The sequence below is a fragment of the Gorilla gorilla genome, chromosome 21, assembly GCF_029281585.2.
Source record: "Gorilla gorilla gorilla isolate KB3781 chromosome 21, NHGRI_mGorGor1-v2.1_pri, whole genome shotgun sequence".
Taxonomy (NCBI): domain Eukaryota; kingdom Metazoa; phylum Chordata; class Mammalia; order Primates; family Hominidae; genus Gorilla; species Gorilla gorilla.
This window is the reverse complement of record NC_073245.2, coordinates 43,598,396-43,669,717: the sequence shown is the minus strand read 5'-3', so window position 1 is coordinate 43,669,717 and position 71,322 is coordinate 43,598,396. Positions and strand designations below refer to the sequence as shown.

The following is a 71,322-nucleotide window of genomic DNA, read 5'->3' as shown; positions in this document are numbered from 1 at the left end:
CTCCCAGTTCTTCCAGTGGTTTGAGACACTGGCATACACTTTTTGCCGGATGTGCTTTTCTCCAATATCAGTGCTCAAGACACAGTGAAGCAAATTAAAAAAAAAAAAAAATTCCCTGAATGGTGATTAAAGACATCACCACTAAAAAACTACGTTTATAAGCTAGGATTTGTTGTATGCAAATATTTTCTGCCTCTTCTTTTGTTCTGTTTAAAACAATAAAATGCATTTGTATAAATAATGCTTTAAAAAAAAGAAAAGAAAAGGAGTATTTCCCCATTCATTTTATGAGACCAGCATAACTTGACTGTAAAACCTGAAGAGTACAGAATTAGGAAAGCCAATCTCACTTAGAAACATAGATGTGGAAATCTTAGATGGAACACTGGCATAGCAAGTCCAGAAATATGTAAAAATGTCAATACTTTGTGACTAAGTTGGGTTTATCCTAGGAATGCAAGTTGGATTTAAAATTAGAAAATCAGTTAATATAATTTGCCAAATTAACACTTTCTGGTTAAAAATAAAAAACAATATTAATAGCATTTTAAATTTAAATTTAATTTAATTTAATTTATTTCGAGACAGAGTCCCGCTCTGTCGCCTAGGCTTGAGTACAGTGGTGTGATCTTGGCTCACTGTAACCTCCGCCTCCCAGGTTCAAGTGATTCTCCTGCCTCAGCCTCCTGAATAGCTGGGATTACAGGTGCCCACCACCACCTCACCTGGCTAATTTTTGTATTTTTAGTAGAGATGAGGTTTCACTATGTTGGCCAGGGTGGTCTCGAACTCCTGACCTCAGGTGATCCACCCGCCTCAGCCTCCCAAAGTGCTGGGATTACAGGTGTGAGCCACCGTGCCCGGCCAATAGCATTTTTAAACATCACAAATTAAAATAAAATACAATTTATAAAAGCACACCATTGACTTTTGGGTAAAAATAGTGGATTGAATACAAATATTTTTCGTTATTCGCTCCCAAACCCCACTTAAGCGACAGCAATTATAGCAACATTTTTTTTAAAGTCATAAACCAATAAATATGAGGAGAATGAAATAGAGGACACAACAATTTAGAAGATAGAAGGCAGCTGGATGAGCTGGAAATGAGTAAGCAGTCTAAAGAAAACTGAATTAAAGCTGGAAGTGGGGAAAACAAAGGACCGACCCAATTTAAACCACAAAATAAATAAGAGCTCAGAATCTAGTGGCACCATAAACATCTAGAAATAGGGAGAAATGTGGAAGAGTTAAAATAAGGAGGTTTGGTTGAAATAGTGTTTAAGAATCAAATCCTTAGATACTCTATTCCTTCTCCTTTTCATGCAGGCAGCCATCACTCTATACCTATCATACTATACTACCCCAATCCTGAAAAAAAAAGACTTAACGGCTTTCCATAGCAAGGGTGAAACAGAGGCTCTCTGAACCTGGGGATTCCAAGCATCACTGAAGATAAACTTAGTAAGCAGAAAATGGGAGGATTAGCTGAAGCATGTATATTGGTTGCTGAGAAACTATTTAGCCCCCAGGCTTCATTCTCCACTTAGCTCTCAGGATTCCCAGCAGGAGATTAGCAGAGAAGCAGAAAAGATCCTAAAAAAACTGACATTGGCATTTCTCCACTAAATGGCCCAGTCAAATCACCTTACTGTCAATGTCACAATTGGTAAGCCCCATTCATGTGCTTAATCAGCATTTTAGTCTCTCACTCTTAAAAATTAACAAATATCAGCCAGGTGCAGTGGCTCATGCCTGTAATTCCAGCATTTTGGGAGGCTGAGGCCAACAGATTACTTGAGGTAAGGAGTTTGAGACCAGTCTGGCCACCATGGCAAAACCCTGTCTCTACTAAATATACAAAAATTAGCTGGGCATAATGGCAGACACCTATAATTTCAGCTACTCAAGAGGCTGAGGCAGGAGAATCACTTGAACCCAGGAGAAGGAGGTTGCAGTGAGCACCACTGCACTCCAGCCTGGGTGACAGAGCGAGACTGTCTCAAAAAGCAAAGCAAAACAAAACAAACAAACAAACAAAGGAACCACAAATGTTGCCATTAAAGTATCTATTATGAAAATTAGATACCAAAACCAAACAGAACAAAATCATTCATTGAGTTTCTAATAAGCTTTGCAGTGGCACACTTTTATATATAAGTACATAATTAAGGATCATTAGTCATATGATCATTGATGAGAGGCAAACATCTAATGTAAAACAGATCAACCATCCAACCAACCAACAAACAAGTTATAGGAAATAGATTATGCAGACAGGAAAACATTATTAAAAGCCTCGAGAGAAATTAGAGATGCTACTACAACCATGAAACAAGAATAGGATACTACAAAAAGGAAAAGTTAGGGAATAAATAAGAACTCTTAGAAATAAAAAATATAATAGCAGAAAATGGAAAAGAAAGATTAATAGAAAAGCTGGAAGACAAATTTGATTAAAATTTTTGAGAAACTAGAGGAAAAAAGCCAAATGGATGGAAATCAGGAGAGAAAATATATAAAATTAGAGAATCAGTGCAGAGAGCCCAATATCTGGAAAATAAGAATTCTAGAAACAGGGAACAAAAAAGTACAAAGAGGAGGAAGATATTACTAAAAATTATTTGAACATAGACAAAAATACGAAGACAGTCCACAAAAAAAGGTAAAAAAGGGCGTTAAACATATGAAAAGATGTTCAGTTTCACTCATAATAAGAATTTAAAAAAAAATTGTCGTGGGTTGAATTGTGTCTTTCCCAAAATATATGTTCTAGTCCTAACACCAAGTGCCTGTGAATGTGACTTATCTGGAAATAGGATATTTGCAGATGTAATGAAGTTAAGATGAAGTCATGTTGGATAAGGGTGAGCTCTAATCCAGTGGCTGGTGTCCTTATAAGAAAAAAGAAATTTCAGCTGGGCGCAGTGGCTCATGCCTGTAATCCCTGCACTTTGGGAGGCTGAGGCTGGTGGATCATTTGAGGTCAGAAGTCTGAGACCAGCCTGGCCAACAGCGTGAAACCCTATCTCTACTAAAAATACAAAAATTAGCTGGGTGTGGTGGCAGGTGCCTGTAATCCCAGCTACTTGGGAGGCTGAGACAGGAGAATTGTTTGAACTCGGGAGGTGGAGGTTGCAGTGAGCTGACATCTCACCACTGCACTACAGCCTGGGCAACAGAGTGAGACCTTGTCTCAAAAAAAAAAAAAGAAAAAAAAAAAAGAGAAATTTGGACAGAGACACACAGGTAGAATGCTGTATGACCACAGAGGCAGAGATTGGAGTTACGCCACTACAAGCCAATGATCATTTAGCAATCACCATGGACTAGGAGAGAAGCATGGAACAGATTTTCCCTCTGTGCCCTAAAGAGGAAACAACACTGCCAACACTTTGATTTTGGACTTCTGACCTCCAGAACTGTGAGAGAAAATAATTTTTATTACTTTAAGCCACTCAGTTTGTTATGGCAAGTGTATTTTTATTATGGCAGTGCTAGGAAACTAACACTTCATGATAACCAATTTGTTATGACAAAGGCCTTAGTATATCTTTAGATGTTCATGATGCAATGAACAAGAGTGTTGTTGTTTCTGTTCAAATAGAAACAACTATACCCTTGTTCTTTCCCCATTTCTGAGGAAAGAAAAAAAATCCACCATAGGCTATTTAGGCAAGGAAATTCTTAATGCATTCTCTTGCCTCTTTTTGGACACTGAGTTTACCTCTGAGCAATGAAAAAGAAACAAAATGTATTGAGTGTCCCATCCCATCTAACCCCATCTCCAACTACAGCCAATTAAGTCACTGGAAAGAAGGCATTTCTGTTGCATCTTTAAAATCTTGAATAAATATTGAAAAAAGATACATTAAGAGTTAATGTTGAGTGATGCTACAAAGCAGGCCCCTATCATGCTCTGGACAACACAGAAACCCCTAAGGCTGAATATCCCTGCGGTCTGGACAGCATCAAGAGTCTATGAAACCAACTGGAAGGAGAGATTCTGGGCTACCGATGGGAATGGTACTGAGGGACCATCTACACTTTGTCCAGAAGCATATCCAGACTGGAGTACCTTTATCTGGGTCTCCACCACATCCTAGTTGAAGGTGCTGGTGTTGTCAAAGGTAGGATCTGCCAGTGGCCAAACATGAACTGGGGGAAGGCGTGACAACCCTTGTAGCACCTAAGATGACAATAAACCCAAAGGACTCACTGATAGGTAGGCTGGCCTTTGCCACAAACATGGGAGACAGCTCCTGAGACTCCTCTTATGGTATCCTGAGGCTTCCTGTTCAGGATACCACAGATGACCCCTACCATTTGTTCTGGACATTGCATTCTGGGCAAAAGTGAAAAGACAAGGATACCCATTTGTTGAGAAACTAGGTCCTTGATCCTATGAAACTCTGGGATTATCATTATAAAAAAGGAGCTTCTTGTCAATTTGATAGGTGAAAAATATAGCTTGATGTCACTTTAATTCGTTGTTGTTGTTTTTAATTCCTGATGAGATTTGGCCCTAAGAAGTTTTGGTCCACCATGAACAGGTTGTGATGTCTGACATGTGCCCAGAGGTACACAGACAGAACAAGGTCTTCCCTGCTCTTTCATCAGTAGCTAATGGATCTCATGTCCAAAACAGCCTGCTGTGATGAAACCCCTTCAAGGGCTCTAGGGAGAATATTAAGCTTTTATAATAATCAGAGTAAAGTTTTGTGCTTTGACTATACAAGAAGCAGGCCCAAAGAGGGACTGTGTTTTGCAGGGACCATATAGCATATCGGGTGTAGGTATCAGGGGAAGAGGCCTCTGACCCCAGTGTGTAAAGAGAATTGGAGTCTGATAAGGGCAGCCCTGAGAATCCTAAGGTGTAAGCCCAATGAGTGTTGCCTAGGCTGGGGCTGAAAACCTAGAGTTCTAGGCATTCCATTTTCCATGCCTTTTCACACCCAAAGAATCATAGTATATGAGGATTGAGTTAATCCCTACAGCCCATCTGCTCCAATCTGCTCATTGGTGAGATTAAAGCCCAGAGAAGGGAAGTGACTCTCCCAAGGTCACACAGCCACTAACTGGCACAGCCAGGACAACAAGCTGAATATTTCAGCTTGTCTTTTCTCACCCTCCATGCCAAAATGCTTCCTGAAACTGAGGATTTTAGGTACTCAGGCTTTCTTTCTTAGGAAATAATCCAATAGACACATTCTCCCTAAGATATGAATGATCGTCCTTTCTTCTTTACTCCTCTGCTCTCAAACTGGGAATTGCATTTGAAAAAAGGAGCTTGCTTCATTTACATTAGAACCATGATAATGGTGGATTTCTAAACCAGAGAATATAGGGCTTTGCAGGGCATAGTAAAGATTGTGGATTTTTTTTTTTTTTCTAGTTGTGGAGTCTGGGAGGATTTTTAAGCTGGATTATAACAACGGCTGACATACATTTTTAAAAGTATCCTTCTGGGTGTTGTATGATTTATTTTTGCTGGTCCCTAAAAGATGATGGTGGACAAAGGGAGGCATGTGAGCTCAGGGGTGTGGGGTCCACACTCTGGGTGCAGGGGTGTTGGGATGGTGACTGAGCATGAAAAAAAAAAGGCAGGTTGTCCCAGAGCAAACTGTACCCATGGGCAGATAGTGGCACGTGTGAGTGACACACTTCCCAGCTGATTAGAGGCAGCAGAGAGTCCTGAGCTCGCCTCCATTTCCTGCCGCTTCACCAGAGCTGAGACTACTCTGTGGGCTACTTGAAGTCATGAAGACTTTTTTGGTAACTTTGGCTGTGCTGCTGCTCTTCCTCCAAGTCATTCCAGATAACCTAGACCTCTCTAGGGGAGGGACTGGGAGTAGACAGTGAGTCTTGGTCAGGGCACACCAGGGCCTGGGAGGATGGGCTGACAGGGAGCAGTGTGAAATATTAATTGTCTGGAGGAAGAGGAAAGAGTCCCCAGATCCTGGTTTAGAACCTGCCTCACCATTTTCAAGTTCTGTGATGCCCCCAGCAAACTACTTGGTGCCTATGAGTTTCAGTTTATTCTTTTCTCAATTTAAAATAATAAATTAGGTTGAAGGATCAACATTGAGGACACTGACATTTTGATGTACAACAAATATAGCTTTTTAAATTTTCTGTAATTCATTTGAATGTTTCCAGGAACTTCCGTCCTGCTGGTAGGAAAAGTGGGAGTTAGAAAGGGCGCAGGGATGTACGCAACTTCAGAAGACAATTGTATTCATCTTTTTTGATTTAAAAGAGCCTCTCAGGTTAGCTCATTTTGCTTTAAAATGTTCAGTCTTTCAGCATTTCTACTCTCACCTCGCCCCCTTCTTCTTCTCAGGATGGCAGCTGGATTTAGGGGATAGTGGACATGTCATTGCTTAAATAACTCGTTCATTCAGTAAATATTGTTGAGTGGATTCCGTGTGCCAGGCACAGGTGCTGGAGATAGAGCAATGAATCAACCAACTAACCAACCAACCGACCAAACAAAATCTCCATCCTCTTGGAGCTTATGATTCTATTGGGGGAGGGAATGAGCAGGGTAAGCAGGGGATAGCAAGTTTCAGGGTACGTGAATTTGCAACTTAAAAAGGGGTGTCAAGGGAATGCCTCACTGAGAAGGTGACATTCAAATGAAGACTTGAAGGAAGTGAGGGGTGAGCCGTACAGATATGTTGGGAAGAACCTTCATTTATTAGCTGAACTCCTTATCAAAGAGGCATTTTCCCTCATCTATTTGGTTACCTTGGGGTTTAGAGAGTTCAGAGAGGAAGACAGGATAAATGCTTGAGTTTATCTTTGCTTAATCGGTTTGAGAGATAATGAATTAGTTTTCTATCAGCCTCTGAGGTTAAGCCATTAGTTTTTCTTAAATATTATTTATTTTGAACTGATGATTCTAAGCAATGAGTTCAATCTATTGCAATTATTTTCGCTATTGAAGTACACATTGTCCTATTCTTGGCCAATAGGAGTCTCTTTAATTTGGCTCGTATGTCTTTTAGACATATCCCTATTAATCTTTGATGCTTTCTTAGTATCTGGTACGACAGAATGTTTCAAGATCATCTTGTAATTTACTGCCCAAGAACTGGAATCCACCATATCTCTAAGAAGTCCTGTTTTTTAAAAAAAGTTTACTGGGAGATAGTATTTTAAGATTATAGCATGGGTACTAGGAATACTAATTTCTACTAGTTAGTTATTGTTTCTAGACTTTCTCAATGACCAGAGCTGGAAAAATTTCAATCTATCTATCCATCCATCAATCACCTGTTTATTTTATCTATTTAAATATAAAATACTTGTGAGTTCATATTGGCATTTTCAATTCAAATTCAGAACTCAAATTCAGAATCAACTTTTATATTACATCAGTATTTTCTTTTCTATACTGAGAATTCTGGTTCTCAAGGTCACAGGGGACGATAGAATATCCCATGACTTACTCATTTGATTGATCTCTCATTACATATACAATAGTCTTAGTAAAATAATATCAATGCTACCATAATGTCATGATTACTCAAACTAGTTAAGATGTCTGCATATGTTCTCACCATTATTCTCTCATTTTTATGTTGTACTCTATTTATATTGTCAGAACATATAGCCATTATGTACTTTATTACCTCTTTTAAAATCCTCATTTTGGTTCTACAAGTATCTTTATATTTAATATTTAGTTCTGTGTCAATGCTCCTCTCATTTGCTTGTCTACAGCTCTTTTTCTAGTAGATTCTTTAGAAAGGGCTCATGGGTTTCACTGGATATTTCCTGAGTTTCAATATGGTGATAGACAATATCACCACCCTAGTTACCTAGAGGGAATGCCTCCTTCTTCTACAGCCCCCTTCTTCTGTCTGGTCCTCTGTTAGTCTTCTCAGTCCAGGACTCATTTCCCCTCATAACTGATATCAACTCCTTTCTTTTTTCTTTTTGTAATAGGCAGGATTGAAAAATGTTGGAATTTTCGTGGCTCCTGCTGTGACGAATGCCTGAAGAACGAAAGGGTCTATGTTTTCTGCGTGAGTGGTAAACTGTGCTGTTTGAAGCCCAAGGACCAGCCACATTTACCACAGCATATAAAGAATTAGTGCTTTAAAGTCTGAGGCCACAAAAATGAAGATAAACTTGCCTTAAGTCTGATGTCAGTAGATTCCTGGGCTTTATTAAAACATCTTTGGCTGACTTCTGTGTTTGTCTCTTAGTATACCTAATCAAACTCAAGCAGAAAAGGTGTGGGTAAAGTTGTATATACATGAGAGGAAACTGGACCTACTATGTGCTAGCTATTTTGGATAATTTTCCTTTTTATTTATTTATTTTTGTTTTAGAGATGGAGTCTCGCTGTCTCACCCAGGCTGGAGTGCAGTAGCATGATCATGAATCACTGCAGCCTTGAACTCCTCGGCTCAAGCAGTCCTCCTGACTCAGCCTCCCGAGTAGCTGGGACTAATGCCTGGATAATTTTGTTTTTTTGTAGAGATGAGGTCTTGCTCTGTTGCCCATGCTGGTCTCAAACTTCTGGCCTCAAGCTTTCCTCCTGCCTCAGTCTCCCGAAGTGCTGGGATTATAGGCAGGAGCTGCCACACCCAAAGCTTTTCCTTTTTTATGAAAAAAGAAATCTCATCTATTCCTTAAATTTTTTTTACAGCTTTATTGAGGTATAACTGACAAATAAAAATTATGTATATTTAAGGTATGCAACATGATGAGTTGATATGCAAATACATTGTGAAATGATTACCACAGTCAAGTTAATTAATACATCCATCACCTCACATGGTTACCAATTTTTTTTTTTAACAATGTGTTGAAACACTTAAGATCTACTCTCTTGGCAACTCTCAAGTATACCGTATAGTATTGTTAACTGTAGTCACTGCTGTGGTTTGGACGTTTTTGTTCCCTCCAAAATTCATGTGGAAACACAATGCCCAATGCAACAGTATTAAGAGGTATGATCTTTAGGAGGTGATTGGGTCAGGAGGGCTCCACCCTCATGAAAGGGATTAGACGACCTTATAAAAGGGCTTGACAGAAGGAGTTTACCCCTTTTCACCCCATGTGTCCCTTCCCCCATGTGAGGACACAGCGTTCCTACCCTCTGGGAGATGCAGCAACAAGGAACCATCTTGGAACCAGAGAAACTAGGCCCTCACAAGCCGTGATCTTGGACTTCCCAGTCTCCAGAATTGTGAGAGATAAATTTCTCTTCTTTATAAGTCATTAAGCCTCAGGTATTTTGTTATGGCAGCACAAATGATCCCAGAAAATTACCATGCATAACAGTTGATCTCCAGCACTTACTCATCTTGTAATGGAAAGTTTGTATCCTTTGACCAACTTCTCCCCATTTCCCACATCTCTCAGCCCCTGGAAACCACCATTTTATTCTCTGCGTCTGCAAATTCAACGCTTTTAGATTCCACATCTAAGTGAGATCATGCGGTATTTGTCGTTTGGTAATTGGCTTATTTCCCTGAAGATAATATCCTCCAAGTTCATCTGTGTTGTCATAAATGGCAGGATTTTCTTCTTTTTTGTGGCTGAATAATACTTTCTTGTATAATATACTACATTTTCTTTATCCATCCATCCATAAACAGACATTTAGGTTAACTCCATATCTTGGCTAGTATGAATAATGCTGCAATGAGTGTGGGAGTGCAGGTATCTCTTCAACATACTGAATTCATTTCCTTTGGATATCTACCCATGCATTTGTCTGTTCTCACTGTGCTATAAAGAAATACCCGACACTCGGTAATTTATAAACAGAAGAGGTTTAATTGACTCACAGTTCTGCATGGCTGGGGAGGCCTCAGGAAACTTATAATCATGGCAGAGGATGAAGAGGAAGCAAGGCACATCTTCCATGGCAGCAGGTGAGAGAGAGGGCACCAGGGGGAACTGCCAAACACTTTCAAAAACCATCAGATCTTGTGCGAACTCACTATCACAAGAACGGCATGGGGGAAACTGCCCCTATAATCCAATCACCTCCCACCAAGTCCTTCCCTTGACAAGTTGAACAGTTAAGCAGGAAAATTAAATTTATCCACAGGTCTAATTCTTATCCATTGCTTTCTCTCTATATTTGTTATTTTAATTTTCATGTTTAGCTTAAATGTTTATCAAAACCATACATCTACATAGTTTTAAATATCAACTTTGAATACGAGACTATAATAGTATATAATAGTATAATATAAGACTAATATAAGACTATAATAAAATATAGGAGTCATCTGTCTCTCTTTCCTCATTTCTTGCTTTTCAAAAAACTACTTCCACATCTTTTGTTTTTTTCCTTTGGATTTCACTTCCATCTCTTCCGTCATTATTTACTAATATGCTTATATGGTTACTTCTTAATTTTTTAGTTTTAGGCACTTTCCATTGGATTTCTGCTATGGAAAATGAGGATTTAGCTGTCTGCCATATCCTTTGAATATGTTCAGAACCTTTAGGTATTTTATTAATTTTGTCTTCCTGGAGACTTCTCTCCTTGGGCATTCAGACCTGCTTCACTCTGAACTGGTTGACATTACACCTGGTGACCTGATATTATCCTGGATCTCTGTTTGTATCATCCTGTGGAATCTTTTTGACTTTCTCCTGAGATCATTGTCTTGCTTTCTGGATCCTAGATCTTTCTTGATTTACTCTTATTTGGACAGAGCACCTCCTGATAGCTTCCTGAAAATGTCTGACTTCAATGTACTATACTTATACTTGGTTAGTGGTTTGGTTGGTCACTCCATATTGGAAATTATTTTACTCTAGACTTTCGAAGGCATTGCCTCATTGTTCTTTGCAATATCTAGTGTTACCCATGCTGGGCAAATTCTTACGAAGGAATTCAAGAGTGAGCGGTGGTAGAAGAAACCAGCTTTATGGAGGCGGTGGCAGTGTTACAGCTCCTTGTGGGCTCCTGCAGAACAGGGCTACCCCACAGGCAGTGTGCTGAGAGTACCAGCTCAGGGGCACTTCTGTAGTCATATTTATATCCATTTTTAATTCCACGAAAATTAAGGAAAGGGTTTTTTAGAAATTTTTAGAAAAGGGGTGGTAACTTCCGGGTGTTGCCGTGGCAATGGTAAACTGTCACGACATTGGTGGGCGAGTCTTATGAAAAGGTGATTTTGGTGCCTCTTCCCTGTTTCAGCCAGTTTTCTATCTAGAGTTGAGTCCTGCCTCCTACCTCTTTACTGTGGAGAAATCCGAAGCCATTCGGGTTCTTCTCTTTGTCTGTGACTTGTTATTTCTCTCTGAAAGCTCTTAAGGTCTTCTGTCTAGGATTTTGACGTTTCATGTTGATGTGCCTAATTTCTTTTTTCCCTTTTTTTGAAATGGAGTTTTGCTCTTGTCGCCCAGGCTGAAGTGCAATGGCACAATCTCGGCTCACTGCAACCTCCTTCTCCTGGGTTCAAGCAATTCTCCTGCCTCAGCCTCCTGAGTAGCTGGGATTACAGGCGCCCACCACCATGCCTGGCTAATTTTTGTATTTTTAGTAGAGACGGGGTTTCACCATGTTGGCCAGGCTGGTCTCAAACTCCTGACCTCAGGTGATCTGCCTGCCTCGGTCTCCCAAAGTGCTGGGATTACAGATGTGAGCCACTGTGCCCAACCATTGTCCCTAAATTTCGTGTGGGATTACTGAAATCAATTTTTCTGAGCACTCGGTGGGCCCTGTCAATCTGCAAATTCATGTCTTTCAATTTTAGGACAATCTTCCTTTACTTATTTCTTTGATAATTTCCTGGTCTTTGTTTTTCCTGTTCCCTGTTTCTGGTCTACTTATTTTTCATATGTTGGACTCCTTGATTGATTTGCTGGCTTTCTTATATTTTCTCTACTGCTTTTATTTTATCTCTGTCATTTTATTATAATTTCTGGAAATTTCATCTTTGTACTTTTAATTTCTAAGTTTTTATCATTACTGGTTTTTCTTCTTTGTTTCTTTTTGAGACAGGGTCTGGCTGTGTTGTCCAGGCTGGAGTGCAGGGGTGTGACCTCCACTCACTGCAACCTTCACCTACCAGGTTCAAGCAATTCTTCTGCCTCAGCCTCCCAAGTACCTGAGATTACAGGCACACATCACCACACCTGGCTAATTTTTGTATTGTTAGTACAGATGGGGTTTCACCATGTTGCCAGGCTGGTCTTGAACTCCTGACCTCAAGTGATCTGCCTGCTTCGGCCTCCCAAAGTGCTGGGATTATAGATGTGAGCCATTGCGCCCGGCCTTCTTTCTTTTCTAATGTGAAGGGAGGCCTATATAGACAAGCTACTGGGCCTTATCCGTCTTAAAACACCCCTTTTAAGGTTTTTGCTTGAGATCAGTCTCCCTGCTTTAAGAAAGGGAGAGGACTCAGATAAACAGAGTATACTGAGAGGCCTCACCAGTATAAGAGAATATACTGCTCTACTTTATGAGGAGAGGAAACTTGGGATAATGAGCCTAGGAAAAAAAAGACCAAATAGACCCATGATAGTTGTCTTCAAGCGCTTAACGTGGAATTGTTTTTGGACTTATTCTCTGGAACTGTTAAAGGTCAGAATTAGGAATAATAGGTAGATGTTACAGAAAGGTAAATTCTGGCTTAATTGATTTAATCTCCTAAAAATTAGAGGCGTCCAGTGATGGAATGCATTATCTTGACATGTATTGATTTTTCCATTGCTGGAAGAGCTTTAAGAGAGAAGGCAAGGGTTGTTTAGAGGGTGTTCTTGCTTTTGATACATGTCAGATGCAACAACTTCTAAGGTCTGAATTCTGAGACTCTACACTCAAAAACTTAAAGAAAAAATGGCTCTGTATTTCCAAAACTAAGGTTTTTCAAATATTATTTTTAAAGGAGCAGAAAACTTTTTAAAACCAAAAACTTACATGAAACTCAATGTATCAAACAGATCAAAGTAGAGCTGCTCAGTTTAAAGTGCGAAGAAGGCCAGGCTCAGTGGCTTATGCCTGTAATCTCAGCACTTTGGGAGGCCAAAGCGGGCGAATCACTTGAGGTCAGGAGTTTGAGACCAGCCTGGCTAACATGGTGGAACCCCATCTCTACTAAAAATACAAAAATTAACTGGGCGTGGTGGCGCACACCTGTAGTCCCAGCTACTTGGGAGACTGAGGCAGGAGAATTGCTTGAACCCCGGAGGTGGAGATTGCAGTGAGCCGAGATCGTGCCACTGAACTCCAGCCTGTGTGACAGAGTGAGACTCTGTCTAGAAACAAACAAACAAACAAACAAAAAAGTGGGAAGAAGGGCGCAGATCTCTGCCTTTTCAACCTCCCTCAGTTCCCTGATTTTGACCTGAGAACCAAGTCTAAGTATTTTACATTTGCATTCAAAGACTATAAAAATCTCATTTTTATGCAGTTTTCCCACATTATATGGTGCAGGAGCTGGCAGCTGCAGCCAGGCAGTATCTTCATTATTTCCAGATGGCTTGCAAATGTTCCTGCCACCACTCCTCAGTTCACACTGCTCCCTTGCCTGAAGTACTCTTTTACACCCTCTCCTTCTCCACCATTTCTCTGAAACCTATTCTCCTTCAAGCCTTGGAGAAGGAGAAGGTCCTCCACGAACCCCTCCCTGAATGCCCTGGCCCTTGGGTGGTTGTTCCCATGCTCTGTTCTACTGTAATATATATATTTTTATTTTGATTAGACATAGCCTACTTTGCAGTATTTGTATGTATGTGGACATTCTGCCTGACCACTGTGATGATATATTTGGTAGTCATTAAGAGTGTTCATCACCGGCATGGTAGCTCACGCCTGTAATCCCAGTACTTTGGGAGGCCGAGGCTAGCGGATCACCTGAGGTCAAGAGTTTGAGACCAGCCTGGCCAACATGGTGAAACCCTGTCTCTAATAAAAATAGAAAAATTAGCCAGGCATGGTGGCTGGTGCCTGTGATCCCACCTACTTGGGAGGCTGAGGCATGAGAATCGCTTGAACCTGGGAGGTGGAGGTTACAGTGAGCCGAGATCATAGCACTCCACTCCAGCCTGGGGGATAGAGCGAGACTCTGTCTCCAACAGAAAAAAAAAAAAAGGACTGTACATCAAATATTCTGGCTTTCTAAGTTTTTCAAAGATTTTATTTTATTGTGGTAAGAACACTTAACATGTTGAGATCTGTTTTAACAATTTTTTGTGTTCAACACATTATTATTGACTCTAGGTACAATGTAGTACAGCAGATTTCTAAAACTTTAAACATTTTTTTAAATTTTTTGAGACAGGGTCTGACTCTGTCACCCAGGCTGGAGTGCAGTGGCACAATCATGGCTCACAGCAGCCTCCACCTTTTAGGCTCAAGAGATCCTCTCCCATCTCAGCACCACCTCCCCACTGTCCCTGAGTAGCTGGGACTATAGGTGCATGCCACCATGCCCAGCTAATTTTTTATTTTTAATAGAGACAAGGTCTCGCTATGTTGCTTAGGCTGGTCTTGAACTCCTGGGCTCAAGGGATCCTCCTGCCTCAGCCTCCCAAAGTGCTGGGATTACAGGCGTGAGCTACTGCGCCTGGCCTCTATAATTTATTCATCTTGTTTAACAGAAACTTTCTGCTCATTGATTAGTAATTCCTAATTTCCCTCACTCCCCGGCTCCTGACAATCATCATGCCACTCTTTGTTGATATAAGTTTGACTGTTTTAGACACTTCATATAACTGGAATAATCCAGCATTTGTCTTTCCGTGACTGGTTTATTTCACTTAGCATAACACCCTCAAGGCTCATTCACGTCATCACATGTTGCAGAATTCCCTTATTTTTAAAGGCTGACTAGTATTCTGCTGTGTGTATACACCACATTTTCTTTATCCATTCATTTGTTGATGGACATTTAGCTTGTTTCCACATCTTGGCTATGGTCAATAATGCCAATGAACGTGGGTGTGCCGATATCTCTTCAAGATGCTGATTCAGTTTATTTGGATATATATCCAGAAATGGAATGGCTGGGTCATATAGTCTCTTTCTTTCCTTCCTTTCCTTCCTTTTTCCTTCCTTTCCTTCCTTTCCTCCCCTTCCCCTTCCTTCCTTTCTTCCTTCCTTTCTCTCTTTTCTTCTTTCTTTCTTTCTTCCTTTTGATGGAGTTTCACTCTTATTGCCCAGGCTGGAGGGCAATGGCATGATTTCAGCTCACTGCAACCTCCGCCTCCCAGGTTCAAGCAATTCTCCTGCCTCAGCCTCCTGAGTAGCTGGGATTACAGGCATGTGCCACCACGGCCAGTTAATTTTGTATTTTTAGTTGAGGCAGGGTTTCTCCATATTGGTCAGGCTGGTCTCGAACTCCTGACCTCAGGTAATCTGCCTGCCTCAGCCTCCCAAAGTGCTGGAATTACAGGCGTGAGCCACCTTACCCCGCCTATCTTTCATTTTTTGAAGAACCTCCATACCGTTTTCCATAGTGGCCACACCATTTTACATTCCCACCCAACGTGTGCAAGGGTTCCATTTTCTCCACAGCCTTGCCCACAATTGTCTTTTGTTGTTTGGATAATTCTGGCTTTCTGCATTCTAAGCCCATTGTAGGATTATACTTTTGGCCCTCTTGCGGTTGGATGGAGCCATGTCACTGTCGTAGCCAGTGAGTTATGAGGTGGCTACATTTTACTTCCAAGGCCAGGGCATATAATGGCCAGTTGAAGACTCTCTAGAGCTCTCTTTTCCTCTGCCATGGTGATCAGCACCAAATGAGTGGCTACTCAGTCAGCCTGGGTTCCACACTGAGATATGGGGCAGTGTCCCCAGCCAGCCTTCAGTGGATATGCAGCATGTATGGGAAATAGACAAACAGACCTTTGTTCTTAGAAGCCACCAAGATTCTTCTTTTTTTGGTTACTGTGGCATACCCTGGTTTATCCTAACAGAGCTGGCTGTTAGAGGACAGTATCCTTACTGCTCTGAATTCCTGGTGCTCAGGAGAGTGCTCTGTATGTAAAAGGTACTTAATCAAGATTTGATTTATTTAGAAAACATTTCTTGTGTGCGCTTTTGAGGGATATGAAGCTCATTTAAAAATACTTGTTTCCCATTTTCCTCAATAAGCGGTAAGCATGTTAGGGACAGAAACCCTCTTGAACATTTCTGGCCTCATCTCCCCGCACCTTTGTCCTTAGTCCACAGGAAACTTAAAATGGCCTGGGTAGCTTTGGATGTGGAGTAGTTAAAGGCCCTTGAGGAGGGATGAGAAGCTGATCTGACAAGAAGAGAGCAGTGGTTCATTCCTGGACAAGAAGACAAATGAACAATTGAGGGAAAGAGCAGCTTCTGGAAAGATTTGGTAACAGTAAAGATAAGAGGCCAGTGAAGAGATCTTGGGAGGGACAAGGAGAGCTGGGAAAAGGGATAAGCTTGGAAACATGTTCTGATAAAAAGCCAGGCATTTCCTCTGTTATCTTTCACCAGTGCCCGAACAGAGTTACATCGTATACACTCTGGACACAAAGGAGAGCTGTCCTTGAGCCTCGACTCTGGGTGAGCCCTCTGGGTCTTAGATTTGAGATGCAATTTTCAAACTTGAAGATCACGGTGAGCAGAGAGATCTCTGAGCTACTGCCAATCCTAATGTCCCTTGTATTGAGCGTTGACTGTGTTGACAATGAAAAGCCAGAAGAGCCTCAAGGAGGAAAGAGGTCAATAGCCAAATGTTTCAAGAAGTCAAGGAAGGTGAGGATTCATAGTAAATAACAGTAACTACCAGTTGTCAGAGGCTTTCCTCTATGCCAGGCACTATTCCGTGAGCTTTACAAGCATCACCTAATTTAATCTTCACAGCAAACCTCTGCTGTCAGTAGTATCATCTCCATATTAGAGATAATTAAACTGAAGTTCAGAGAGATTAACTAACTTGTCCAAAGTCACATGGCTAATATGTGGCAAAGTGAGGATTTGAACCCAGACTTGTGTGGCTCCAAATCTTGTATTCTTTCCATTTCCCCACATTACCCCTAGTGATAGATTGTCAAACGTCATTTCAAATAAATCAAAGAAAAAAGCCCAACATATCCATTACCATTACTAGTTACACATAGCACCAGGAACCAGAGAGTTGGAATATAATAGAACTCCAGAAAATTTCCAAGCCTTATTTGGGCCTGAAGTTTCATCTTCTTTGCCAGCTACCCTACAATGCTTCCTATCCCCAAAGATTACAAAGAAGTGATATATAGATATATTTCCTTTCCCTGCTGCAGTGCTGAGAGCAAGGAACTAACCAGAAGTGGGTGGAAGAAATCTGAGAAGGGAGTAGAAGGATGCTGGGCAAACTCTTCAATTAGGGTCACTTATGACTTATGGGCCAAAGCTAGAGTCAATGGCCAGGCAGGGAACAGGTTCTGAGTTTTCTGAATTTCAGATACCACCCTATCTTCTACTAAGCCAGAGATGGCAGTGGTACCCACTTGAGGCTCAAGAAGAGGGGAATGATGTTGAATTAAGGACCACAGCACTGCAGAAACCTACTTAAAGGGGTTGAGTACACTGAATTGGACTTAGGTCCAGGTAACTGTGTACACCTTTAATATGTGGACTCCAGGCTCCTGGACACTTCACAGCACCGTCCACTCATCAGTACCAACCTTTCTCTACTGAGTGCCTCCTACCTTTCTTCATCCTCAGATAATTTTCCTAATGTACCATTTGCAGATTCATGTGTAGTTCTGTAATCTTTGGAAAACACATATTCGCTCCTCAGATCTTTATCGCTTTCTTTTTTTTTTTGCTCTGCGTTCATACATTCTTTTTTACTTTTCTTTTTTCACTGAAAGGCATTCACCCCATCTATTGAGAGCATATGATATGACTTCATGTGTGGCAACAAAGAAAAGCTGAAATGTGCAGATATCAGTAAGGGAGGTTGTTCCACAGTTTTCTATCCTTTTAAAATGGTTTATCTCTATTAGATAATGAATAAGATTATGTTCAGCCAATCAGATTATTTCCTTGGAGAGCTTGAAATGGGAGTCTTGGCAACATGGTTGGATATCAGTAGAAGTTAAGATGTGGAATCTTAAGCAGAATCTAAGAACGGTGGACACTCCAGAACTGTAGATGTATATAGTTCAGCTGTGGGAAGTCCTTTTTAGCTCACGAAGCAATCAAGGCATTTGGTTTCACAGTCTTTTGTGACAGATAGGAAAAGGGTCTTTTATGAGAGTCTTCTCTACTGCTGAAAACTACTATTAATTCCGATAAATCATGCACATAATGGATTCAGGTCATCCCTTTATTAGGCAGCCTTATTCTGCTTATCAGTGTTCACAAGAGCAAACTTGCAGGGCTATGATGGAGTTCTTTAAAGAAGGGAAGTAGATCTCAAAACCATTCAGTGTAGATGAAACTCTGTGCCACTGGGGGTTCCTTGGATGCATAAAGAAAGTACCTTCTAGACTAAGACTTCTGCAAGGATGGTGCTCCCATGAGTTGCTCTCTTCTCTCTCTCTCTCTCTCTCATTTTTCAAGGCTCTCAGCCCAGTATCCTACCCTTCCAACCAGAAACAATCCCCTTTCTCAAGAGTGGAGGAAGTTGTGCCGTTTGCTTGAATGGCATCTCAGGTTTCCTCTCTGCAGTCCCTTCTGGAAGGAGAGGAAATGGGTTCCAGTCCACGGGGCTGATACCTTACTAATGATCTTTAGAAGTAAGCCCCTTGTCAATATAGCACTTTATTTTAGTCCTCTGTTGCAGAGGGTTATGTATTTATGGCAGATTTATTGTCATTGGCCTTATACAAAGCCCTTCTTTTATTTTATTTTACTGATTTATTAACTTTTATCCCCATAATCAACTCCTATCCATCTCTCACATAGGCAACTCCTATGATGTTTAACTCCTATGATGTATCTTGTCACCCAGGTAGTGAGCATAGTATATAATAGGTAGTTTTTCAGCCCTTGCCTCCCTCCCTCTCTCCTGACTCTAGTAGTCCCCAGTGTCTATGGTTCCCATCTTTATGTTCACATGTACCCAAGGTTTGTCTCCAACTTGTAAGTGAGGACATGTGGTATTTGGTTTTCTGTTTCTGCATCAGTTGGCTTAGGATAATGACCTCCAGCTGCATCCATGTTGCTGAAAAGGATGTGATTTCCTTCTTTTTGATGGCTGCATAGTATTCCATGGTATATGTGTACCACATTAAATGTGTATATATTTTAAGTGGTTTTATGTTATTTATCGGATTCTGTTGCTTATTATAAAAACTAGCACAGGTTTTTTTAAAAGTCAACTTTTTTGAGGTATAATTTATATAAAACATAATGTGTAAATTTTGATGAATTTTGACATCTGCATATAGAACATTTTCATCACTCTGAAAGTTCCCCCATGCCCCATCTCAGTCAATGCCCACTTCCTCCCATCAGCCCCAGGCAACCACTGATCTTTTTTTTGTCACTGTAGATTAGGTTTGTGTTTTCTAGAGTTTCATGTGAATAAGCTTGTTCAGTATGTTCTTTTTTGGTCTGGCTTTTTCCACTCAGGCTAATGCTTTTAAAAAATGTTTATTATTATTTTTATTATTATTCTTTTGAGACAGTGTTTTGCTCTTGTTGTCCAGGCTGGAGTGCAGTGGCACGATCTTGGCTCAGGTTCACTGCAACCTCTGCCTCCCAGGTTCAAGCGATTCTCCTGCCTCAGCCTACCAAGTAGCTGGGATTACAGGCACCCGCCACCATGCCTGGCTAATTTTGTTATTTTTAGTAGAGACAGGGTTTCACCATGTTGGCCAGGCTAGTCTCGAACTCCTGACCTCAGATGATCCACCCACCTTGGCCTCTCAAAATGCTGGGATTACAGGCGTGAACCGCCACACCCAGCTTGCTCTTAGGTTCATCTGTATGTTGCATAGCAGTGGTTAATTCTTTGTTGCTGAATAGTATTCTATTACATGGAGATATCAGAATTTATCTGTTTACTAATTAATGGACTTTTGGGTTGTTTTCACTTATGGTGAATAAAGTTACTATGACAATTCAGGTTTTGGCGTGGACATATGTCTTCATTTATCTTTGATAAATACCAAGGAGAGGAGTTGTTTGGTTGTATGATAAGTGTATGTTTAACTTTATAAGAAACTGTTAAACTGTTTTTCCAAAGTGGAGATACCAAGAAAATCAGCAATAATTTTGTTTATTTTATTTTTTTAACAAGTTTTTTTAAAATAGAGAAGGGACCTTGCTATGTCATCCAGGCTGGTCTCAAACTCCTGGCCTCAAGTGATCTGTTTGCCTTGGTACATTTTTTTTTTTTGAGATGTAGTTTCACTCCTGTTGTCCAGGCTGGAGTGCAATGGCACCATCTCGGCTTACTGCAGCCTCTGCCTCCCAGGTTCAAACAATTCTCCTGCCTCAACCTCCCGAGTAGCTGGGGTTACAGTCACTCACCACCACACATGGCTAATTTTTGTATTTTTAGTAGAGACAAGGTTTCACCATGTTGGCCAGGCTGGTCTCGAATTCCTGGCTTCAGGTGATTCACCTGTGTCAGTCTCCCAAAGTGCTGGAATTACAGGCGTGAGCCACCATGCCCAGCCAGTACATTTTTAAACAGTTGAAAACAATCAAATTTCATTTAGAGATGTGAAAATTATACAAAATTTAAACTTGAGTGTCTATAAATAGGTTTTATTGGAATACAGCCACACTCATTTGCTTATATATTGTCTATGGGTACTTTTGTCCTATAGCTGTAGAGTTGAGTAGTTGTGATAGTTGTGGCTGGCAAATCCTAAAGTATTTACCATCTGGGCTTTATAGAAAAAGTCTGGTGACCTCCGGAGCATTAATTTTTCTTCAGACAACAAGAAAATTTATCTTGTCTTTTTTTTGTTTTTGGAGACAGGGTCTCTGTTGAGCTGGCTGGAGTGCAGTGGTGCAATTTTAGCTCATTGTAGCTTCGACCTCCTGGGCTCAAATGATTTTCCTGCCTCAGCCTCCCTAGTAGGTAGGACTACAGCTTTGCCCCACCATGCCCGGCTATTTAAAACTTTTTTTTGTGTGTGTAGAGATGGAGTCTCGTTATGTTGCTGAGGCTGGTTTCAAACTCTTGGCTTCAAGCAATCCTCCTGCCTTAGCCTCCCGAATTGTGGGGATTACAGGCAGGAGCCTCTGCTCCTGGCTTGTTGTTTTCTTCCATGTTAGAAAGAAGATATTCCTCTTGTTAGTATGTCTTTATTTCTGTCCATTTTGAAATGATAGACCTAGGCCAGGTGCAGTGGCTCACGCCTGTAATCCAAGCACTTTGGGAGGCCGAGGTGGGTGGATCACCTGAGGTCATGAGTTTGAGACAAGCCATGGCCAACATGGTGAAACCTCGTCTCTACCAAAAATACAAAAATTAGCTGGGTGTGGTGGCACGTGCCTATAGTCCTAGCTACTTGGGGGGCTGAGGCAGGAGGACTGCTTGAACCCGGGGGGCAGAGGTTGCAATGAGCTGAGATGGTGCCACGGCACTCCAGCCTGGGCAACAGAGCAAGACTCTGTCTTAAAGAAAAAAGAAAAAGAAAAGAAAGATAGACCTTACCATTATTGTCCTAAAAAGCACTTGGCTCTTTCCTGATCTATCTGCTGGCCTTGTGTATAAGTTAGCCATTACTATGTAATGTTCCACTCCAAAACTCAGTGGCTTAAAACAGCAATCCTTTATATTTGGCTAGATTGCCCTGCTTGAGGCTGGAATGCCTGGGGCAGCTCTGTTTCTCACTGTAGATCTGTGAGTCACCTGGAGTAGCTGTGCCCCACGTATCTCTCATCCTCCTTGGACCACTGGGGCATGTTCTTCTCATAGTGATGGCAGAGGCACAGAAGGGCAAATGAAAATACTCGTCATCTCTTAAAACCTAGGCTTACAACTGGCACACTGTCACTTCTGCCCACATATCACTAGCCAAAGCAAATCACATGCCAAGGCCAAAGTGAAGGGAAAATGAAATAGAGTTCTCCTAGGATGAGACCTTGGCAAATGTGTGAATTCAAGTAGGGATGAAGAAGTAGGGCCAAGATTACAATCTACCATTTCTTTCTTTCTTTTTTGAGACAGAGTCTCGCTCTGTCGCCCAGGCTGGAGTGCAGTGGCACAATCTTGGCTCACTGCAACCTCCGCCTCCCGGATTCAAGCTAGTCTCCTGCTTCAGTCTCCTGAATAGCTGGGACTACAGTGGCCAGCCACCACGCCCGGCTAATTTTTTGTATTTTTTTTGTAGAGACGGGGTTTCACTGAGTTAGCCAGGATGGTCTCGATCTCCTGAACTTGTGATCCACCCGCCTCGGCCTCCCAAAGTGCTGGGGCAATCTACCATTTCTTATAAGAAAGACCAAGCTGGGCATGATGGCTCATGCCTTTAATCCTAGCACTTTGGGAGGCCAAAGCAGGAGAATTGCTTGAGACCAGGAATTCGAGGTTCCAGTGAACTATGATTGTGCCACTGCACTCCAGCCTGGGCGACAGAACAAGACTGTCTCAAAAAAATAAGTAATAATAAAAAAAAGACCACAACAATAATAAATGGCTTTTCTTTTGCTACCTATGAGGGTGCTACTTGTTCCTATTAAATATGTACTGTTAAAAGTAAGGGCTATGGCTTTCCTGCTCATTCCACTCCATGAATACTGACATTCTGGTTTCCAGTGGTGATGGCCATGGAGCTATTAAGGTATTTCCCCCTGCTCTGCCCTTCATTTGGTATTATAATGAATCATCAACATATGGGACATCCTAAGATGTCCTTGTTGCTGGGAAGAACCCAAGGCGCACAGAAGTATCACTCCTTTTCTGTCTTATCTCTTTTTTTCTCTCTTTTTTTCTCATTAATGAAAAACAAATTAGAGATGAAAATATGTTTCCCCTTCTTGGTTCTCCAGCTGTATTATAAAATTCTTCAGAGGCAAGGCCGTATCTTCTCTTTGTTAACGTCCCTTCCCCCTCTCCCAGCCTCCTCAGTCAGTGTGGTTGATACCTTCCTTGCCTGCCTGTCTGATCTCAAATGACTGTTCCCGTTCTGGTTCACTGATCTTGGCTCTGCCATGCTCCTCAAGGCAATAAATACCAGTCTGGACTGCCCAGAATGGAGTCCTCTGTCTGTTTTACCAGTTGAGAAGCCTCCTATCCCTCCCTGATCATTTGTCATTCATGAAGCTCCTTCTTCTGCTTTTGACTGTTACTCTGCTCCTGGCCCAGGTCACCCCAGGTAAACAGGATCTCCAGAAGGGGATGGGAGTCAGGGAACCTGATGCATGTTCAGAGAACTCTGGGGGCTCTGACAGGTTGGGCTGGGAGAATGGCCTGGTAGAGCTCATTGAGGCCTTTAGGTAGTCTCTCTAGTTATGGGGAAGTTTGAGTTCTCTGGTACCAAATGGTCTTCCCAGTGCCCAGTACTTGACCATTCCAACCTTATCTCTGGTTAGCTCTGGAAAAGCTGAACATGATGACCTGAGGATGGGATAGGGTGTAAAGAGAGAGATTTGGGTATGGAGTATAGAGAAAATGGGGACTTTTTCAAAAACATTCATTGAAAGGATTTGAATTTTGATGCATTGTTGCCTCTTGGAAAATGGTTCTCAAATTTCTGATTGTTTGAGGATTCTGATTCCACTTTTTAATGCAACCTCAAATCATCTGGGTTACCTTAGGTTGTAGGTTCCCTGGAATAGCTGTTCCTAATTCCCTTGACTGGTTGGGGCCAGAGAAAAGTCCCAGGATGTTGTGAAGAAGGCAGTATGATATTCTTGGGAGTTTTAAAGGTGCCCTAGAAGACTTACAGATGTTAAATGAGTTTATTTAATATTCCTGTCACCTTTCATTGATATGGTCAGAGGGGGTACCAAAGAACAATGAGAAAAGGTGGCTAATTGCTACTGGGCACCTGGGTACATTATAATATGGGGGAGATAAAACCCTTGGGAGAGGGGTCCTCTTCTCCCTCCCAAGGAGCTGGCCAAGGAGGGGAAGCTATCCAGTAGGTCCTATGCCACTGAGTTGGGGGGACTCTGGGGGTTCTAACAGGGGGCACAAGTGAAGGAAGAAAGCGTAGTGGTCTATAATCTCCCTTAAACTTAGGGGATCCTGTGTAAGAGCTTCTTCCCCACAGACCTCCTCATTTCCCTCCTACTCCTCTACTGGGCTTTAGCCTCTTCCTTTCCCACCTTTCTGCTTTCTTTCAAAACTGACCCTATTCTCTTCTTCCCTTTTGTTTTCAGTCATGAAATGTTGGGGCAAGTCAGGCAGGTGCAGAACAACATGTAAAGAAAGTGAAGTATACTATATATTATGCAAAACTGAGGCTAAGTGCTGTGTGGATCCCAAGTATGTACCTGTAAAACCAAAATTAACAGACACAAATACAAGCCTGGAATCAACTTCTGCAGTCTGACACCTCTCTTCCACCTCTCTTCCAACCTTGAGTCTCAACATCATGGGATCCTGCAGTTCTATTAAATCATTCTTGGCAATACCCTGTTTCTGTCTGATAGTTCCACCTAGTTACATTTAGAAACAAGTAAATAAAGAAGAAAGGTTGTGTGTGTGTGTGTGTGTGTGTGTGTGTGTGTCTGGTGTGCATGTTAGGAAGAACAGGATGGACCAGTAGGTGGTAATAATCTAAACCTTGCAAATAGCTCCTAGCCTGCTGATCCATAGCTGGTCCAAGAGGGCATGAATTAAAGAATATTCATTATATCTACTTGATTCCTGTTTTCTTCTAGACCAGCACTGCCAATAGAACATTCTGCCATGATGGAAATATTTCCTATCTATGTTGTTCAATATGGTAGCTACTAGCCACATGTGGCTACTGAGCACTTGAAATGTGCCCAGTGTGAATGTGGACCCGAAGTTTTAATTTGATTCAATCGAGCTTTAAATTTATATAGCTAAATGTGGCTAGTGGTGATTGTATTGTATAGCAATGGCTTTAGAGTCTAGGCTGAGGCATGCTGTGGGTCTCAATCTATGAGTATTTTAGGGGAGTCCAGGAGGCAAGTATGATGAACACAAGAACCCATTCTTGGCCCATGGCTTCTCTCTACTCCCACACCAAAGGTTATAACTTTCCCTTGATCACACCTGCAGTTCTGCCCCTCAGGGGCTCTAGGGCAATGCCTCTTGTGAGTCTTCCTCATGGTGGACAGAGCTGGCATCAGGCCATCTGTGGATCCTTGCTCCATCTCTTTCCATTCCCTCTAGTTGTGGCCATGGGACATTAAACTGCTGGCTAATCATTTTGCAGGACTGATCCTGAACTGAGATGACAGGAATTTTACCACATTCAGCCCCATGATCCCAAGTATCCCCAACTCTTGCTACTTATCTGACTAATGTAAAAGAACTTGATTCTTTATCCTGAGTTGAAAAGTTCTATTTGGAGTCACCTGCCTCCTATTCAGCCCTTTCATATTGGAGTCCTGACCTGGCTTCAGCCCTATGTCCCCAGTTCACCTTCCTGATGACAAACTTCAGCCTCAGAGTCAGTGTCTAAGTATCATCAAGCTGTCTAGGGAAGAGCGTTCGAAGCAGGATCAGAAGATCTGGAGTCAAATCTTTGCTTAATTGCATGTCAGCTGCATGACCCTAGGCAAGCCATTTAACCCTCTCTGCTCTATTTTCTTGTCTCTAAAATGGGGAACTTTCCTACTCAAGTCATAGGGATGTCATGAGAATTAAATGAGATAACAGACAGGAAAGTGCCCAGCACAGAATCTAGCCCACATTCAGTTCTTGATAAATGTAAGTAGAATCTAGGTAGATCTCATTTTGTAATTTTCTACTTCTAGACTCTGCGTAGCAATTCTTTGCCTGGAAAAAGTTAAATCCTCCTTCACTACGTTGCCACCAACTCCTACTTCTCAGAGTTAACAACTCTTAAAGTTGAAGTAAAGCCCTATACCCTACCATTTTTTCACTAATTTTCTTACCCTCCCGACTCAATTTCCGTCCAGTCTAGCCCTGTAATGTTTCTCTTGCAGACTTAGCTCCCTTGCTCTACTCTGCATTGTATCAATGCCAAACTCCCAACCATGGTAGAATACAACCACCTACTTGCCTTCTCTATAGGTAAACTTTATTTTTCAAGACAAGATCTTACTCTGTTACCCAGGCTGGAGTGCAGTGGTGTGATCATAGCTCATTACAGCCTTAAACTCCTGGATTCAAGGGATTATCCTGCCTCAGCTTCCCAGGTAGCTGGGACTGCAGGTGTGTGCTACCACTCTTGGCAGTTAAAAAAATTTTTTTTAATAGAGATGGGGGTCTTGCTATGTTTCCCAGGCTGGTCTCGAACTCCTGGCCTTAAGTGATCATCCTCCTGCCTTGGTCTCCCTAAGGGTTGGGATTACAGGCGTAAGCCACTGTGCCTGACCTATATAGGTCAGCAGCTGATTGTTCTTAGAAAAAATAATCCAACTAGTCTCACTGATTTCACTGGAAATTCACGGCCTCCAACCTCAAAGACCACTAAACACTGCCCAGCTAATCTCCTGTTTTTCCCTAAGAAGCTTGATTTCTCATTCTTTGAAATGACTAGTCCATGATTTTTCCTTTCTCCTCAATCTTCTACCATTCCCTGTCCCCATCAAAATATCACTTCTTGCCTCATATTTCAAGAAAATAGAAGCCATCAGAAGCAACTCCTTCATCTTCTCTCTACTAAGTCTACACACTCCGGTATTGGGTCCTACAGCTCCTGTCTTCCTTTCGTTTTCAGTGGAAGAATGATGTCTACACCTGAGAAACTGGCCCCTTGTTCACATTTGTCTCCTCTCCCCTACTCAATAACTTCATATTCATTTATTCTCCTTATTCTCCCCTTCTCTGCCAGATCATTTCTATCATACAAAGATGCTCGAGTACCTCCCAGATTAAAAAAAAAAAGATCCCTGAGTCCCACATTCCTCTCTGGACGATGCCTCATTTATTTGCAGTGCTTAAACAAATACTTCTCAAAATGTTGCCTGCCTTCACTTTACCCCTTTTTTCTCATTCACCTTTCAACTCAGTTCAATTTGGCTTTGACTGTGCCTCTGAACCTTTTCTAGTAAAGATTACCAACTATCTCCAGTGTTGCCAAACCCAGCAGAGGCACCCCTGTTTTCCTCTTATTGACCCCTGAAGAGGTGTTTGACATAGAGGCCACGACATCCTCATTGAAATGCTTTCTTCTCTTGCCTTCTAAGATGGCAGACTCCCCTGGTTTTCCTCTGATCACCTGGGCCATTCATTTTCAGTCTTCTCTTCTGGCTCCTCCTTCCCTTTCCAAAGGCCAGGGACTTGCTTCTAGGCTCCTTTTGTCTTTTCTCTCTGCTCTTTTTCACTAGGTACTTTGACTACCCTCTATATGCTGATCACTCTCAAATTCATATCTCCTACCCTAAACTTTCTCTAGTGTCTAAACTGGTATATCTTCCCCCTTAAATGACATCTCCATCTGGTCACCTAACATATCAGAATGGAACTCCTAATGGGGTCCTCACCTCACTAGGCACTGTTAGTACCCTGTTATTTCCCTTCTTAGGAAATGGTAACAACATGTGCCCAGATGCACCAAACCTACAAGTCATGTGTGATTCCTCACTTCACCTCCCTGCATTCAATTTCTCAGCAAGTCCTGTGGCTCTACCTTCAAAACACATATCAAAATTATCCATTTCTCTCCATCTAGTTCAGGCCACTGCCATCTTCACCTGATCTTTTACAATAGTCTCCTGTTTTCTGTAATTAATTTTCCACATAGCAGCCAAATGGTAAATTATTTTCATTTTTTTCAGATCTAGTCCTAAATCAAGAAAGGTAAAGGATATCCTGTCACTACTCTGTTTTGCACCAAACAATAGCTTTCCATTTCATTAAGAATAACATCCAGACTCCTTGTCATGGACTGGGAGGCCCTGCCCTACCAGGCCTTGTTCACCTCTCTGGCCTCCTCCTTATACTCAGGTCACCCAGGTTTCCTTTCTGTTCCTTGATGTTAACAAGCTCTTTTCTTGTCTCAGGGCCTTGCTACATGCTGTTCCCTCTTCCCAAGAAGGCTCTGCTTCTGATGTTTATATGACTGTTTTTGTCCCATCCTCCAGGCCTTAATTTAAATGTCATTCTTGACTATTATATCTAATGAAGTCCTTTATATCACTAGGCAAATGTATGTCCTAGCACTTCTCAAAAATCAGTAATTATTTTGTTCATTTAGTTGTTTCTTTTCTCTCTTCCAGGAGAATTTGGGTTTTATGATTGCAGGGACCCTTTTGGTTTTGCTCACCATTCCATGGTGCCTGGCACACTATCAGAACACAATAAGTATTTGCTACCTATATGAATAGTTAAACTCCAAGGATGGTCAGTTTCCCACTCAAACAGGTTTTCCTTTCCAAGTTCTTGTGTTTTACCATTGCCTGAAACTCAAGCCTTCTTTTTCCACCCATGTTTTACTCTCCATGATTTAGGAAAACTCCTCTTTCCTTGATGTGGATGTTCTGAGGAGTGGCGCAGCATGAGTTTAAGGGACCTTACAGAAGGGGGAAGTCTAAGATATTCAAGCGCTTCTTTTTGAGGTTCTGATGAACATTAGATTCAAGAAGAAAGGACTCAATCTGAGTATTCAGGGGTTTGAGTACATTATAGAACACATCTAGCAATGGGAAGTGGGTGGGAAGGGAGGGGTAGAAAATACTGTTTGTGCCCAAACTGGAGTTATCTAAATTCTGGTTACATTTACATGAAGCCTTTGTTCTATATTTTGAGTCCACAAAGATCTGTCTGTGTACAGGCAGTCATTCAAGAATCTGAAGGCAGGCCGGGTGCTGTGGCTCACACCTGTAATCCCTGCACTTTGGGAGGCTGAGGCAGGTGGATCACTTAAGGTCAGGAGTTTGAGACCAGCCTGGCCAACATGGTGAAATCCCGTCTCTAGTAAAAATACAAAAAAATAGCCGGGTGTGGTGGTGGCCACTTGTAGTCCTAGCTACTCAGGAGGCTGAGGCAGGAGAATCATGTGAATCCAGGAGGCGGAGGTTGCAGTGAGCTGAGGTCACGCCACTGCACTCTAGCCTGGAAAACAGAGCGAGACTCCATCTCAAAAAAAAAAAAAAAAAAAAAAAAAAGAAAGAAAGAAAGAAAAAAAAATAATCTGATGGCAGCTCTATGCTGTCTTGAGACTGACTTTGTGTGTTCATTTCTTGACTTCTCACATCAAGTCAGCCATCGAGGCCCCTTGATTCTTCCTCTGTGATGTTTTGATGCAAACCTTACTCTCCTTACTCTTTTTGGGACTGCTATCTCAGCTCAGTCCCTCATTAGCAGTCTCCCTCCTCTTTCCCATATTTGAGGCCTTCCACCCTGAGTTTTGCTGCTGTCCCTCTAATCTCTCTGCCAGGTCAGATTGTCCCACGTTCTGACACCCAATCTCACAAGAGTTCCTTACTGAATATAGCAACATTCCCTCAACATATTTGAAGATGAAACACCTTACATTTATTATTGGATGTAATGTAAGTGTTCATTAGAGAGCAATTTAAGCAAACAGGATAATTTCTTGGAAGGATAACATGTAGCTCATAAAAATGACCAGAAGTCTGGACAATCAGGCTTGGAAAGACTGAGACAGAGTGGGCAGCAGAAATAGCCTGCCAAGATCTTACCACGAGCATTGCTGCCAGAGCACTGTGCATCAGTATCACACCTGGACTCTTGCCATTGCTGCTGCCACTGTGTATTTCCTCCACCTTCCTTGTGGTTTGGCTTTAGCCCTTTAAGATTCAAGTCCCTTGTTGGAGCACCCAGTTGGCTGAGCCTGGGTCATGCACCCGTCTGCTAACTCCCAAGGTGGCAAAAGAGAATCTTTGCCTTTAAGATATTCTGTAGTTGAAGGTCAGCCTTCCTTTCCACCAAGACCACAAAAATAGAGACTAGCTTCCCTAATGGAAAGGAGCTCAGATACTGAGTGTCCAAAGATGCAGTAAATGACAACTGTCAGAGAATGTTACCCCAAATATTACACCAGAATATTTTCCACCCCACCTTCGCTTTTCTGATAGCCAGGGCCAGGACTAGGGTGAGGAGAAGGAGGTGTCTAGGGTGTGACACATAAAGAGGCACTCACTCTCAGGCTCATGCAAATGCCTCCTTAAATGTCACCCTTTAAGTACCTGTTGCACTTCTCACTTCACCCTGGATCCAGCCCTGCCAATTGCATCCTGCACGTCACCTTTGCAGCACCCACTGCACCTGTACTTAACCTTTGCTTAGTGTTCATCTTCATGATAGACTGTAATCTCCATGAAGACACAGACCATGACTGATTTGTTTTCTGTACCTGGAACAGAATCTGGCATAAATTGCATATTCAACCAATATTAGTTGAGCAATTGATGGGCTAAATGAGGTATATAACTAGCTTAAAATAGACAGCAGAAATGGCCTCACAAGAAAATTCCTTCTTTCAGGTTTATTCACATTAGAAGAGTGTTTGATATTCAATGAGCACAGAATGATACTAAAATATATATTAAAAATATAAGATGAGACACTTAACAGAAATATGTGGTGGTCACGTCCATCACTGTGATAGTCACCAGTCAATGTTTTCATTATCAATGAGTAGATTGAGAGTTGTGTGAGGCGTGGTAGCTCATGTCTGTAATCCCAGCATTTTGGGAGGACGAGGTGGGCAGATCACTTGAGGTCAGGAGTCTGAGACCAGACTGGCCAACATGGTGAAATACTGTCTCTATTTAAAAAATACAAAAATTAGGCCGGGCACGGTGGCTCACACCTGTAATCCCAGCACTTTGGGAGACTGAGGCGGGTGGATCACGAGGTCAGGAGTTCGAGACCAGCCTGACCAACATGGTGAAACCCTGTCTCTACTAAAAATACAAAAATTAGCTGAGTATGGTGGCACGCACCTGTAATCCCAGCTACTCAGGAGGCTGAGGCAGGAGAATCGCTTGAACCTGGGAGGCGGAGGTTGCAGTGAGCCAAGATCGTGCCACTGCACTCCAGCCTGGGCGACAGAGCGAGACTTCATCTTAAAACAAAAACAAAAACAAAAAACAAAAATTAATCAGGAGTGGTGATGTGTGCTTGTAGTCCCAGCTACTTGAGAGGCTAAGGCAGGAGAATTGCTTGAACCCAGGAGGCGGAGGTTGCAGTGAGCCAAGATCATGCCACTGCACTCCAGCCTGGGTGACAGAACGAGACTTCATCTCAAAAAAAAAAAAAAAAAAAAAAGAAAGTTGTGCTTTCATAAATTAGGCAACATTTTCCTTCACTGTCTGGTATTCTCATTTAAAAGCAAGAACTTGGCTGGGCGTGGTGGCTCATGCCTGTAATCCTAGCACTTTGGGAGGCTGAGGCGGGCAGATCACTTGAGGTCAAGAGTTCGAGACCAGCCTGGCAAACATGGTGAAACCCCGTCTCTACTAAAAATACAAAAAAATTAGCCAGGCGTGGTGGCAGGAGCCTGTAATCCCTGCTACTTGGGACGCTGAAGCAGGAGAATCGCTTGAACACAGGAGGCGGAGGTGTCAGTGAGCAGAGATTACACCACTGCACTCCAGCCTGGGCAACAGAGTGAGACTGCATCTCAAAAAACAACAACAAAAAAGCAAGGATACATGGTAAGTTGCTCAGTCTTGTGTATTAATCAGATCAACTATATACACATATTTAATTTTTTTTAAATAAACTTTTTGGCAGGGAGATGTATCAAGAATTTAGTGTAGCAATTACCTTAAAATTTTTCCTCATTTTGTTTGAACAGATATCAGCAAAAAGAATGAAAAGATATTTTTCTGTCCTGTTTTTGGAAAGGAAGTCAGGATTTTGTGTTCTAAATCCTGGCCTTCCTTTTCTACTGGGGAATTGAAACCGTGTGTGTGTGTGTGTGTGTGTGTGTGCACGCGCGCGCGTGCGCATAGGTCAGGGGTTGCCCTGAAGACAACCCTTACAATTTTTTATTTGGGAGGAGTAGGCACAAAGAGGGCAATTAAATTGTATGGTTTCCAAACACCGCATGTTCTCACTCGTAAGTGGGAGTTGAACAATGGGAACACATGGATACAGGGAGGGGAACACCACACACCTGGGCTTGTTGGGGAGTGGGGGGCAAGGGGAGGGACAGTATTAGGACAAATACCTAATGCATGGGGGCTTAAAACCTAGATGACAGGTTAATGGGTGCAGGAAACCACCATGGCACATGTATAACTATGTAACAAACCTGCACGTTCTGCACATGTATCCCAGAACTTAAAGTAAAATAAAATTTAAAAAAATATAAAACTTTTGGAAGAAAAAAATTGTATCGTTTCAGAAGTGAGATGAGGAATTTTAGCTTCGAGGGCAAGAGAGAGGAGTGTCATGGCATCTAAGGGTGTTGAATTTCCTCAGAACTGGGAGAGGAGATCGGGGTTTGGCTCCAAGGGAGTTTGATGAAGCACCCCAAGGTAGCAGGTGCTGGACGGGGTTGCCTGCGTGGAAGGCAGTCACTGTGGAGACAGCCACTGTGGCCATAGCCCTGGGAGGGGCAGCAAAGGTCTTGATGGCTGAGCTCGTGGTTGGTGGAGGTAGACATGATGAAGAGCAATTTTCCAGCTGCCCAGAACTACCCAATGGGCCAGGCATGGTGGCTCATGCCTGTAATTCCAGCACTTTGGGAGGCTGAGGAGGGTGGATCACATGAGGTCAGGAGTTCGAGACCAGCCTGGCCAACATGGTGAAACCCCATTTCTACTAAAAATACAAAATATTAGCTGGGTGTGGTGGTGTGTGCCTGTAATCTCAGCTACTCGGGAGGCTGAGGCAGGAGAATTGCTTGAACCTGGGAGGCGAAGGTTGCAGTGAGCCGAGATCATGCCATTGCATTCCAGCTTGGGCAACGAGAGTGAAACTCTGTCTCAAAAAAAAAAAAAAAACAAGAAAAAACAAAACAACAACAACACCACCACACACACACACACACACACACACACACACACACCTCAATGAACAGCCAGTGGAGTCCATCAGCAATATCCCAACCATGAAGAGCAAGGAAATAAAGGTCATCATCGTGGAATAAGGACCAGATCCTTCCCCATTTCCCAGAACCATGGGGTCCTAGTGGGATCAAGTGGAGGATGGCATGAAATCCCAATAATAACTGACATTGGACATCTCACTAATTTGGCAAGTAGTGTCTTGGAGCTGCACTTAAAACAAATAAGTAATTACAGCATTTCCTGAGGCTTGAGTGTGGGGGGCATTCATAGCTGGTATGTGACTGTTAATATTTTAATAAATTGTAGGATAAATATTCTCACTAGCATTTATTTTTTCCATGGAACACTGCTTGAAATGGGACACAGTTGGGGATATGCTGGTGTAGAGGATTTCTCTGGAATCCAGCCACTCTAAAATAGCTGCATCACACTTTTATGCAAACTTGGTCCTCATATTATCTTTCTGTGAACCACCTACCCTTGCCTGGACACTTTTCCTACCTCACTGGGAAAGGAAGGAGATGGTGTAAATGCATGGAAGTGAAAGATGTCCATAAAAGGCTGTGACTTTATGACTCTTATTTCTTTCATCTTTTTGTCACTTTTTGTCATATTATTAAACTAATAGGTTAGTGAGAGGAGCAAATGAGATAAGGTAAAAATACCTGGCCTGTGTGAACTCCTTCCTGGGAACTTGATAACTAGTATGAATGGTTCCCTACTCTCCCTGCTGTGGAATTTAGGCTGCAGGGAGTGGGTGGCTTTTCAAGGACTTACAAATGCAACTGCACAGATTCGAGGGAGTGGGTGGTGTCCAGTCTTCAGAACTGGCCAGGCCAGGCTGTACCCATGTGGGAGGCATTACAAAGGCTGAAGCTACAGTCTGTTCTAGTCTTGGTGGGCCCCAGGAGATATCAGGCAGCAATTATGGGACAAGTTGGCTCTCTGACTGACTCCCCTCATCCCTTATCTCCTGGCCTCTTTTCCCCTAGTGGCCTCTGCTTCTTGGCCACGATGCTCCCCATACTTCCCTTAGCCTTGGCCCAGATCTCCTAGCTGAATAGAAGAATCATCAAGCAACTGTCATGTTCCAGAGTCACAGGATGTAGAGACCTGAGAGGAACAAAGGGACTGAGCTCACTGGAGCTCAGGCTATGGCATTTGGAGATCTGAGAACAGATGCACATGTACACAGGTACTAAACAACACTGAAACACATGTTCTACATGTCTACATGCAAACTAATGTAAGAATCAATGCATGTACACATACACATTCAAGTACTCACGCAAAATACATATAAACCATATAAACACACATAAAATATACATAAAATATATAAAATTTGAGCATATAAACACTTGCACAAATCTACACATGTATACCTAAGTACACACAAACAAAATACAACACAAATATAAACCCAGATATTGAAATATAAACGTTCTATAGCAATTAAATCATCTTTTTCAATTTCTCCTTATGTTGGTCAAGGCCATTTTTCTGAGTCATCACAGTACTCCCTGGGCAGTCCTTTGCAAACAGGGATTCCTAAGAGGGCTTATGAAATATTGAAAAGAGCTATAGTGAGGAAATGCCTGGAACCTCCAGGTTGGGAACTTCTGGTCTAGTACAATAATAACACCACATATTTATATTGAAGTCAAGTATCAGGTATTGTTCGAAGTGCCTTATGTGTAATCACTCATTTAATCCTAACATCAACCCTATGAAATATTATTACCCCCATTTTATAGAAGAGGAAACTGAGATTCAAAGAGGTTAACTAACTTTTTTTTTGTTTTGAGACACAGTCTCACACTTTTGTTTAGGCTGGAGTGCAGTGGTGTGATCTTGGCTCACTACAACTCTGCCTCCAGAATTCAAGCAATTCTCCTGCCTCAGCTTCCTGAATAGCCAGGATTACAGGCATGTCCCACCACACCTGGATAAGTTTTGTACTTTTTAGTAGAGATTGGGTTTCACCATGTTGGCCAGGTTGGTCTCAAACTCCTGGCCTCAAATGATCTGCCTACCTCAGCCTTTCAAATTGCTGGGATTACAGGCGTGAGCCACCGCACCCAGCCTTAAGTAACTTTTAAAAGGTAACACAGCCAGGAGACTAACTCCAGAATATAGGCTTATAACTCCTCTGCTATGATGTCTCATTTCAATACTGAGTCCTGTAGATGTTGCATGACATGCTAAGGACACATGGTAAGTTGCTCAGTTTTGGACCAAATTGCATGCCTGGTGTGTTCATCACACTGCTGAATAGCACCCCCAAATTCCCTTATCCTGGTCAGCTCCATTACACACCAAGCAAGTCCTCATGAACACCTTTAGTAACGTTAAACACCAAGAAGTTTACAGCACTCCCAGTGGAATTCGAAATAAAACAACACTCAACTCTGAAATAAAATTTTACTTCTGTGAAATGATACAAAGCATTCCTGCCTACTGAAATTAAAGGGGGTTCTTTAGATTTTCTGACTTTGTTTTGGCCCATGTCTTGCCAGTGCCCTGAGCCTGGGCAGGTGCTCAGTCCTCCTATTGAGCCATCCAGCCCTGATCGCAGGTCACCCCTCACAGCTTTCTGCCCAGTGTATTTCCTCCATGCCTGACAGGGGCTTCTTGAGATCTTGCCTATTTTCTCCAAGCCCTAATCCCTGACACAACAGAGAAACTTGGCTTCGTTTTCACTGAGGCTGTAGAGGTCAAATGCCCTCAAGGCTCTAAATTCCCTCCTCCCTTACCTGGAAACAAAGAAATTGTAACTAAAATGTATCGAGCACTTACTACCTGCCAGGCACTGTTTTGAACTCTGGATAGGCACTTATCACTTAAAGGTCACAACAAACCATGAGCCCGTATTATTATCTCCAAAATTGGTTAAACGACTTGCCCATGGTCACTGAATCCATAAGAGTGTTTAGCAAAGGGAATCTTTTGGCTGTTTGGAAGTTCAGAGAATTCCTAGAGCGAGGCTTAGAAAATGGGTAGGAACCAGGGAGGAAGGGTAGGAGGAGCCAGAGTGAAAAATCACCCCATGGACCTGGTCTAGTGAGGACACAGCTGCCACCAAACGCCATTGCTCAGGACCCTAAACTCTACCCCTATTTGCCCTGCTTCCCTATTGCCCCTGGAAACTGGACATCATAATGGGCTCCTTTGTTAAGATAAATTATCTACTGTTCCTTCTTCCTGGAATCTTGAGCACCTGATTCAAAAAATAGGATGGAGTCATCTGATTGGCTGAACCTACCCATGTGTCCATATTCTAGCTGCAGGGAAGGCAGAAAAACAACAATTGAATGTTTTGCAGCCTTGAACTCCAAGACTCAATCAATCCTCCCATCTTGGCCCCCTGAGTAGCAGGGACTACAGGTGTGTACCACCACACTTGGCTAATTAAAAAATTTTTTTGTAGTGATGAGGTCACATATGTTGCCCAGGCTGGTCTGGAACTCCTGGGCTCAATCTGGTACCCCCTTGGCCTCCCAAAGCCCTGGAGTTACAGGGACTTGGGTTTCCTCCCCACTAGATCACTTCTCATAGCCTTACTCAATGTATAAGTTATTTATCTATAATTATTTATTAAAGTAAGTTATATTTATTTGTCTACAGATATTTATTAAATATTATTTAATATTTAATGTCAGGTATGTTAGAGACTGCTAGAACTCCACTCCCCATGTATCTCTTTCCCTTCTTAATAAGACAACCCCTATATTTTAGCTAGAAATGGTTGCCTAGAATAAGGAAAATATTTCCAGCCTCCCTTGCAGCTGCGCATGATGGTCTAAATGAGCTCTGGGAGGTGGACAGGATTGGAAGCAAAGGGTGCAAATTATTATTCTTATTTTTTGGAGAGACGGTGTCTCACCCTGTTGCCTAGGCTGGAGTGCAGTGGTACGATCTCAGCTCACTGCAACTTCCACCTCCTGGGTTCAAGCCATTCTCCTGCCTCAGGCTCCTGAGTAGCTGGGATTACGGTGCTCACCACCACGTCTGGCTAATTTTTTTTTTTTTTGTATTTTTAGTAGAGACGAGGTTTCATCAGTTTGGCCAGGCTGGTCTTGAACTCCTACCTCAAATGATCCACCGACCTTGGCCTCCCAATGTGCTGGGATCACAGGTGTGAGCCACTGTGCCAAGCCGAGGGGTGAAACTTCTGAGTGGTGTCCTTAAAGGGAAGGGTGTTGCATTTCACTTCCATCACTCCTCCTTTCCTGATGGCTGGATGGGAACTTGACGGTGAGAACTGGAGCAGCTCATGGTCATCACATGATGCAGCCTCTTGAGGATGGCAGAGCATCAAGCCAAAAGGAACCTGGATCCCTGCTGAATGGTGAAGCTGTCACACTTAACTGCATACCCAGACTTTTACATAAACAAGAAATCCATGTCTGTCTTTTGGAATCGTTCTTATTTGGGGGGAATATCAGTTAAAACAGTTGAATAAGTATCTTAATACACCAAGTGATGTTATGGGTACTGGGGTTATAAGCCAGGTTTCTGACATTCTAAGTGGAGAGACAAAAATCAAACATGTAAAATAAAATTTAAAAGAATAGATACATATATGAAGATCATAAACCAAGTTATTACAGTCCAGAGGGACTGTGGGTTGGAGTTACCATTATGTAAGGTGGCCAGGGAAAGTCTCTCCAAGGAGGTGACATTTGGGATGATATGGAATGATGAGCAGGAGATTTTCATGGGAAGATTTGGAGAAAGAGCTTTACAGGGAGAACAGATGACAACTGCTAAGGCCCTGAACTGGAAACAAGATGGGCAAGTTCAAAGTTCTGAAAGGCATTACACATGTGTATCCTTCTATTAGAAAGCTGAGACACATGTGTATCCTTCTGTCAGAAAGCTGAGAATAAGTAATTCTCGTTTAATTTATTTTTTAAAATTTTTTAATTTTTATTTTCGAGATGGAGTTTTGCTCTGTCACCTAGGCTGGAGTGCAATAGCGTGATCTCAGCTCACTGCAACCTCTGCCTCCCAGGTTCAAGCAATTCTCCTGCCTCAGCCTCCCTAGTAGCTGGGACTACAGGCGCCTGGCTAATTTTTGTATTTTTAGTAGAGACGGGGTTTCACCATGTTGGCCAGGCTGGTCTCGAACTCCTGACCTTGTGATCTCCCCGTCTTCGCCTCCCAAAGTGCTGGGATTACAGGTGTGAGCCACCACACCTGGCCTGTTTAATTTAGTTTTTAAGATTTAAATATCTTTTAAACATTTATAGGCAAAAAATATATTTTAAAACAGAACATAATCATGGAGAACAATATTGTCACCAAACATGACAAGACAGTTAATATAATAACAGCACTGAAGAGCTCTTGCAAATCAGCAAGTACCCAACAACACCCCAATAGAAATGTCCAGATATCTGACTAAATAATTCAAAAGGAAGAAACAAAGAGACAAATACATGTGTTGCATAAATGTTCTTACTATTTATCAGAGAAGTGCAAAGTAATTTTTAAGTTAAATATTTCTTGATATGTATTTATTATGCATTAATTAATTCCTTTGTGGGTCTCACAGGCCAAATGGCTTTAATTGACCTGTCCCTTTACTGGCATTGGTACTGGCCAGTTTCCCCACACTCTCATCTTGTGCTTTGCTGAGACATCTGCTACACACTGTCCTTTCGCCTGGATGACCTCATATAAATTCCCTCCTGTTCTAATTCACTGCCCACAGCCCTGCTGATAAAAGCAAAGCTCATCTCTGCCCTGCTGCAGGGAACCCTATTTCCTTCCCCTGCAGCTCAGCCACCTCCTCCTCTCAGGTCTGCCAGCCATGAAACTTCTTTACCTGTTTCTTGCCATCCTTCTGGCCATAGAAGAACCAGTGATATCAGGTAACGTGAGCCTCTCTTGGGGGTCTGGGTTCCTGGTCATGGGCTTCCCATCTTTCCCTTCCCTCTCACTGTGGGCATCATCTGAAGCCTTTTCTTCTCTCCTGCAGCTTCGGGAGGTTTGCCCAGGATCATCTCAAGTTAATATCTCTCTCTGATTCTTTTTTGCCAGAGTGGTGGGATGATAGATGTTTGGAGCATCTGGCGCTTGAGGGCCAGGGTGGTATCCTGGTGGGAGCTTGGGAGAGGTTTGAGGGGCAAAGCGTGGGTGCGGGTTGGGGACTTGTTGAGGACTTCGGGAGACTAGAGTGGAGGTTGGGGTGAGTTGTGATGTGGAGGAAAAACCTTGGGATTGGAGTGATAGAAGGAATATTAGGATGAGCTGGAGGTGAGGAGCTGGGCTTCCCTGATGGTTTAGGGCAGAGTTGGAGACAGGATGGGATTTGGGGTTGAGTGGAGCTGGTGTTGGGGATTAGGCTGGGGCTTGGGCTGAGGCTGGGAGTCGGTGCTGGATGCGGCAGGGTGATTGGGTTCATCTTGGTGATGGCATACTGCTGGGAATTGAGGTTAGTGACTTGATTAGATTAGGGTTAGATTAGATTAGATTAGGGTTTGGCTTGGAGTTGGGGCTTGGGGGCATTGAGTTGAGTAAGGCTGGGAGTTCTAATTAAGGTAGGCCTGAATGAGTTTGAGTTTGAATTGGGTTAATATAGGGTCAAGGAAGATTGCAGATTGGGATGCGGCTGGAGCTGAGGCTTGTTGGGCTTATGTTAAATAGGGTCAGGCTATTGATAAGAAACAGGGTCTGTGTAATGTGAGTGAATCCTCTTTGTTCCCTAATATTACAGGTGATCATGTCCTTTTCCCTTCATCCCTAGCTCTGCTAGGTGGGACATTAATTAGCTTCAGTTGTTTCCAAAGTAAGGAGTAGGAAGTTGGGGGATAGGAAGACAGAAGGGTAAGAAGTCCAAAAAAGGCTCTCCCAAAAACTTCGGAGTTCTCAGTTGGAACCATTGTCTCAGTTCTCTTCCCTCTCAAGGTCTCTTCTCTCTTTTCCTGGGACTGGGTCTGGCATTACTCACTCAGCTGGCTTTCTTCTCTTCTTCCCTGTCCTCCTGTTCCTCCTCTGCCTTGTCTTTTCTCTCCGCTTGAGGGATACTAACATCTGCTTAATTGTTGTTCATATGCCCCAAAGTAGAGTGTTGGATGGATGGACACTGCCGGTTGTTGTGCAAAGATGGTGAAGACAGCATCATACGCTGCCGAAATCGTAAACGGTGCTGTGTTCCTAGTCGTTATTTAACAATCCAACCAGTAACAATTCATGGAATCCTTGGCTGGACCACTCCTCAGATGTCCACAACAGCTCCAAAAACGAAGACAAATATAACTAATAGATAGAAATGACTTTGTTTCAGGTTGCTTAGGGTCCACATTTCATTAAAACTCACAAATTTGTTTCTGGTGTCTGTCAATCATAAGGAATGATACTTCAAATGGATTGAGGGTGGGGGGATGGCAGGGGGAGGTGAAGAGCTAGTCGAGAGAAGTCACTAGGGCTGGGTCATAGCGATGGTGTGATCATTACAGTCTTGAAGATGATTCCCCATCTACCAGCTGCAGGAGAGGCTATTGAGTCAGGAGTGGACTGGGGAGAACATGGTGGGAGCTGAGAGATTTAAAGGCATAGCAGATGCCTAAAGAGTGGGAGAATCCTTAGGCTGGGAGAGTTGGTCCATCTTGAGAGTGAATGGGCTGAGTGTGGATGGGGCTGAATATAACCCAAATCCTTGGGGTTCTAGAGAAACCAGCTGATGCTTTCTAGTGCTCAAGAGGCCCAGCCCCAGGGGTTAGAAGGTGTCTAAGTACTAAAAAAAGATAAAGCACATGATTTGCTTATTTATATATGAATTTGTTCATTATTCATTTTTTCCATTCTTTCACCGATTCATTCATTCATATTCACTTCAGCTCTGCCACTTACTACTGGCAGACTCTGCATATAAACCTCTCAGAACTTCATCTTCCTCCTCTGTAAATTAGAGTAATAGTAGAATCTATTTCAGGATTGCAGTAAGGATGAAATGACATAATAATGCAAAGGTAAGCACTCAACAAATGTCATCACCTATTGTTCATTGATTTATTCAAGGATTTATGAAATATGAACTGTGTGCCTTCCAACTGTGTTAGACTCTGAGGGAGACAGAAGCCTGTCTCATTTGAATTGGTACTTCAGCTGGGGACAAGACTCACTCGTGGGGAACATTTAAGAATCCTGTTTGGGAATCTAGAGAATCTGGGTGTCTTCCCAGACTTTATTCTCAAGTCCTATTCTCTGGGCCCCATTTAACCAACACAGTTAGTTGTTCACCCTGAACTGCGTCCTCTGCAGTGAGGCCAGGGACCAAGAGTGCTTGGTAAAGCGTGGTTCATGGCATAGAGACAGACAGAAGGAGTTCATTATCATCCAGGAAGACTATTTGCTCTCAGCTCAATATTTCTGCCCTTAGACTCTGGAAAGAGGGGCCCCTCCTTTGGCTAAGTCCCTCCTCATGGGGTGAGGAGTTGCTGGGAGCAAGGGGAATATGCCCTCGAGGAGCCTCTGCCTGCCCTCCTCCCTTTCTGGGTCATGCTTTGAGTAGCTGGGTCCTGGGATTGCCTGCCCAGAGAAACCTTGTGCCTGCTTCAAGGAGCTGCAGGGGCCTTTCCTCAAGGTCCCTCCCTGGAGGGTGGGGCCCACTGGGTGCCGACCCCTAGGCAGGAGAAGCATCAAGGGATGCTCTTGTTTGCAGGGTCTGTGGGCAGAGCTAGGGATGGGTGAGAAGAGAGGTGAGCTGTGGGCTGGGCAGGCTTCCCTCGGAATGCCATGTTCCTGCATGGAGTTCTGAGGAATCAGAGAATTATAAATTCAAACCTGACCTTTCAGGTCATTATGAAGGGCTATCTTGTAAATGAGGATAGATATATTTTATGCATTCTTTTTATTAGCTTGATTAAAACATTTAAGTATGCAGACAAAGGACATGACACAGTAGCCTTCATTTGCCTTCTTGCCTCAGGACCTGCAAATGTTAGGGTTGTGCATGGTATTGGATCCTGCTCTGGCTGATAATCCATTTCTTTTAAAAAATTATTTTAAATTCACAAATAATAATTGCACATATTTATGGTGTACAGTGTGATAGTTCAATAAACGTATAGAAAGTGTAACCATCAACTCAGGGTAATTAGCATATCCATCACCTCAAACATTTATCATTTCTTTGTATTGGGAACATGCAAAGTCCTCTTTCTAGCTAACTGAAAATACACAATAGGCTGGGTGCGGTGGCTCACCCCCGTAATCCCAGCACTTTGGGAGGCCGAGGCAGGTGGATCACCACGAGGTCAGGAGTTTGAGACCAGCCTGATCAACATGGTGAAACCCTGTCTCTACTAAATATAAAAATGGAACCAGGCATGGTGGCTGTAATCCCAGCTACTTGGGAGGCTGAGGCAGGAGAATCACTTGAACCTGGGAGGCGGAGGTTGCAGTGAGCTGAGTTTGCACCATTGCACTCCAGCCTGAGCAATAGAGCAAGACGCTGTCTCAAAAAAAAAAAAAAAAAAAAAAGAAAAAGAAAAAGAAAAAGAAAATACGCAATAAATGATTGTTAACTATAGTCACCCTACAGAGCTATGGAACACTAGAACTTATTCCTCCTATCTAGCTGTGATTTTATATCCGTTTAACCAGCCTCTTCCTATTCTCCCTTCCCGCTTACCCTTCCCAGTCTCTGATAAACTCTATTTTACTCTCTACTTCAATGAAATCCACATTTTTAAGCTTCCACATATGAGTAAGAACAAGTAATATTTATCTTTCTGTATCTGGTTTATTTCACTTAACATCATGCTCATCTATGTTGCCACAAATGACAGAACTTCATGCTTTTTTTGTGGCCGAATAGTATTCCATAGTGTTTATGCAAACTTTCTTTATCCGTTCATCTGTTGATGCATACTTAGGTTCACAACCTATTTTTCAGCCCACTTCAGAGGCAGGAGCTGCATAATCTTTTCACAGTTTTGCTGCGTCTCTGGGAGCTGGGACACTCAGGCTGCCCATGAGAGCTACCTGTGCCCCGAGGCCCGGGGTGAGAACATCAAAAATGGTTCCTCACTGGTCTCCCTGCCCCCAGGTTTTCTCTGCATTAATCTCTATTATTAGAGGGATTCTTGGTAGGAAACTTCTCTATGTCATTCTCCTGCTTAGATTTCTTCCTTTGCTCATCACCACCCGGGGTCCAGACATTCAAAGCCCTCATGTGGTGACCCGGTTTCACCTCCCACGACTGTCCCTCACAGACCTTCTCTTCAGCCACTGCAACCCTCTCGCCATCCTCTCCTGCCCCCCACATTGCGTTTGTTCATGGCTCCCTCCAGCTGGTCCCCAACACTCAGCTCACCTCTGTGATGAACGCCTTCTCATCCTTCATAGCTCAGTTGATGCTCCCACCCATGAAAGTCTTCACATAAACTCTGTCTCACTATCTGTCTCTCTTTTTTTTTTTGAGACAGGGTCTTGCTTGGTTGCCTAGGATGGAGTGCAGTAGTGCGATCATGGCTCACTGTAGCCTAACCCTCCCAGGCTCAAGCAATCCTCCCACCTCAGCCTCCTGAGTAGCTGGGACTACACGTGTGCGCTACCATGCCTGGCTAATTTTTCTATTTGTTTTTTTAGAGGCAGGGTCTTACTATGTTGCCCAGTCTGCTCTCAAACTCCTGGGCTCAATTGATCCACCTGCCTCAGCATCCCAAAGTGCTGGGATTACAGTCATGAGCCACCACACCCAGCCCTGTGTGATTATTTCTTAATAATTATAATAGCTATAATAATAGTTCTCATTGACCCTTGCTATGTGTCATTCCATTCTTACAACAATCCTCTTATTATCCCTATCTTACTTATTAGGAAACTGAGGTCCAGAGAGGTGACATAATTAGCCCAAGTCACGCAGTATTAAGATAGAGCAGGGAATCAAACTGTGTTTTTTTGTTTTTCTTTTGTCTTCTGTTATTTGTCTTGTTTCTTTGATACAAAGTAGGTACTAAACTGTCACTGAGTAATGGCAGACATTGGATTATCACTTGATTTGGGCATTCTACGAGAAAGGAACAATTCTCAGGGAATCCTAAAATGAGGCCTGAGTAGAGATCTGGAGTAGAAAAAGGATTTTTCAGTTGAGAAAACAGTGAGGCTTGAGGTGATATCATTCCTTGCCTCTTTTAGACTTTCTTCACTCTCCATCTAGCAGAATAATAGTCTTGTCTAGCAATTTGTTAATTTGTATTCCTGGGGTCTAAGGCAGAAATGTTTGTTAATTGTATTGTGGATTCACATTCATTCTGATTAAGGTGAGAGCAGTAGCTTATTTTTTTCAGTTTTCTTTTCTTTTCTTTTTGAAATTTACAATAACATTGTCTAAATTCAGTTGGGATTGTGTCTTCTGGTGTCTATATTTTACAAAAATAGAAGGCAGAGAGAATTGACTCAGGTTAGGTTGAAAACAAAAAGAAAAGAATGATAATGATCATTACTGTTCTTACCACTCACATGAAGTGACATGGAAACAGTGGAAAAACTGTTTCTGAACATTAGAAAAAATGTTTAAAAATTTGTGTTAAAAGTCTACATTTCACGTATTTAGGGAGGATAATGTCAGAATGGAGGGATCTCAGCTGATCCTAATTAGCACACTTGCAGACTAGAGGACACTTTTTCCAAATTCCAATTTTCAAATTGCAGATATCTGCTTAAACTTAATGTTTTATACTGTGGTTGTGACTCACCTCTCATCCGCTATGATTTGATTTCCCATACCATATCTATTATTCCTTCACTTTGATTCTCAGATCTTCATATAAGAACTCTTTTCTTTCTTCTTATAGTTTACTTTTTTGTTTTCGGTGAATTTTTTTATCTTAAAAGTTGTTTTATTTTTATTTTTTGTGATACATAGTAGGTGTATATATTTACAGGGCAGATGAAATAGTTTGATACAGGAATTTAGTGTATACTGATCACATCAGGGTAAATGGGGTATCCATTACCTCAAGCACTTATCTCTTCTTTGTATTACATAAAATCCAATTATACTCTTTTAGTTATTTTAAAGTGTACGATAAATTATTGTGAACTGCAGTCATCCTGTTATGCTATCAAATACCAGATCTTATTCATTCTATGGAATTATATTTTTAAACCCTTGTAATTTACTCTTAAGAAGCTCCTGTTGGTGATCAAGTCTCTCAGTGGGTTTACTTTTGAAAATATCTAAATGTATCCTTATCTATTGTATTAGTCCATTTTCATACTGCTATGAAGAAATACCCAAGACTGGGTAATTTATGAAGAAAAAGAGGTTTAATGATTCACAGTTTCCCGTGGCTGGGAGGTCTCACAGTCATGGCAGAAGGCAGAGAAGCAAAGGCACATTTTACATGATGGCAGGCAAAAGAGTGTGTGCGGGAGAACTGCCCTTTATAAAACCATCAGATCTTGTTGGACTTTATTTATTTATTTATTATTTATTTATTTATTTATTTATTTATTTATTTATTTTTGAGACAGAATCTTGCTCTGTCGCCCAGGCTGCAGTGCAGTGGTGGGATCTCGGCTCACTTCAAGCTCCGCCTCCCGGGTTCACGCCACTCTCCTGTCTCAGCCTCCCTAGTAGCTGGGACTACAGGCGCCTGCCACCATGCCAGGCTAATCTTTGTATTTTTAGTCGAGACGGGGTTTCACCGTGTTAGCCAGGATGGTCTCGATCTCCTGACCTCTTGATCTGCCCGCCTCGGCCTCCCAAAGTGCTAGGATTACAGGTGTGAGCCACCACACCCGGCCTTTTTTTTTTTTTTTTAGACAGAGTCTTGTTCTGTTGCCCAGGCTGGAGTGCAGTGGCACGGTCTTGGCTCACTGTAGCCAGGCTCAAGCGATTCTCCTGCCTCAGCCTCCCAAGTAGCTGGGATTATAGATGTACACCACTATGCCTGGCTAATTTTTGTATTTTTTAGTAGAGACAAGGTTTCACCATGTTGGCCAGGCTTGTTCGAACTCCTTGGCCTCGAGTCCCGTCCACCTCGGCCTCCCAAAGTGCTAGGATTACAGGCATGAGCCACCGCGCCTGGCCAGATCTCGTGAGACTTATTCACTATCACAAGAACAGCACAGGAAAAACCTACTCCCATGATTCAATTATCTCCCACCGGGTCCCTCCCATGGTATGTGGGGATTATGGGAGCTACAATTTAAGACGAGATTTGAGTGGGGCCACAGCCAAACCATATCATCGGTTAAGAAAATTTTAGCTACGTACACAGTTCTAGCTTGAACTTTTCCCTCAGCACTCAACATTTCTTTCTCTGTTTACTGGCTCTTTAAAGGCTATGGAGAATTTGATGTCCCTTTTCTAGGTTATCACTTTTTCTCCAAACTGAGTTCTGATTGGCGTCACAAACTGTCACTCTTAAGAAGTTATGACACGTATTATGTTATTGTGTAATTATTTGAATTATTGTCCCCTTTCCATCAATCCCCCAAACACACACATATTAGGTGGAAATCCTTAGGGGCTGAGATGATGTTTTATTTACATCTGCATGCCTGATGTTAAGCCCAGTGCTGGGCACGAATGCGATTTAGTGAGTGTTTCTTGAATATGAATAATGAATTCACAAGTGAAAGCATGAGTGGATCTGGTGGGGGCACAAACGGCTGACTCCAGGTTCCAGGAATCTGGGTGGAGAACCTTCTGGACTGGAGGGAGCAGAGGACCACTGTGTTAGGTCTACGTGGTTCTGGCTGGCAGGGTTAGCAAGGATGCAGAGGAGTTTCTGGGTCTTGCTCAAATGATAATTTAAAACAACAATAATAATTAACGTCCATTTAGTTCTTACTATGTGTCAGTCCCTTATTGCCTTCTATGTATTCAGCCACTAATCCTCAAAATTCTAGGGGTTAGATATTTTTCCAGTCTATACTATACATATGAGAAAAAGGGTAGAACAGAGAGGTGCAGAAACTTGCCCCAGGATACACAGCAAGTAAAATGGGAACTGGGATTGGTCACCTAGGGATTCTTGTTTTTTAGATTTTGTTTTTTTAATCTCTCTATAGCCCCTTAGGTTATTTATTGATATTTTTACTTTTTATTTTGAAATAATTGTAGATTCACAGGAAGTTACAAGAGAGAGGTCCTGTGTACTCTTCACCCAGATTTCTCCAATGCTTAGATTTTATATAACTGTAATACAATATGAAAACCAGGAAACTGATATTGGTCCAATATATGTGTATACTTCTATGCCATTTCATCATGTGTAGATGTAACCACCATCATGACCAAGCTGCAGAACTGTTCCATCACCACGAAGATCTGTCACCTGTTGCTCCTTTAAAGTCATACCAGCCCTCCTCCCTGTCCCCACCCACTATCACTATGCTTAACCCTTGGCAACCACTAATCTGTTTTCCCATCTCTATAGCTTTGTCACTTGACATTGCTGTGTAAATAGAATCATATGTGAGAGTTTGTGATTGGCTATTTCTTTTTTGGCTCAGCATTATGCTCTTTTTTTTTTTGAGATAGGGTCTGGCTCTGTCGCCCAGGCTGGAGTGCAGTGGTGTGATCTTAGCTCACTGTAACCTCTGCCTCCTGGGCTCAAGTGATCCTCCCACCTCAGCCTCCCCAGTAGCTGGAACTACAAATGCATGCCACCACATGCGGCTAATTTTTTAGTTTTTGTAGAGATGGGTTTTGCCATGTCACCCAGGCTGGTCTCGAACTCCTGAGCTCAAGTGATCTTCCCGCCTTGGCCTCACAAAGTGCCGGGATTACAGGCGTGAGCACTGTGCCAAGCTAAGCAGCATTATGCTCTTGAGATCCATCCACACTATGTGTATCAATAATTCGTTCCTTTTAGTTCTGAGTATTTCTAGCCATTGCATTAATGCAAGAAAAGGAAATGAAAGGCATGCAGATTAGACAGGAAGGAATAAAATGGTGTCTATTTGAAGATGTCATAATGGTTTATGTAGAAAATCCTAAGAAATCTACAAACAAAACAAAACAAAAAGCAAAGGCAAAATACCTAAAACTAATAAGTAGGTTCAGTAAGGTCCCAGGATACAAGGTAAACATACACAAATCAATTGTATTTCTATATAATAGCAATGAACATGTGCACTCTGAAATTAAAAATATAATACCATTCAAAGTCACTCCAAGAAAATAAAACACTTAAGTGTACATCTAACGAACTATGTACAGAAATTGTATGCTGAAAACTATAGAATATTGATAAAAGAAATAAGAGCTAAATAAATGAAGAGACACACCATCTTCCTATCTTGTAAGACTCAAATAACAGATGTTAATTCTCCTCAAATTGACATAGGCATTTATGTCAAAATCCCAGCAAGATTTTTTGTAGATATAGACCAGATTATTCTGTCTATACCCTGCCTGAAGAGAAATCTGCAAAAGAATAAGAATAGCTAAAACAAATTTGAAAAAGGATAAAGTTGGAAGAATTATTTTACCAGATTTTAAGACTTATTATATAGTAATAGTAATTGAGATTGTGTGGTCTTGGTACATCAATCAGGTACATCAATGAGAAACAGGTACATCAATCAATGGAACAGAATAGGGAACTCAGAAATAGCCTCATAGAAGTACAGCCAACTGATTTTTGACAGAGATGCAAAAGCAATTCATTGGAAGAAAGGTCCTTTTCGACACGTGATGCTGGAGCAATTGAACATCTACAGGCGAAAAAAAAAAAAAAATCTAAACCTAGACCTAAACCTCACACCTTTCACAAATATTTACTTAAAATGGATCATAACAGCCAGGCATGGTGGCTCACACCTGTAATCCCAGTGAATCAGGATGCTGAGGCGGGAGGATCACTTGAGCCCAGGAATTCCAGACCAGCCTGGGCAACATAGCAAGATCCCATCTCTACAAAAATAAAATAAATTAGCTGAGTGTGGTGACTGTGCCTCTAGTTCCCAGCTACTCGAGAGGCTAAGGTGGGAAGATCGCTTGAGTCCAGGAGTTTGAGGTTATAGTGAGCTATGATTGTGCCACTGCACTCCAGCCCAGGCAAGATAGCAAGACCCCGTCTCTAAAGAAAATTATTTTTAAAGGATTATATATTTAAATATAAAATGTAAAACTATAAAATTTCTAGAAGAAAGCATGGGAAAAAACATTCAGACCGTGTGTTTGGTGAAGAGGTCTTAGATACAAAAGAACAACCTAGAAAAGAAGAGAATCAATAAATTGGACTTACTCAAAATTTTAAACTTTCACTCTGTGAAACACCCTGTGAAGAGGATGGTTGAAAAGACAAATTACAACAGGGCAAGATTATTTTCAAACCATATATCTGACAAAGAACTTGTATCTGGAACATAGAAACAACTCTTAAGACTCAACAGTATTTGCTGGGCATGGTGGCTCACGCCTGTAATCCCAGCACTTTGGGAGGCTGAGGCGGGCAGATCATGAGGTCAGGAGATCGAGGCCATCCTGGCTAACATGGTGAAACCCCGTCTCTACTAAAAATACAAGAAATTAGCTGGGCGTGGTGGCAGGTGACTGTAGTCCCAGCTGCTGGGGAGGCTGAGGCAGGAGAATGGTGTGAACCCGGGATGCAGAGCTTGCAGTGAGCTGAGATAGTGCCACTGCACTCCAGCCTGGGTGACAGAGACAGAGACTCCATCTCACCAAAAAAAAAAAAAAAAAAAAAAAATTAGTTGGGTGTGGTGGCATGCACCTGTAATCCCAGCTACTCAGGAGACTGAGACAGGAGAATTGCTTGAACCTGGGAGGCAGAGGTTGCAATGAGCAGAGATCACACCACTGCACTCCAGCCTGGCGACAAAGCGAGACTTCTTCCACACACACACAAAAAGACTCAACAGTAATAAACAACTCAATTAGAAATGGACAAAAGATACGAAAAGACATTTCACTGAAGAGGATATAGAGATAGCAAATAAGCATTTGAAAAGATGTTCAACATCATTAGCCATTAGGGAAATGCATATTAAGACTAGAATGAGATACTACTACGTACTTACTAGAACAGCTAAAATTAAAAATAGTGATTTTCCAAACTTTTTCTTAGTTTAGGCCCACTCAACCTCCATTATTTTGTCTTTTAATGCCTTCCAACAAATTAAAAAAATGTGTCCAGGCTGGGTGCAGTGGACTTTGGGAGGCTGAGGTGGGTGGATCACTTGAGGTCAGGAGTTTGAGACCAGCCTGGCCAACATGGTGAAACCCCATCTCTACTGAAAATACAAAAATTATCTGGGCGTGATGGCGTGCACTGTAATCCTAGCTACATGGGAGGCTGAGGCATGAGAATCACTTGAACCTGGGAGGCGGAGGTTGCAGTGAGCCAAGATTGCGCCACTGCACTCCAGCCTAAGCAACAGAGCAAGACTCGTCTAAAAAAAAAAAAAAAGTGTCCACTTTTCATCTGCCAGGTATTTGTTCCAAATTACCTATTTTATTATTGCTAGAAGCAACAGTATACAAAAATCTTTATTTAGTCCATTGTATTTTTAAATGTTCCTGTCATTTTATTGAAAATTTCACCTATTATCAGGTTGATCCTCTTCAATTTATAAACGATAGGGATTTTCAAAAACATTTCCTTTTGGGGAGAAGTTGTTAAATAAAGAAACACATGGTCTTAAAGAAAAAAATCCCCAACTCCTAATAGACCTGGAAACAACCAAAATGGCCCTCAGCAGACACATGGTTAAATAGACTGTACTACATTTATACTGTGGAATATTACTCAGAAGTAAAAGGAATGAACTATAGATACACACAACTTGGGTGGCTCTAAGTTCTGTTGACTGTCTTTTTTTTCATTAAAGTTAAGATTTTCCTGGTTCTCAGTACAATGAGTAATTTTTGCTGGAACGTGGATGTTTTTGATATTAGTTATGAGATGCTGGATCATATTTCAATGATCTTTGTTGGCTTGTCTCCTCTGATACAGCTCTGGTGAGGACAGTGGGGTGCTGCCTGGATACTGCCAGGTGGGTGGAAGTCCAGGTGTATTTCCTCTGGTACTGCCTTGGTTGGGATGGGGAGGGATGTTCTGTTCCCCGTGTGGCCTCCAAGTCACATCTCAGGGAATGGTGGCCCTGTTACTACTGTGTGGTGGTGAAAGTCTTGACTCTGCACTAGGCCCTCTCTGTCACCACCCCATCAGGGAAGTGGAGGGAGGGATGCCTTCTTACCACCAGATTGGGGAAGTCGAGGCTTCCCACATGATTCCTATTGACACTGCATGGTGGTGATGGGCCTTGTGACCATCCAGCAGTGATAATAGTCCCCGCTCCCCACTTGGGTTCCACTCTGGGAGGTTACACCTCCTTACAGCATGGAGAGGGCAGAAGTCGAGGCTCTCCACGTAGCCTTCTTTGGTGGATGTATGAATGGGAGTGTAGTTTTGTCTTTGGTTTTTCCTGGAGCAGAGTGGTTATTGTCTAAATTGTTCTTTTTTGCTAGGTTGACCTTTCCTGGTTCTTTGGCTAGAGAGAGGAGACTTTTCTTGGGACTCTATGTCTGCACTCGTTTGTGTTTCCAGGTTGTCAGTCTCTCCAGCACAAGTCTGGAATCGATGAGGCAAAAAGAAAACCCAGGGAATTCATGGCTGTGTCCTTCCTTAGGTCCTGAGGTCCCTGCCTTGTTCTTCTTTACTTTACCTTTCAGAGTGTACACACACACACACATATACACACACAGACCCAGGGTTTTAAACCGAACTTGGCAGGACAAATAGAGAAAAAGACATTGACTCTCTTTTTCTGGAAGTCGAAATCACTATTGTCCTTTAGGTTTTCTCCCCGCTCCCCCCTTAGGTTTTTATGATGCTTCCTGACTTATCAGATTTATGTCACTCCTAGGTGAATTAACTATTTGTATTTTTTTTCCTTTGCCAGGCAAACGCCACATACTTCGATGCATGGGTAACAGTGGAATTTGTAGGGCCTCTTGCAAAAAGAATGAACAGCCCTACCTCTATTGCAGAAATTATCAGTCCTGCTGCCTCCAGTCCTACATGAGGATAAGCATTTCTGGCAAAGAGGAAGATACCGACTGGTCTTATGAGAAGCAGTGGCCAAGACTACCTTGAGTGCTGGTGATTACCATTCTCAAGCTCCTTGGGCACAGAGACCTGCTGTCAACCCCCCTCATTAAAATTCATGTGCCTGCTACCCTTGTCTGTCTTTGGTCCACTGGAAATCATAGTGAGAGACTGGGCTTTGCATGGTGACAATGTCTGTCTCATTCTGGATGAGCCCCATGAGAAAGAAGGCTGGAAAACTGGGGAAACAATTACAGAGAAGCTAGACAAGCCGGTGAGGAAGGGGGAAGAATGAATCGAATGAGGGAGGGTCGAAGGCTTTAGGCAGATTTATGACTTAATCTGTGCCATGTAGAACTCAGGGAGGGTCTTTAACCAGTGGGATGGATACATAGGGCAGTAGGTAGAGATCTTGTAGACAACTTTGGCCTAGTTCATGAAAAAACGTTATAACCAACAGAGCTGCTGTAATGTGGAATAAGCTGTGTTGGTTTCAAGCTGTGAGGCTGAAGGGCCTGTTTGGTGGTTATTGCAGAAGGTCTTTGAATATTGGATGCTGTTGTTGTTGATAGTTAAGGTCCTCTAATTCTTCAAAACCTAAGAGGCTTATGCCCCCAATGACAACTAACACCAGCTTTTTAATATAAAATTCTAATTTTACTTTTTGTGTCTTACCTCCCACTAGCAGTTCTAAATTCTGTCAAAAGTAGAGTAGTATTTAACCCATTATCTTTCTCTTCTTCTCTGATTCTCCTCAACTCATTACAGTTTGCCTTTGTGCTTATTTGCTATTGAACTGGCTCTGGCCAAGGTCACCAGTGGACCTCCTTTTTTTTTTTTCATCATAATATCCCTTCTTATATGTATCAAAACTCATACCGAACAATGAGTTCTGGGTTGCAAAAGAGGATTTATTTTTTGCACCTGTCTATAAATCTTTGTCCACAAGTTAAACAAAAATATAAACAAGTGTAGCTGGACCTCTGTTTTGAAAGTTTCAGAATGTTCCTCAACTTGTATCTCAATCTGCCTCTAGGCAGCATTTCCACTATAGGTTATTCCCCCCTTGAAAACCTTAACTGCCTAGGGTTCTGTGATTTCACTCTTTGTTTTCTTCCTAACTTTCAGGCTCCCCCTTCTCCATCATCTTTTGGGGTTCCTCTTCTGTTATTTGTCTCATTGTATTCTTCTGGGGTTACTCTTCTCTTCTGAGAATAAAAACTCTCCACATTCCTAGGAAAAGGCTGACAGTCCTATGGTCATGATAATAAGTACATACCTTGAACTGTTTTAAACTTTTTTCATTGATCAACGACAACTTGCTTCAGTGAACACACTTCTGAAAGCTCATTGTCAGTGACAGCCTTATGCTTTGATTATGCCAATCAGCTTTGAATTCATTTCAGTGTGCACACTTCTAAATTGTCATTAACCAATTCCCACCTCTGTAACCAACACAACTCCCTCAAAATGTGTTCCCCAAATGCTGTGTAAGTTCAACACTTCACTCTGGTGAAGGAGCTTATGATGGACCAGCATGGCTCTCCTGTTCTTAAGAAAGCAATCATTTCAGCATTTTGGTTTTAGACACTGAGTGATAGTTTCATCCTTTGACAATGATCTTTTTTTCTCCTTCCTCTGGTGCTGCCACCCATCCCAACAACAAGGTTTATGATCTGGACAAAAGTGTTGGTTCTGGACCTCTGTTTCAGGAAGAATACTGGTTGAGGAACCCAGGCTGATCCTCCCACTGAAAACAGTGAAAAAAACTTACTTAAAATATACAACAAAACTTTTAAAGCATCTTTAACCTTGCAAGAAAGTAAGGCCAAGAATATCAAAACCGGCTGGGCGCGGTGGCTCACACCTGTAATCCCAGCACTTTGGGAGGCCAAGGCGGGTGGATCACGAGGTCAGGAGTTCGAGACCAGCCTGACCAACATGGTGAAACCCTGTTTCTACTAAAAATACCAAAATTAGCCAGGCATGGTAGCGTGCACTGGTAATCCCAGCTACTCAGGAGGCTGAGGCAGTAGAATCGCTTGAACCTGGGAGGCGGAGGTTGCTGTGAGCCGAGATCGCGCCATTGCCCTCTAGCCTGGGCGACAGAGGGAGACTCTGTCTCAAAAAATAAAAATAAATAAAAAAAGAAAAAAAGAAAGAAAAAAAAGAATATTAAAACCAAGTGCAAGTGGGCACTCTTTCAAAGGCAGTAAGTGACGCTAGCTTTTGTCACAAAGGTACTTGCTGAATCAGGTGAACTTGAGTTTTGGTTTCCATGGCTTTGGCCAAGGTGGGGGTAAGCAGGGGAGAGAAGGCAGTGACTAGGGTCTGAAAAAAATATGCGAGTCTAATAGGAGATCCCTATATAAATCTCAGTCCTTAAAGTGTTACGTATGCTGTGTAAAAATAAAGCAGATACATACAACATTCCTTTTCCTTCACCAGAGGTTTTCAAGGAAAATTGCCTGATTATGAACCTAAGTATTCAGTAAATAGAAAAAAAATCTTCACTGAGAATTTATAACCTCAAGGTAGATCTCATAAAGTCTCTCAGCCTGAATTCACAGTACATGGGTCGTATGAAAAAAAAAATCAAGTTTAAAGTTGTCCCAGACTAGTAGTGCCAAAAAGACAGAAGAAAACAAAGGAGTAGACCTTTAACTCAGGACTCAACTAGTTTACTCAACTAAACTTCTGAAGAAAATAAACAGACCAGAGCCCCAAATCACAAAACACACAAGGAAATAAGGCACCATGAATTAAGGTCAGCAGAAATCACAGTCTAGAGATTCAGACTTTCAAAGACTTCAAATTTCAGAATTATCAGGAATAACAAGTTTAAAAAAATAATGAGACAGAAATTTCCCGTCATGAATTGGGTATTATCTAACCCCTTGAATAATACAATTAGACCTGTGAAGAAGAATTCCAATGTTAGTTGAAAGTAATATGTTCAAAATTGGAACTTAGCAGGTCTGGCAAGCATAAACTGCAGAAGCAGGTGGTTCAGATGCCTATGGCACCCATTCCTGCTTTATTGCCTCTTCTTCATCACACACTAATGGTATCATGAGGGGTTCCTATGGTTAGTTAATAAAGAAGGAAAAAGCAAGGCCAGGTTTGTGGAATGGTCTGCATGACATGCTAGCACCAGACAGAAGTGCTGCATTACAGCCTGATATGGCAGTGGCCCAAAAGACAGTGGTTAAGGGAAATCCTTCCAGTAGAAGGAAGGCTTGGTATGGACCTATAGTAATTCATGAACGCTGGTAATAGATTGGCTGGTTGTTTAGGTACTTGGAAAGAGCAAGATTGGAAAATTTGTAAAATGAAGTCTGTTGTAGAGTTATGTGGATGGGATAGGATGTGAAGTTTTTTTTTTTTTTTTTTTTGCTATCAGAGGGAGACAAGTAAAGCTCTCAGTAATCAGGTAGATAAATGATCCATCCTTTCACCCACAATTGGGGGTCCATGATTACCCTTGGATTTCCATGTGTGATCAAGCCTTGGTCAAAAAGATGGGTCTACAGAGCCATAAAAGCTTTTCAACAGCTTCTATTTCAACCCCAAAGCCACTGGGGCAAAAAGGAGTCTTCATAGCTCACACCTGGGGCTGCCAATTTCCTACAGTGAGAGATAAAACCTGGCTCCAAGGCCATAGTTAGTAGGAGAATGAATGCTTTCACCTGAAGAGTCTCCTGTTCTAGAAAAAAAGCTTTTAGTGTCGTAGTAGCTACTCTCACAGATGCAAAGATTTAGAATTTTGATCATGACCACTTATGCTGCCATGAAGACAGCTGTTGAGAAGACAGAAAGATACATGAAAAAATTGTTGTTGGAATAGCTAACTAAGCTATTGAAGTTGTGCATAGGTCACTAGCAAACAAGAAATACTAAAAATAGGTTATAACTTGTTGCGGAAATAATTTGACATTTCAAGAAGAGCGCTGAAGAGTTTATCATTGGAAATAGTGAAAATTTTAGACTTCTTTACACAGCTGTTTCTATTAATAGAATTACATATTGGTGGGGGGGTGGGAGGGTCACTGTGGTGTTTTCAGTGCTTTATCTGTATGTGACTTAGTTTATCACTCTGAGGACAGGGGTGAGTGATAGCCGAGAGGAAGTCATGAGCTATGGTGAACATTTGGAAGAGAGGTCTCAGTTCCCCTTCCTGCCTCAGACTCTTCAATCATATCTTTCTTGCTGCTTACTTCAAAGTAGTCTGTCGTGAACCTTACTGTTAAAATATCATCAATAATTCCTGGTGTTGAGTCACTCAAGGGTGTGGGAGATGTCGTAGGAACTCGCCTGTGGTCTTCATTGGATGGAACGCAGCAAGCTCGAAGATTTTTGCATGTATCTTTCACTGCTTCTCCATCTTTGCATTGTTTCCTGCAGTGCCCTGATCTGTTCCAGCATTTTTTTTCACCACTATAGGCTGAATAATAAAAGGAAAGACCATTGATTTTGGGTTACTGATGCTCTCAATTTCACTAGCATGACTGTATATCTCGCATCCTATATCCACACTGTGGATCATAATTAGATGACAGCTGCAAGACTCCCACCTCAGGTCTGGTAAATACTCAACCTCCCATTTGTCAATTTTTAACTATTCTGAAAGTGGGATGAATCTTACTATCAATGAAAAGAAACTTTAGTCACGAGGAATTGGGGCCACTTATAATGAAGCTACCTGTGCCCTGTGAGTAAAGGTAACTGAGTAAAGAAAGTACATCTTTTTTTTTAGATGGAGTCTCACTCTGTCACCAGGCTGGAGTGCAGTGGCATGATCTCAGCTCACTGCAACCTCCGCCTCCCTGGTTCAAGCGATTCTCTTGCCTCAGCCTCCTGAGTAGCTGGGACTACAGGCATGCGCCACCACACCCAGCTAATTTTTGTATTTTTAGTCAGATGGGGTTTCATCATGTTGGTCAGGATGGTCTCGATCTCTTGACCTCATGATCCACCCACTTCGGCCTCCCAAAGTGCTGGGATTACAGATGTGAGCCACAGCACCCAGCCAGAAAGTACATCTTGTTGCTACTTCAACAAGTGTGATTAAGTTATTTGCATTGGTCATATCCCATTCTACTGCAAAGTATACATTCACATGAGTATATAAAATATATCTGTGTAGTGTATGTTTATTGCAGCACAGTTCGCAACTGCAAAGGTATGGAATCAACCTAAGTGCCTATCAACTGATGAGCGAATAAAGAAAATGTGGTATATATACACCATGGATTACTACTCATCCATAAAAAGGAACAAAATAATGTCTTTTGCAGCAACTTGGATGGAACTGGAGGCCATTATTTTAAGTGAAGTAACTCAGGAATTGAAAAACAAATACCACATGTTCTCACTTATAAGTGGGAGCTAAGCTATGGGTACACAAGGGCGTACAGAGTGGTATAATGGACATTGGAGACTCAGAAGGGGGAAGAGTAAGAGGAGGAGGAGGGATGAAAAACTACCTATTGGGTATAATGTACACTACTCCAGTGATGGGTGCACTAAAATCTTAGACTTCACCACTATACAATTCATCCACGTAACCAAAATCCACTTGTACCCCTAAAGCTATTGAAATTAAAAAAATAAAAAATTATAAACCAAAGTATAAAATAAGCGTATGTCCAAAAATACAAAAATTAGCCAGGCGTGGTGGCACATGCCTATTGTCACAGCTACTCAGGAGGCTGAGACAGGAGAAACACTTGAACCTGGGAGACGGAGGCTGCAGTGAGTTGAGATCGTGCCACTGCACTTCAGCCTGGGCAACAGAGCGAGACTGTCTCAAAAAAGAAAAAAAAGAAAAAGAAAAAAAGTAGATAATAAGAGAGGAAAGTAAAACATACTTTATGTGGGATACATACTATAAGCATTATGAAAATACAAAAAAAAGATAAGTATTATGGAGAGAAACGAAGCAGGGAAGGGGTTTAGGAAGTGTGTGATTAGAAGGGAAATAGTGAAAGACCTCCCTTGAGGTTTGAGAAGGAAGAGAGAGGGCGAACTACGAGACTAACTGGGGGCAGAGTATATATCAGGCAGAGGAAGCAGCAAGTGCAAAGGCTTAGAGGCAGGACCTGTCTCAAAGGTTCTGAAAAACAATAAGGTAGTTATGGTGAGTATAGAGTAAGTTAAGTGGAGAGTAACTGGAGAAAATATAATGGGAGTTGAGATCACATAGAATCTTGCAGGTCTTTGAAAGAAAGCCATTCAGAACTTTTGATCACAGGATGATGAGAGAAATGCAGATTAAAACAACAGCACGAGGGAGGCTGAGGCGAGTGGATCATTTGAGGTCCGGAGTTTGAAACTAGCCTGGCCAATGTGCTGAAACCCCATCTCTACTGAAAATACAAAAAGTAGCCAGGCTTGGTTGTGCGTGCCTGTAATTCCAGCTACTCGGGAGGCTGAGGCAGGGGAATCACTTGAACCCCCGAGGCAGAGGTTGCAGCAAGCTGAGATCGCGCCATTGCACACCAGCCTGGGCAACAGAGCGAGACTCTGTTTCAAAACACAAACAAATACAAAAAAACAACCGCAACAGTAAGAGGTTATTTTATACTCATCAGCTGGGTGTTTGAAGGATTATGGTGATAGAAAAACCCTTGTGTATTTTCGGTGAGAGGGTAGGGAGATATCTCTGTTCCTATAAATGTCACTGATTTCTATTCTTCTTCCCCAAATGTAGGGGCTTTTTAAGATAAAGCATCAAGACTTTATGCTTCTTTCATTATCTCAACTCTTTGCTCCAAGAGGATGGCTCCAATTTATCGCTCTTACCACTCAGACTTGAAACCCCAGATCATGTAATATTTCCTTCACTTCCCATATGCTGAGTTTTTATAACTTGTGGATTGCATGTACAAAATCTTTCACATCTGTCTCTTTCCTAGTCTCAATATCTCCACTAGAACTCAAAGCAGACACAATTGCTTTCAAAGTGATGACACAGAATTATTCCTGTTTGTGTCTGGAATTGTAACTGAAGAATTACTAAAAACCCCCAGAGTTGGCAATTTCTGCTGGCAGTGTCCTTTAAGATACACAACTTCTGATTACTGACTTCTGGTTACCCAGAATCCCTTGGGGTAGGAACACAAGCATAGGAAGAGCCAGCAGCAGGAGTTTCATGGTCCCTGGGAAACAGGAGAGGTTCCCCTGTTTCCCTACCCTGAACGCCAGGGTAGACCCAGGCGTTCAGAACGCTGTGTGCAGTGGGAGTCTGAACAAGAGTTATTGGCCGCTCTGCAATGAGGGCAGAGGAATAGAGGAATTAATGGAACAAATATATATTTTTAATTTTGTTGCCCACCCCCACCAGACTTACATTTAACTTGGTTATTTGCCCTCTAGGAATCTATCCTATTTAAAGCCCGTGTCCATATATGTAAATATATTAATGTTTGTACAAGCATATTCGTTGATGTCTTGTTAAAAAATTAAGAAATGTCTCAAATGGCTATATATGACTTTATATGGCTTATCCTACAGCAGAACTATACAACTTTACAAACAATAAGGCAGATCTTTAGATGGTGACATGGAAAGATGGCCACAAAATAATAAGTGAAAGAAGAGTGCTGCATAGGGCCGGGTGCGGTGGCTCATGCCTGTAATCCCAGCACTTTGGGAGACGGAGGCGGATGGATTACCCGAGGTCAAGAGTTTGAGACCAGCCTGGCCAACATGGTGAAACCCCATCTCTACTAAAAATACAAAAATTAGTCGGACTTGATGGTGCACGCCTGTAATCCCAGCTGCTTGGGAGGCTAAGGCAGGAGAATTGCTTGAACCCAGGAGGCAGAGGTTGCAGTGAGCTGAGATTGTGCCACTGCACTCCAGCCTGGGCGACAGATGGAGATTCCATCTTCAAAAAAAAAAAAAAAACAAGAGTGCTGCATAGCCATGCAGGGAGTGTGCTTACTTCATTATAAAACAGAAATATTTAGATTCATTTTTATGTAAATTCGATCATACATTGAAATGCACCTTGAAAAACATAAAGGAGAAACAGGCTGTCTTCACCAGTGATTTCAAAGTTCTGGTCATGCCTTTAGATATACTTAAGAAAGCAGTGATTATGAAAAGCTTAGATTTTCACTGTAGAAGGAAGAAGAAAACCAGTTCTGTCTTCCGTGTAACAGCTCTACCAGTATTTTCTGACTTGTTCACCAAATTCTAGAATATTAGAAAACAAAAAGAACCTCATTATAGCTATAGCAGGACTTTTAGGGCCAAGAAAACATAGCAAAGTGGGCTGCAGGAATCATTTTCAAAAGCTGGCACAATCTGGAAAGAGAACAGATGTGAGCCTAGCTTTCCTCTAGTTTCTTAGGCGGCAACTTGGAATATAGAACCAAGGACAAATCTGGATGGTGGGACTGCCCCTGTCTGTGGAGGATAACTTGCTCTACTCCCAGGTTTTACCCTAGCCAGGAGCATAGTCCCAGTGTGGGAGCTGTGGAGCTGCCCATGTTGGGGAGTACCATGACACATTGGAATTTTCATGAGCCAGAACCCACTATACCTCTATTTTTGTATCTTCCCTGACCTCTGATTACCTGGGATCACTTGGGGTAGGAGCACAAGCATAGGAAGAGCCAGCAGCAGGAGTTTCATGGTCCTTGGGAAGCAGGAGGTGGTAGATCCAGGAGTTCAGAATACTGTGTGCAGTGTGAGTCTGAACAAGAGTTTTATTGGCCTCTCTGCAGTGGGGGCAGAGGGATGGGCACAGAACCAGCCGGATATCTAAGAGCTTATCCATGCATAACATCAGTCTAGTGTGTGGCACATAAGCTGAGCATTTGATCCAGGCACTGGGAGGGCATGCAGAGGGTTACAAGTCACAGGTTTTGAGGAGGTATTTGGAGCAATGGAGAGGGAAGATTCACACTGGGACATCTTCCCTAGCTTTCCCCGATCTCTCATTAGGGCTCAGCCCTTCTTCACAGCCCCTCTCACTCTAGCATAAACCTGCTTTTGAATGGTCTACTTATCTGTGTGTCTCCCCGCACCAGCCTGTGAAATTCCTGAGAGTAGGGAATGTGTCTTTCATTTTTGAGCCCCCAAGGCACGAAGCATGCTGTCAGTGAAGGTTTGTGGAAATAAACGATAATGAACACATGTCAATCTATAAGCCAAATCCCTCTCTTACATATGTGCCCAACAGGGAAAATGACTTGCCCAAGAAGTCACCTGCTGCAGAAGTTTGAGGGAGATCATTTATAAGACTCAAAGGGGGATGCTACCCAATGTCATTAAAAAAAAAATTCCCTAGCTGGGTGTGGTGGTGGGTGCCTGTAATCCAAACTACTCAGGAGGCTGAGTCAGGAGAATCGCTTAAACCCAGGAGGTGGAAGTTGCAGTGAGCTGAGTTCGCACCACTGCACTCCAGCCTGGGCAACAGAGTGAGACTCTGTCTCAAAAAAAAAAAAAAAAATCCCTGCTGAAGACAGATCTACAATAATTTGGGATGTTACCTTTGACAACGGCACCATGAGGGTCATCAGAGGTCTGGGAGCTGTCCATGAAGACCCCAACATTTAGACTTGCCTTTGGGATGTGGAACCTCGATGTCACCCCCAGAGTCAGCCTAGGTCCTGCATTGCTTTAGTTGCATTTTCATCGTGTTTCAACTTTTGCTCCCTCTTGTTTACTTGGCTCTAAAAGTCTCTGTAAAGCTTTAGAGGAGGTTGCCGATTTTTCTCTTCTGGAATTGATAACTTTCACTGTGAGAATAATTGATGGGAATTAGCAGGGTTGCCATGTGATTGAGGAGACTTCTCTTCTGGATGGAACCATGTGGAAAGCGTAGCATGGTGGTGGGCTATTTTCAAATTAATTTTGTTTTATGTTTTTATTTTTTTGAGACAGGATCTCACTCTGTAGCCCAGGCTAGGGTGCAGTGGTGCGATCACAGCTCATTGCAGCCTCAAGCTCCTGAGCTCAAGCAATCCTCCCACCTCAGCCTCTTGAGTAGCTGGGACTGCCCAGGTATTCACCACCATGCCTGAATATTTAAAAAAATTTTTTTGGGAGAGACAGGTCTTACTATGTTGCCCAGGCTAGTCTCAAACTCCTGGGTTCAAGTGGTCCTCCCTCCTTGGCCTCCAAAAGTGCTGGAATTACAGGCATGGGCCACTGCACCTGGCCTCCAAATTAATTTTAGATTAGTATGTTCTAACAGGCAGAACTCTCTTACTATGGAATGGTTTCCCAGAGAGGGAGGGGGTACTCTATAACTCATTTTTCAAGCAGGGTCTAAGTGATTAAATAGGATGGATTTCTATATAGAATAAAGAATGTCTTTTCTAGTTCCTTCTAAGCATACAAATCTATGTTCTTAATTTTATGAATTGTTTCTCTACATGTCCTGATAAGTGCAGAGATCCCTGACCCTTTCTAAACTGAAGAACTTGAGAAACACCTTTTTTCGCTCATGCTACAGAAAAGCAGGAAAATCTGGATTACCCCTAACCCAATTCACAGAGCCTGATCTCATATCTGAGATGGTGGTGGTGGTGGTGGTGGGAATGGAGAAGGGCTGTTAAAAAAAAAAAAAAAAAAAGGCCTGAAGCGGAAGGACTCATCACAGGGGAGAAGCTAGGTGGGTGTAGTCCATGGTGTCCCGCGAGTCCCTGGTCCACTGCCCACAGCCAGCCACTCTTGTCAAGGGATAAATGCAGTCCATATCCATTAAGAAATATACCTGAACTTTCCATTGCTGTTTACTTATTAGATTTTTATTATGCTGAAAGCTGTTTTCCTTCTTCTTCTTCTTTTTTAAGAGACAGCGTCTCACTCTGTCACCCAGGCTGGAGTGCAGTGGTGAGATCTCAGCTCACTGCAACCTCCGCCTCCCGGGTTTGAGCGATTCTCCTGCCTCAGCCTCCCAAGTAGCTGAGACTACAGGTGCACGCTACCATGCCCAGCTAATTTTTTTATTTTTAGTAAAGACGGGGTTTTGCCATGTTGACCAGGTTGGTCTCCAATTCCTGACCTCAAGTGATCCGCCCGCTTCAGCCTCCCTCATACTGTTGTTTTAATCTGCATTTCTCTTATCATCCTGTGATCAAAGGTTCTGAATGGCTTTCTTTCAAAGGCCTGCAAGACCCTATGTGATTTAAACTCCCATTATATTTTCTCCAAAGTGCTGGGATTACAGGCGTGAGCCACCATGTCCGGCCAAGTTCTTATTTTTTTTTAAACTGCTTTATTGAGATATAATTAACAAACAACAAACTTCCAGTGTTTAAAGTACGTAATTTGATAATTTTGGCACGTATATACTCATGAAACCTTCATCACAATCAAGAAACTGAACATTTCTACTACCCCCAAACATTCTTCATGTCCCTTAGGAATCCCTCCCTCCTGCCTCTCCTTGTCTTCTCCCTCCATCCCCAGAAGACCTCTGATCTATTTTGTAGATATAACTATACATTAGTTTGCATTCACCAGAATTTTATATAAGTGTAACCATAGAGTAGGTACTCTTTTTTTTTTTTATCTGGTTTCTATAAGTCACTGGCATTATTTGAGATTCAACCATGTAACATGTTTCACCAGTTTACTCCTTTTATTGCTGAGTAGTATTCCATTGTATGAGTAAATCACAGTTTATCCATTCGGACATTTGACTTGTTTCCAGTTTTGACTATCACAAATGAGGATGCTATGAACATTCATGTACAAGTCTTTGTATGCACATATGATTTTTGGTCTTGTGAGAAAAATACCTAGGAGTAGATTGGCTGGATTGCATGGCAGGCATGGTTTCCCAGAGAGATAGGGGGTATTCCATAACTTTAACATATTAGGAAACTCTTTAACATATTAGGAAGCGGTTTTCCAAAGTGGTTGTATCATTTTGCATTCTCAATGTATAAGGGTTTCAGTTCCTTCATATCCTCACCAGTTCTTGGTATAGTCAGTCTTTTTAATTTTAGTCATTCTAGTAGTTGTACAGTGGTATCTGTCCAAGGCTGTGGGGGGCCCACATCTTTTTTTTTTTTTTTTTTTTGATACGGAGTCTTGCTCTGTCGCCCCAGGATGGATTGCAGTGGCACAATCTCGGCTCACTGCAAGCTCCGCCTCCCGGGTTCACGCCATTCTCCTGCCTCAGCCTCCCGAGTAGCTGGGACTACAAGCGCCCGCCATCATGCCTGGCTAATTTTTTGTAGTTTTAGTAGAGACGGGGTTTCACCATGTTAGCCAGGATGGTCTCGATCTCCTGACCTCGTGATTCGCCCGCCTCGGCCTCCCAAAGTCCTGGGATTACAGGCGTGAGCCACCACGTCCGGCCGTGGGGGCCCACCTCTTGCATCAGCATGGCCTGGATGTGAGACATGGAGTCAAAGGAGATTATTTTGGAACTTTAAGGTACAATGACTCCCCTGTTGGATTTCAGACTTGCATGGGGTCTGTAGCCCCTTTGTTTTGGACAATTTCTCCCATTTGGAACAGGTGTATTTACCCAATGCCTGTACCCTCATTGCATCTAGGAAGTAACTAACTTGCTTTCAATTTTACAGGCTCATGGGCAGAAGGGACTTGCCTTGTCTCAGATGAGACTTTGGACTTGGACTTTTAATTAACGCTGGAATGAGCTAAGACTTTTGGGGACTGTTGGAAAGGCATGATCGTGTTTTGAAAAGTGAGAACATGAGATTTGGGAGGGACCAGGGGCCAGGGGTTTGTCTGTGTTCTCACCCAAAATCTCATCTTGAATTATAATCCCCACGTGTCAAGGGTGGGACCAGGTGGAGGTAATCAGATCATGGGGGCAGTTTCCCCCATGCTGTTCTCGTGATACTGAGTGAGTCTCACGAGATCTGAGTTTTATAAGCATCTGGCATTTTCCCTGCTTGCACTCACTCCGTCTTGCCGCCCTGTGAAGAAGGTGCCTGCTTCTCCTTTGCTTCTGCCGTGATTGTAAATTTCCTGAGGCCTCCCCAGCAATGCAGAACTGTGAGTCAATTAAACCTCTTTCTTTTATAAATTACCCAGTCTCGGGTATTTCTTCATAACAGTGAGTGTGAGAACAGACTAATACAGCATCTCATTGTGGTCTTAATTTTTTTTTTTTTTGTTTGAGACAGAGTCTTGCTCTGTTGCCCAGGCTGGAGTGCAGTGGCATGATCTCGGCTCACTGGAACCTCCGCCTCCTGGGTTCAAGTAATTCTTCTGTCTCAGCCTCCCAAGTAGCTGGGATTACAGGCACCCACCACCATGTCCGACTAATTTTTGTATTTTTAGTAGAGATGGGGTTTCACCATATTGACCAGGCTGGTCTCTGACTCCTGACCTCAGGTGATCTGCTCACCGACTCCTGACCTCAGGTGATCTGCTCACCTCGGACTCCCAAAGTGCTGGGATGACAGGCGTAAGCCACCGCACCCGGCCGATCTTAATTTTTAATTCCTTAATTAATAATGATTTTGAAAATCTTTCTACATGTAAAGTTATTTTGGCTATACTATATCATTTGCATTTTCATATAAATTAAAAAATGTCAATTTCTGCATAAAATCTTAGTGGCATATTAATGGCAATTGCATTGAATCTATAGACCAATTTGGAGAAAACTGACGTCTTCACAATATTGAGTTTTCCAGTCCATAAAAATGATATTTCTTTCCACTTACTTAGGTCTTCTTAAATTGCACTCCACAATGTTTTATAGTTTTTAATAAACAGGACTTGCTTACTTACTTTTTGTCAGATTTTCCCTTAGGTATTCCATATTTTCAGTGCTATTATAAATTATAATTTTGAAAACTTAATTTCAGATTGTTTATTGCTGACATATAGAAATACAACTGATTTTGTATATCGAACTTGTAGGCTACAACTTTGCCAAACTCACCTATTTGTTCTAGTAGCTTTCTCCTACACTCAGTGGGATTTTCTAATTTTTATTTTATTTATTTATTTATTTTTGAGACAGAGTTTTGCTCTGTCGCCCAGGCTGGGGTGCAGTGGCACGATCTTGGCTCACTGTAATCTCCACCTCCTGGGTTCAAGCGATTCTCCTGCCTCAGCCTCCCGAGTAGTTGGGACTACAGGAGCGTGCCACCACGCCCAGCTAATTTTTTTGTATTTTTAGTAGAGATGGGGTTTCACCGTGTTAGCCAGGATGGTCTGCATCTCCTGACCTCATGATCTGCCTGCCTTCACTTCCCAGATTGCTGGGATTACGGGCGTGAGTCACCACACCTGGCCTGGAATTTTCTATGTAGAGAATTATGTCATCTGTTAATAAAGAGAGTTTTACTACTTCCCTCAGCCCCTGAGTCTTGATGCCTTTGATTTCTTTTTCTTGCCTTATTGCAGTCAGTGTTGAATAGCTGTGGTGAGACCAGACATTCTTCAGGAAAAAGTATTATGTCTTTTCCTATTTAGTGTGATGTTAGCTGTAGGCTTTTCTTATATGTTCCTTTTCAGGTGGAAAAGGTTCCCTTCTATTTTAGTTTTATTTTTACCAGAAATAGATTATTGGAATTGTCAACTTCCAATTTTCTGTGTGTACTGAGGTGACTACATGATTTTTCTTTTTTGCTTCATTAATACAGTGAATTACATTGCTTGATTTTCTTCTTTAAAAAAATTTTGTAGAGATGGAGGTTGCCCAGGGTGCTCTTGAACTCTTGGCCTGGAGTGATTCTCCTGCCTTGGTCCCTTTTTTCTTTCACTTCAAACACGAATAACTTTACTTTTTAAATTTATTTTAATGGATAAACATTGTATATATTATAGCATACAACATGATGTTTTGAAATATTAATATTTATACATTGTGAAATGGCTAAATCCAGCTTAACATATGCATTATCACATATGTATCTTTTTTTGTGGTAAGAACACTTAAAATCTACTCTCTTATCAATTTCCAAGTATATAATTTGTTGTTATTAATGATAGTCACAATGTTGTACAATAGATCTCTTGAACTTATTCGTCCTGTCTATGCAATTTTGTAACCTTTGACCAACATCTCCCCAATTCTCCCCACCCCCCAGTCCTGGTAACCATCATTCTACTCTCTGCTTTTATGAGTTTGACTTTTTTAGATTTCACATGTAAGTGAGATCATTTATTTTTCTGTGCCTGGCTTATTTCACTTAACATAATGTCCCCCAGGTTCAAGTTTATCCATGTTGTTGCAAATGAGAGGATTTCCTTCTTTCTAAAGGCTGAACAGTATTCCCTTGTGTACATGTACCACATTTTCTTTACCCATTCATCTGCTGTTGGACACTTAGGTTGATTCCATGTCTTGGCTATTGTGAATAATGCTACAACATTGCTTGATTTTTGAATGTTAAACCGACCTTCCACTTCTGAGGCATGAAGGATTATGTATTATGCAGAATGTATTTTTTGGTCATGATGTATTATTATTTTTATATTTTATTGGATTTGATTTGCTAAAATTTTGTTTAGAACTTTTGCTTCTAGGTTCAGGATGAACATCACCAGTAAATTTTTCCTGATTAATCTAGCTAGAGGTTTATCAATTTTCTTTCTTCTTCCCCCAAATTCATCTTACTAAAATTTGGCTTCTGTACTCATCCTGTCACTGCATGGCTAAGGTCACCTTCTTAAAACCCTCATAGTTATGTTTTCTTTCTTTCTTTTTTTTTTTTTTTTTGAGACAGCTCTGTCCCCCAGGCTGGAGTGCAGTGGCGCTATCTTGGCTCACTGCAAGCTCCGCCTCCCAGGTTCACGCCATTCTCCTGCCTCAGCCTCCCGAGTAGCTGGGACTACAGGCGCCCGCCACCATGCCCGGCTAATTTTTTTGTATTTTTAGTAGATACGGGGTTTCACTGTGTTAGCCAGGATGGTCTCAATCTCCTGACCTCGTGATCTGCCCGCCTCAGCCTCCCAAAGTGCTGGGATTACAGGCGTGAGCCACCGCCCCAGCAGTTATGTTTTATTGATAGCTTCCTTTGCCTTTTGGCTCGATTTCACATCATTTTTTTCCCCCCAAATCCAATTTATTTATCTGAAAGGAACAAGAGAGTATTTTTCATGGAAAATACTGAAAGTCTTCAGGATTTCCTTCTATTTAATTAGTTTATCATTGTTTTTGTTTAGAATTAAATATTGGTGGGGATGGGACACCATGATATTTTCAGTGCCATGAGCAGCTCAAGGTCTTAATCCAGCCCTGTGAGAACAGAGATGAGTAACAGCAGACAGGAGGTCATGTGCTTTAATGGACCCATGAAAGAGAGACTCGAATAGTTGACAATCCCTTATCCGAGAAATCCCCAGGTTTTTTCTGCTTCACTCTAAATTCTTGTGGTCCATAATGATTATTACTGATACATTTGGTTATTTCCAAAATTATTACCAAAAGTTTGGGTTTTTGCGGTAGGTGATTGGGGATGGTCTCTGTGGTTAAGAATCTGTGTTGCTTGGAATGCAGCAATAGTTACCATTTTTACATGGCTTTTTAACCTGTTCACCAGGTTTGCAGTTTTTCCTGCAGTGTCCTTTTATGATCCAGCAAGATTTTTGGCTCCTGCAGACTGAAAAGAGTAAAGAAAGGTAATTAATTCAAGATATTGATGCTCATAGTCATAACAATGAGAGCCACTGTATCCGTAATCTTCACAACGATCCTGCAGACTGAAGAGAATTCATTAAGGAAAATTATGTAAACAAAGCCAGGTTTGGTATATATCATATTTCTAAGCATTTTACCATCAATGTCCAAGGAACTTGCTAGATAGCAGAAACTGGGGTTATTTGGCAAGATTACGTGAAATTAGTTGTATAAAGCAGGCTGATTTTTATTTTTTATTATTTTTTATTTTTTTGAGATGGAGTCTCAGTCTGTCACCCAGGCTGGAGTGCGGTGGCATGATCTCAGCTCACTGCAACCTCCGCCTCCCCAGTTGAAGTGATTCTTCTGCCTCAGCCTCCTGAGTAGCTGGGATTATAGGTGCATGCCACCATGCCCAGCTAATTTTTTGTAGAGATGGGGTTTCACCATGTTGGCCAGGCTGGTCTTGAACTCCTGACCTCAGGTGATCCGCTCGCCTCGGCCTCCCAAAGTGCTGGGATTGTAGGTGTGAGCCACTGCGCCCGGCCAAGGAAGCTAATTTAATTCCACCTCAGCTGAATTGTTTACATTTCCCATACCACAAGTATAGGAATTTCAACTGAAATTGGGTCCACAATTGTCACTTAAAATGTCTTAAAAATGATTGCGCTAGGCAGGAGGAAACTTTTAGGGGTGAAGGACGGGTTTATACCATAGATTGTGGTGATGATGGTTTCACAGGTGTAGACTTATCTCCAAATTCATCAACTTGTATGCATTAAATATGTACAGCTTTTGAATATCAGTCATATTTCAACAAAGTGTTTTAAAAAACAATTGCTCCATGAGGCAGCAAATGGAAGAAAATCGGTGTTTTAACTAGAGATCTCAGAACCATAGTTGTAGTAGATTATTTGCTGGTTCTCACAATTAAGCATACACCACAGTCTCCCCCAGGGGCTTGCTAAAACAGGTTTCTGGGCCCGCCCTCAGAGTTTCTGATTCAGTAGATCTGTAATGGGCTTAAAAATTTGCACTTTTAACAGGTTTCCAGGTGATGCTGATGCTGGTGGTCAGGAGAACCACTGTACTATAGAAAAGTTTATATCTTAGCCAGAATATCCACACACTAATAAATTCTTAAGAGGCGACAACCATTTTTTAAGTTTATAATTAACAGTTAATAATTGTACATATTTATGGAATACAATGTGATGTTTCAATATATGTATAAATTGTATAATGATAAAATTAGGGAAATTAGCATATCCATTATCTTAAACATTTATCATTGCTTTGTGATGAGAATATCCAAACACCTCTCTTCTATCTATTTTGAAATATACAATATATTATTGTCAACTCTGGTCATATTACTATGCAATAGACCACCAGAACTTATTCTTCCTATCTAACTGTAGTTTTATACTTATTGACCCGTTTCTCACCTTCTTCCCTTTGTTCCGCCTTCCCCATCCTCTGGTAACCACTATTCTACTCTCTACTTCTATAAGAACAACTTTTTAGAGTCCACATATGAGTGCAATCATATGGTATTTCTTTTTCTGTGCTTGGCTTATTTCACTTAACATAATGTCTTCTAGGTTCATCCACGTTGCCGCAAATGACAAGATTTCATTTTTTTTATGGCTGGATAATATTCTATTGCGTATACATTTTCTTTATTCATTCATTTGCTGGTGGACACTGAGGTTGATTCTATGTCTTGGCTATTGTGCATAGTGCCGTAACAAACATGAGTGCACATATCTCTTTGACACACTGATTTCATTTCCTTTGGATATATACTCAGTAGTGGGATTGCTGGATCATATAATAATTATATTGTTAATTTTTTGAGGAACCTCCAAACCATTTTCCATAATGTCTGTACTAATTTACATCCTCACTAGCAGTATGTGAGCGTTCCCTTTTCACCACATCCTCACCAACACTTGTTATCTTTTGTTTTTTTGACAGTAGTCATTCTGAATGGAGTGAGGTGATATCTCGTTGTAGTTTTGATCTACATTACCCTTATGCTTAGTGATGTTGAGCATTTTTTTTTCATATATCTGTTGGCCATTTGTATGTCTTATTTTGAGAGATATCTATTCAGGTTTTTTGCCCATTTTAAAATTGGGTTTTTTGTTGTTGTTGTTGAGTTCCTTACATGTTTTGAATGTTAGTCCCTTTTCAGATGTGTGATTTATAAATACATTCTCCATTCTGTAGGTTGTCTGTTTGCTCTGTTAGTTGTTTTCTTTGCTACGCAGAAGCTTTTTGGTTTAATGTAATCCCATTTGTCTATATGTGATTAGACAAGCTTTTGTTGCCTGTGCTTTTGAGGTTTTATACAAAAAATCCTTGCCTAGACCAATATTGTGGAGCTTTTCCCCCATGTTTCTTCCCGTAGTTTTGGGTCTTACATTTAAGACTTTAATCCATTTTGAGTTACTACTTGTATATGATTAGAAAAAAGAGTCTGGTTTCATCCTTCTGCATGTGGATATCCAGTTTTCCCAGCACCACTTATTGAAGAGGCTATACTTTCCCCATTGTGTGTACCTGGCACCTTAGTTTAAAATCAGTTAGCTGTAGATGTATGAATTTACTTCTAGGTTTTCTATTTTGTTCTGCTGGTCTATGTGTCTGTTTTGATGCCAATACTATGTTGTTTTGGTTGCTATAACTTTGTAGTATGTTTT

The 71,322-nt window shown here is 41.9% G+C and overlaps 3 protein-coding genes and 1 non-coding gene across 6 annotated transcripts; 2 read left to right on the top strand and 2 right to left on the bottom strand.

The window, feature by feature from the left end:
* Positions 1 to 16,488: 16,488 nt before the first annotated feature.
* Positions 16,489 to 24,478, top strand: DEFB121 (defensin beta 121). Of its 2 annotated transcripts, none has more exons than XM_004061945.1 (2): positions 16,489 to 16,705; positions 24,227 to 24,478. In XM_004061945.1, the coding sequence occupies exons 1-2, from the start codon at positions 16,684 to 16,686 to the stop codon at positions 24,397 to 24,399; spliced, it is 195 nt and encodes a 64-aa protein (XP_004061993.1). In that variant the 5' UTR covers positions 16,489 to 16,683; the 3' UTR covers positions 24,400 to 24,478. The 2 variants fall into 2 exon arrangements, with proteins under 2 accessions (XP_004061993.1, XP_004061992.1); XM_004061944.4 differs by lacking the exon at positions 16,489 to 16,705 and adding an exon at positions 23,097 to 23,217.
* Positions 24,479 to 38,647: 14,169 nt separating this feature from the next.
* DEFB119 (defensin beta 119) lies at positions 38,648 to 52,168 on the top strand. Of its 2 annotated transcripts, none has more exons than XM_004061943.4 (2): positions 38,648 to 38,874; positions 51,893 to 52,168. In XM_004061943.4, exons 1-2 carry the CDS (start codon positions 38,814 to 38,816, stop codon positions 52,084 to 52,086), a joined length of 255 nt encoding a protein of 84 aa, XP_004061991.3. In that variant the 5' UTR covers positions 38,648 to 38,813; the 3' UTR covers positions 52,087 to 52,168. The 2 variants fall into 2 exon arrangements, with proteins under 2 accessions (XP_004061991.3, XP_018872375.1); XM_019016830.3 differs by lacking the exon at positions 51,893 to 52,168 and adding an exon at positions 40,067 to 40,329.
* A 716-nt stretch (positions 52,169 to 52,884) lies between these two features.
* Positions 52,885 to 53,012, bottom strand: LOC115931775 (small nucleolar RNA SNORA40). Its single transcript, XR_004068228.1, has one exon. It is a non-coding gene; the product is annotated as a small nucleolar RNA SNORA40 (small nucleolar RNA).
* A 2,401-nt stretch (positions 53,013 to 55,413) lies between these two features.
* DEFB118 (defensin beta 118) lies at positions 55,414 to 60,731 on the bottom strand. Its single transcript, XM_004061942.5, has 2 exons — positions 60,624 to 60,731; positions 55,414 to 56,482 (listed from the first exon to the last, which is right to left on the bottom strand). Exons 1-2 carry the CDS (start codon positions 60,679 to 60,681, stop codon positions 56,169 to 56,171), a joined length of 372 nt encoding a protein of 123 aa, XP_004061990.1. The 5' UTR covers positions 60,682 to 60,731; the 3' UTR covers positions 55,414 to 56,168.
* Between the last annotated feature and the right edge of the window lie 10,591 nt (positions 60,732 to 71,322).

Excerpts from the sequence above, each read along its gene's own strand:
- DEFB121 (XM_004061944.4), top strand. The coding sequence starts at position 23,160 with ATGAAGCTCCTTCTTCTGCTTTTGACTGTTACTCTGCTCCTGGCCCAG. Across the intron at positions 23,218-24,226 it reads CCTGGCCCAGGTCACCCCAG|TCATGAAATGTTGGGGCAAG; the intron begins GTAAACAGGATC and ends TTTTGTTTTCAG.
- DEFB119 (XM_019016830.3), top strand. The coding sequence starts at position 38,814 with ATGAAACTTCTTTACCTGTTTCTTGCCATCCTTCTGGCCATAGAAGAA. Across the intron at positions 38,875-40,066 it reads AGAAGAACCAGTGATATCAG|TAGAGTGTTGGATGGATGGA; the intron begins GTAACGTGAGCC and ends TATGCCCCAAAG.
- DEFB118 (XM_004061942.5), bottom strand. The coding sequence starts at position 60,681 with ATGAAACTCCTGCTGCTGGCTCTTCCTATGCTTGTGCTCCTACCCCAA. Across the intron at positions 56,483-60,623 it reads CCTACCCCAAGTGATCCCAG|CCTATAGTGGTGAAAAAAAA; the intron begins GTAATCAGAGGT and ends TTTATTATTCAG.